The 72089-nt window shown below is 28.5% G+C and overlaps 1 protein-coding gene and 1 long non-coding RNA gene across 2 annotated transcripts in view; both read left to right on the top strand.

The window, feature by feature from the left end:
• LOC129984452 (uncharacterized) overlaps positions 1-14364 on the top strand; it is a 16837-nt gene extending 2473 nt beyond the window's left edge. The window contains exons 2-3 of the long non-coding RNA XR_008785489.1: positions 3542-3644; positions 14033-14364. This is a non-coding gene — a long non-coding RNA (uncharacterized LOC129984452). The remainder of the gene's footprint in view (positions 1-3541; positions 3645-14032) is intronic.
• A 33336-nt stretch (positions 14365-47700) lies between these two features.
• Positions 47701-69795, top strand: LOC129983648 (CREB-binding protein-like). Its single transcript, XM_056093207.1, has 4 exons — positions 47701-47795; positions 50404-50473; positions 54237-54305; positions 61151-69795. The coding sequence occupies exon 4, from the start codon at positions 61355-61357 to the stop codon at positions 68249-68251; it is 6897 nt and encodes a 2298-aa protein (XP_055949182.1). The 5' UTR covers positions 47701-47795; positions 50404-50473; positions 54237-54305; positions 61151-61354; the 3' UTR covers positions 68252-69795.
• The last annotated feature ends 2294 nt before the right edge of the window (positions 69796-72089 follow it).

Below are 72089 nucleotides of genomic sequence, written 5' to 3'. Positions count from 1 at the left end.
GTAGTAGAGATTCAGAGATCTTCTTGCAAGTGTTCTTATTTATAGAGAAAATATATTTTAGATTCATAACATATTGATGAAATTTTTGAAAAGTGAACATGATGCAAAATCGAACGAAATATAAGATTCTGAACACTAGAAGATCTGATTGAAAATCTTTTCCTGCTCATGAAAAAAAGTAGTAATTCCTTTTATGAAATATATTCTCTTATAATATGAATGAATTGTCTTAAAATGTATTTTAAAAATTCATTTTATTCTGAATGAGAAACAACAAAATTGTTTGAGTATATATATGAAAGATAAAATTTACGAATTTTCTAAGGTGTATACTTAAGCTTTTTACCCAAAAAATTTTTTTAATTAAATTATGTATAAAATATAGATTTTTTTTAATTATTATTCTTTTAAAATTTTTATATGGAATTTTTTTAAATAAGTTGTCTGCATTTAGTTTTGGTTTATTATATTAAAAACTTCATTTTTGTCTTAAATAGAACATATCTGCATAAAAAAAAATAATATTCATATATTCTGACATCTTCTATTTTCATACAAATGGAGAGTAAGATATGGAGTAAGTGCCTGAAAATTGGGGGTCAAAATGACCTTGCATATATGCTAATGTTCAAGAAATAGGTACTTATGCTGAAGGTTGAAGTACTTTTATATTAACTGCAGATCAGCAATAAATTGCCAAAAACAACTTCTAAGATGCCATATTTATTGAAATCACAAATTAACCTCAAAAGATTTAATGTTAGCCATAGTCAGAATTTAAATGTTTATCTGTGATGTGCAGTTATGCATACTTGATTTCATCAGCAACAATAAAAAAAACAATGACATCTTAAGGTGGCTGAATATGCGAGTTTTGATTGGATATCCTGGTTATTAAAACACCGATATCTGGGAGGAAGAGTATGAAATTACTGTCTTGCATTCTGATGGGAAATTTCATTAATAAAAAATATGAATAAAAATTTACTGAATTTGATTTTACATATGTATCTTAATTGCTTTCAATCTGTATTTTAGTTGTACATACAACAGGAGCAGTTGGTAGTGAAGGACTTTCAGATATAGAAGTTGAAAGCATTAATCAAAAAATAAAGATTGTAATGATCTTATAAGCCCAATAAATAGTAAAAGCAACTATTGTAAAATAAAAAAAATACTTGTGCATTAATAACGTGTCATTGGCAAAGATAGATTAACAAGGCATTTTTTTTTCGCAGTTACGATTACAGGGTTACTACTGCACCGAGAGAATCAGGAAAAATACTAAAAATTTAAAAGTTCCATTAAAACTGGAAAAATATTGGAAATTTTAAGTCCTTTGTTGTTGTTTTTTTCCCATCTAAAAAAAATATCTGATTTTTGAAGAATAAAAGATCATAGCCCCAATACCAAAAACAAAACAACTGTGTAATTGCCGAAACTCTCCCCTATTCTAATTGCTTCCACTTTTTATGTAAAGATCAATCTAATTTCAGAGACAGTTATTCTCTTCTCGAGATTCTGGAATTGCAGTGAGGATGTGCGAGACTGCTGTAACTGTTTGAAAGAATGGAATAAATTTCTCTGATGAGAAGAGAGGGTAATATTCAGTCTGTGGGAACATTGCTGTAATATTTAGTCACTTGCATGAGAACTTATAGAATTATTTATTATTTGAGTAACTGTGAGCTTATTCAAAGTAGATTAGAAATTTTTAAACAATGAGCTGTTCAAAATCCATATTTAATATGGATTGTACAAATAAAAATATCAATAATGACTTTGCTGAGTGGATTAGAGAAGTGCAAAATGCTGCATACTGCTTGCTTTGTATGAAGATAGTGAGCTTAAGTAATATGTGAAAACAAGTACTAATAGTCATGCCAAAAGAGGAAATATAAAATTGTGTATAGTTTAAAGTCATAATTGATATTAATAAGGAAGTACGGAAGATGATATATCAATTCTGAAAACCTCAAATCTGATGTCCAAAAATAAGCAGATTTGGAACTTTTTAGTTGAAGAACTATCTTTAAAGCTGAGCTTTTATGCTCGTCAAAACTTGTTACATTACATTTGTCCTTTAATGCGTTCAAAGATATATTTAAAATAATTTCACACTGATGGTGGGATATGATAGTGGGATAGCCAAAAAATATATGTTACATTGTACAAAAATGTCGAACATTTTTTGTTATGAATTAGCGCCATTTTTGAAACAATCTCTTAAGAAATCTTTAATAATAAAAAAAATTAATATATTTTAATGAAACTTTGAATCGTATTTCATAAAAATGTCAAATGAATCTGATTGTAAGATATTGATGCGAATCAACCAATAGTCTCTATTAGATATTGAAATTCATCATTTTTAAGGCATACCAATGCTCAAGAATTGTTTGAGAATTTTAAGGAAGTTATATTAATTTTTTTATATATATAGTTAGTTTTACAAATTTATATGGATGGGCCAAATGTAAATTAAAAATTTTAAAAATATGTCAAAAAAGAACTTTTGTGCAAAAATAATTATAAAATTTTAGTGCTAGATATTTTTGAACTACCTATAATTCAAGGAGCATTTCAGTATGGACATCTACTCAATGAAAAATAGATGTTTTACTAAGAACAGTTTATAGAATATTCTAAAATCTAGTTGGACAGCCGATTTCTTGGAAGTTGCAGTAGGAAATTGTAGAATTTAGTGTATTGTAGTGTTAAATGTATTGTACTGTATATACTATTGAATTGTAGAGTTCTTGGAAGTTACAATAAGGAAATGCATTATAGTGTATTAAAATAATTAACATTTGCTTAGTTTGAGCTATGAATAATTTATATTTTCATAAAAGTTAACATTGCAAAATGTGTTCTTGCCATTTATACTATGTAGTAATGATGCAATCCCTGATACTGGCAAGGATTTTCTGTAGTTTTCTGTATATGCAGTTACTTATTATTTGGAGTAAAATTTTTATTGTTTTCAGGTATATACAAGAAACAAAGTTTATTTTTCCATTCCTTCTAATACAGTTTTAAATTTGCTGATAGAGTTTAAAGAAATTTTTTTAATTCAAATTTCAATTCTTCAAAGAATTTTCTTTATTTAAAAAAATGTCAAATTTTAGTTGGCTTTTTAATTGTGTTAAATTTAAATATAAATGACAGGAAAATGATAATTATCATATAGTTATCATTTTACTCTCTCTAATTGATTGCCTTTAGCTGTTGTCATATAATGCTTGTTTAAAACTGTGTATCTGATAAAACATTAAATGAAATGAATCTTTGGGCTATTTTCTAATAAACTGGAAGTTACTAAAATATATGCAAATATGCTAAATGCAACATGACTATACAAGTTAGTCAAAAACTTAAAGTTACACAAGTTCTTGATGGAGAATTTATTGCATATTTTAATTCCTGTATAGTTCATAAAAAAAGTATTGTATTTTGTGTGATAAATGACAAAATCAATAAACTTTTTTAAGCTATATTGTATTGGATCTCTGATAATTGACATCTTATCCTTCTATTCCAGATACTTGATTATCTACTTATATTCCTGGTAGAGTCCAATATACTTCTCATTTTCATTCGTTGTAATCAGCATAAAAGGTGACAGTTCCCATGACTTTAAAGATGTAAGTATTTTCTACATCTGCTCATAGCAATGCAGGTCTAAAATTTTATGTGCCGTTTTTAAGACTTTTCAAAATCAATATTTATAGAAAATCCATGAAATTTCTCATATTTCTTTTATTTTTTACTTGGAAATTGATTTATTGAGGAAGGTGTTGTTTATATTAACCTTTACACTGTTATTTACAGAAAATCCTCTTGCTCTAGAGACTTTAGAAAATAAACAGTCGTTTTCCTCTTTTACAAATAATTAGTGGATAAAATTGTGGTTTCCTTTGACTACTTTTGAAGTTCTAATTTTTCCATATTTTTAAAGTATCCATCGTATAGTGGAATGACTGATAATATATTAAATAAATATAAATTTATATTTTAACAATTTCTATCTTCAGTAATTACTAACCGCTGTAACCCATGACTTTGCCTGTGTTTATCTATTCCATATGTAAAGTACGAGAAAGAAAACACCAAATAGTTTTATGTTGAATAATTTTTCTATACAACCTCTGAAGAATCTTGGACATGCAGCTGTAAATTATTACTAATGTAAAAGATTTTGGATAGCAAACATTTTTCAGTGCAATTTGGTTTTAATGTTGACCAAAAAGCGCCAAGAAAAAATGTTGTCAAATAGATTCGTGTGCACAATATGATTAATACGATTAAAATCATTAAATTAAAAAATCATTTTTCCTTTTACCAATCTTTTTGTTTTTAAATTGATATACGATTTCTTGGACCTAATAATATATAATTGGCTGTTCTATGTTCATACTGGCTTTTTTAAAAGAGGTTTTAGTACTTTTCAGTTAGCCGGGTGCAAGCAGAAAGTCACCAAATAATTTAGACTTTGCCCCACTCACCCAAAAAACGCTATCGGAAATAGTTGTAGGGTTAGGTTTGTATGCAAGTTATACAGGTCTTGGTGACAATTTTTTGACGCAGGTTTAGATTATTTGGCGACCTTCCACTTGTTCTCGGCTAACCGAAAAATATTGCGATTTTTATTTTAAGAGATGAATTGCATTAAGAAAAGGCAGTCTAAAGGCTCTTTTTTTGACAGATAATAAGCTTATGATTTAATACTTGGTGTAATGATACATATGGACATCTGAATGTAAATTGCTGCTATAAAAAGAAAAGAAAAAAAGAGAAATTCAGATAATATGCTAATAAATAATTTCCATGGAATAAAATGTATTCAACATATTGAATGTCAACACGTATATGAATGAATATATATTTAAAAATACTTTTGATTATGTGCACTTATTTTTATTGCAGAACTATTTTTGACTACCTAAGAACAAACAATTTTTAAAAACGTATTATTCACTGGATGTGTTAAAATCTGAAAAATGGTAAAATACGAGATAAAATTACTCCTAAACTGTTTAAGAAATTGCAAATATTTTAACCCTTTTAACATCTTAGCAATTTTCAAGCCCTTTAACATCCAGACTTTCTCGGCATGTCTCTGGAAGACATGGACTCTTCCAAGCTGAGGGGCAGTTACTCCATGAGGTCCAAAGTAATAAATCTATTATTGTTCTACTTCGAGCAATTTCTTTGCAGTTTTCTGAAAACAAGCATTTTCTACCACCTAAGATTTTTATTCTAATGTATTTGCATTTTTTGGTATAAAGCATTTTGTTTATTGACTTTTTGGGCTATTTTTTGTTACAAAATATTTGAAATTTATTTTATAATATAATTCAAAATGTCGCATTTTTTTTTTTTTTTTTTTTTTTTTTTTTAAATTTTGTATTAGGTTTCCAAACCATTTAGGTCATTGAAATAAAAACTGGCAATAAAATTAGTCTCAAAAAGATCTTTATTTTCCATCTAATTTTCAATATACTTAGAATATTAATTCAATTTTTTGCCAAAATTAAACAATATATCATATATTAGTATGTATATTTTTTTTTACATAGCAATATATGACATGCATAGTGTATATATCAATGCAATTAGGATATTTTTTACATAGTATAGATGTCAATGCGATTCAGTAATAGACAAGGTAATGTTTTAAGTCTTCATTTAACAGCAAAATAAAAACATCTATTGAATAAAAAATTTTCAAAGGCATCTTGAAAATAATATGTTCTTTTAACACTCAGCTTTTTTATAGTATCTTCAGTACTACATATTTTAAAATATTACTTTGAATCTTCAATCATAATGCAAAGAGATAAAATTTAATTAAAATTCTTTTCACATGTTGTTTCCAAAAACTTACGCATTGTTGTTTTTACTTAAATCATCAAAAAAGAATGCGAGATAAATATACATTCCAAAAATATCTTCATTTTGCTAAAAAATTTTACAAGTCTTAAAATTTTTGTCAAACCAACAGACTGCAATTACGTCAAACGTTATATATCTTGTCTATCAAAGCAATTCAATAGATGTGGTAACATGTTTTTAAAACTTCACTTAATATTGACACTCAAAAGTTTGTTCAATAAAATGCAGGACAAAAAATTATACTTAGCGAAATATATTTCACAAATATATTCCTTCAGTTTTCAGCCTTAACATATTACTTTAGTTCATCAGAAATATTACTTTTTTAGTATAAACCTTCCTGTTAAATTTTTCAAGCTGAATTTCTGATTTTAAAATGTTATTTTAAATTTTCTATATTATTGTCAAGACAAGATCCTATTGCAATGAAATAAAATGCATTTTTAAACGAAAGTTTCATATTAAATTTCCACAAATTTACGCATGAGTGAATACGCGTAAATTTTTAGTAAATCATTTTTCAATCATTGAAAGTTTAGTTACTGGACTGCTAACCAAAAGGTCCCAGGTTCTATCCTCGCTCATTCACCTACCGCTTCATTGGTGACCTCGAACGATGAACCTTCAACCATCGTAACAGCCGTTGTGGTGCCATCTACCCGCAACCAAAGGCATCGGACTCGCTTGACGCAGCAAAACCAAAGTCGTCGGATTCATTTGACTAGCAACCCAAAGTCACCAGACACACTTGGCGCATCAGCACCCACACATGCTCGCCATAACGCTTGGCGCTATTCAAACTGGGTACAGGCCCATTAAGACAACAGCTACTAAATACATCACCACTCAACATCCATATCGTGCGTCTCACCTCCGACTCACTGGAGGGAGAGTACTGTGGTGAATAGCATATAAGCCAGTTAACAACTCTTCTACCCGAACGATCGTTTTTGGTATAATGGTTTGGTTACTGGACTGCTAACCACAAGGTTCCAGGTTCTATCCTCGTGCATTGCCATTCCGCTTCAAACAAATAATAAGCTTTTAAATGCAAAAATTGCTCTGATAATACAAAAACCAACTCACAGTATGTAAAATAAAGAATAGCAATTCACAACTGAAGAGAAATTTTCAGAATGGCATTCGTACAAGGAACTCGGTATTTATATAACTTATCTCACTCTATGAAGGAGGGAAAAGGTCCTTCGAAGACAGAATAAAACTCTGTTAATGTAAAATGACTTCCTTCCACAGTAACGAGTTGCTACCCATTTTCTGAGAAAATTGTGATGTGATTAGACCACAGTATCAATACAATAGTTTGTCTTTATATCATTACAATAGTCTTATTATTGAAAAGAGCTTCTGATTCTGAAAAATAAACAATGTATCAGCATCCTTATATATCATTCATGATTAACAGAGAACTTCAGTAGAAAATTTCTTTTATTGTAAATAGCCATAAAATCTTTCTAATTTTCAGCTAACAACCCTAGGAAATAGGAACTAAAACCCTTTCAAAACACAAAATATGTGCATATATCCTATTTAGTGAATCCCTCCTCAATCCTACCGCCTTAAGGCACAGGGAAATCTGCTGTGAAAAAGCAGCAATCGTTCAGAATTCCTAGATTGCTTAACACAACATCTGCTTTTAATATATATCGTCCTTAAAATGGAAGTGGACGACTGAAATCGATCCACTTGGAGGTTAAGCCAAAATTTCCAGACCACCTCGCGGGAAGCGAGAGGGTTAAGAGTGTCCAATAGTAAATTACAGCATGCGCATATTAAGATGACGAGGTATGTGTAATGAAACTAAAAAAGTGTAGAAAATATTAAAAGTTTGAAAAGAATTATTTCATCTAAGTTAAGATGTAAAATGTTAGTTTAAAACTAGAGCATTCTTGTAGAATATAAAAGACTCAAAAATTTTATGTAAAATTGTTATTTTCATGATTGATTATTTTTAAAACTTAAAAACTGCTATAATTTTACATCTAAAATGTTAATGAGAAATTTAAAGGCACAGAAGGCAAGGTAAGTGCCACAAAGAAAATTATTACACCTGTTAAGGCATTGAGAGTTTTGTTGAATGTTATTCCTTATATAAGATTTTTATTGATACGGTTTTTAATAAATTTTATTTTGAATGGAATCCAGATACTAATAAATTCAAATTATGCAGTAACAAAACTATTTTTATAACTTATTATTATTATGGCTGTACTTGTAACATTTGTAATTATTGGCCATAAAACTTAAAAATATTTAAGAAATTGTGTTCAGTGTGTACACTTTTTAAAATTTTTTAATATTGTTTAAAAACATGTTTTGCTCCTATCTTTCCATTTTAATCCTTAATTCTTATTAAAGATTAAAATGGCATAGAATCAATTCAATGGTAGATAGAATCAATAGTAAATTCAAACCAAGCATAATTGACTGTTAAATACTTTTTCCCTTGGGAAGGGAAACGGGCAATGAGTTCTTTAAATTAAATCTTTTATTTATTTTCATGGTATTATTCAAAATGTTCCATTTTTTAAAAAAATTGTCATTTTTTCCTAATGTTTAAAAAGAAAATTTTGTATTAAATCCATCACCAGGCTATGATTTAATCTGAACTGGAAGATAGAAAACAGGAAAAAGGGATTTAGCCATTGGTATATGAAAAGGGGAAGGGGGGGGAAACCCACAATACTCAGAAAAAATTTATAATGATGTTTGAATTCAAATGGGTGAAAGATAATTATTTGTTAAAAATTGAAATTTATATGTATAATATAAATAATTTTATGAAAAAGTGTTCCATTTTTAAAAATTCTTTTTAAAGTGATATATGAGATCCATGACCAGGTTATGATTTACTCTGAATAGGATGGTAGAAAATAGGAAAGAACATAGACCAACAGATATTCATTGCATCGTGCAGAATAATCATGGTTTGTAAATTCAGTGGATTATATGTTAAGATTTAGAATTATTCATAAAAACTTCAAATATGGATACTAGCGTTCTATTTACCAAAGTTAACAAAAAATAGCTCTTAAAATATTAATTTAAAATTATTTGGTAAGTTTAATAATTTCTTGTAGTTAATTTTTTGAGTAGTTGCATAATAATGTTAAAATTATTTTAACAGCAGTATTTTCCTGCAGCTCTTTATAGATATAAATACATGTATGGTATCCTAGGTCTACCATAAGGTTTCTTTTTAGACTTTAAGGGTTTCACGATCGAAGCTGATTTTAAATAGTTTTACATATAAGCTTTAACACCATTCGATAGCATATATTCAGTTCTTATCAAATGAGAAAATCTGAATTTTCATAATACAAAATAGTAGAATAGCCAGGAGGAATGTTCCCAGTATTTCATCTTATTGTAGATCATTTCAGTGATTTTCTTTAAAAACAATTATATATTGCATGTTTTATTTTCCAATTCTGGTCTTTATTTTTTTAAGAATTTCATTTGCATGTATGTGTGTGTTTGGGGAAAGGGGGGGGGAGCTGAAATTTACATTGCATGCTGCAAGGAAGAAAAGTTTTTATAATACTGGTAATTATTTTATTTGATGCTTTATTTCAATTTATTTCTTATTCTAAGCATGTTCAGAACTTCAAAAAGTGAGGTTGGAAGAAATAAATAAATGGGTATTAGCTGCTTATATTTTCTAAAAATAACCACAAAATCATTATTGATTATGAATCATACATTAATTTATCAATAAGTATATTGTCCAATTTATCTATATATAAGTGTTAAATTGGCACTTCTATTGTTTCCACTGTTACTTGTGTTTGAATATAAGACAACTTTTGGTTGAAACAAGTATTCAAAATTATAGAAGAAATATTGTTAATTGCTGACTGTTTCATTTTTCTCTATTGTCAGTGGCAGTGCATGTTCTACTTTGGTTCATCTAAGAGTTGGTAGAATTCTTGAGATGTTCATGGATTCCTTATAAATTTTGTGTCATTATATTTAGAAATGAATTAATTTCAACTTACTGCCAAAATTTGACTTGCGGGGGAATCAGACGAAGGATTAAATTAGGTAACTAGCTGAATTATAAGTCCTAATTATTTTTGTAATATTCTTTTCATCTCATAGATATTCTTACTTCCTGGGTTAATTTTATGGAAATTACTGATTAACTTTTTTTAATTGATCAAAATTTTAGATGACATATTATGCATATTAATATTACTCAACTAGGGAACTTAACTTTAAATGCAGCTCATTGTTTTGAGATTGAGATACATCTCCTTTATAATTGGATTTTTTTTAATGATTTTAGATATCTTTTGCTTTATAAAAATAATGCTTTCAATGAAATAGTTATAAGCAGTTTTGTAGAACTGCAATGTATTTAAAATAATGATAAATTGGATACTTTTCAGTGAATAAACCTAATTTTGACTTTTAATATTTCAAAATTATTAATAATGTTTGACTTAAAATAATAGGTCCAATTATTCTGAGTACAACCATTTATAAATTTAGCTAGAAAAAAAAAACTTGCTTCTTTAAATTAATTCTGTAAACAATCATTTTTAATGAAATTGAAGAAATGTTTTAAAATCCTTTCAATCTTTTTTTTTTCTTTTTTTTTTTTTTAACTGAATAAAGTCTTATAAAGTTTAATCTTAAAGGTAAGTTTAAAATTACTGCTGGTTAATTGAAGACTAAAGTGAAGTGAAGGTTAAATCAACTCAACTCACCAGCATTTCTTTTTTGTCAAAATTCTTAAGAAATGGGGAAAAAATAATTTTAATTTTTAGAGTAATGTTTGAGATAATGAATTAAAAAGATTTAATTTTTAAATTAAATTTCATATAAAATTTATCTTCATTAAAAAGTTTTCTTCAAGTGAAACAAAATTATTAGTCATCTAAATTATTTAAAATTAATTGGATAAAACCAAAAATGTTAGAAGTTCAAATATGACTTATTGTGAAATATAAGATTAAATGAAAAATACTGGAATGATTAATTTCCAAATATTAATAGAAAACTCTTTGTGATGCCTTTTTTTTTTCTTCCCCCTATTGAACTTATTCTATTGAACTCAGATAGTTCACTAGAGAGTTTGATTATTTTGTTATTTGAAAAGTTAAATAAATAATTCCAATGTGCATAAATATTTAAATTTTTTAATAATAAATAATATTTGTGAAAATACAAGATTGCTGTATTTGAAAAAAGAGATTAGTGATAAAAATATTTCTTTTCTTTTTTAAATGATTGCCTTCCAAATATGGAACAATTGTCTAATTATTACTTATATTATCTAATAATTTTTTTAAATTACTGAATTGTTACTTAGTGCAGTTTTTAAATTGTTAGTTAGTGCAGTTTTTAAAGTTATAAGATAAACTAATATATTCTGTTGAAAAGTTTGCAGGTTTAAATATTTAAAAATTCAATTTTCAGCTTCTTAAAATTGAGTCCATTCTATTGGTATAAAAATGGAACTTGCTGTGCAGACAGATAATTTAAGAGTGGGAGCATATATATGGCATGCAACCTCCAGAAATTTTTTTCATTTTAAACATTTATAATATTTGTATGCATTAATGTGATAAACAATGTTTAAATGTTAGAATTGTTTAGATTTTATTTATAATTTGGCTAATAATTAATTTTAATGAGGCAATTACAATTTTATTATTTCTTCTGTGTCCAAAATTTGTCTTTTATGAAGTCGGAAAATACAGGAAATGCATTTGATTAGATTTCAACGATTTAGTAGTTTTCAATCTATACTTAAGATAGATTAAAGTGTGAATCTACTAAATTCCAGGCTTATACTTAGTTAACCAACCCTAGAGACAAGACTAATTTCTTTATTTTTCCTTAATATTATATTTATTTTGGCATTAATTTTATCTTTAATGCTTTGTAAAATTTACTTTAATTACTATAAATTATTAATGATTGATTGTCTATTGTAAAGTTTCATTATCTCTTTTTGCGTGAGAAATTTTGTTTCATTTCAGATGGAAAAATTTTGTCAATCTCTCTCTTTTTCTCCAATCAATGATTTTATGATCTCAGAATTGAAAAATAACTAAACAAGTGGAACTCTATTTTCTTGTTGATAAGAAATTCAATTTTCGCATGAAAATATTAAAGAATTTTGAAAGACTAATGAAAGTTTTTACTTGAGAGTTGCCATCTTCTTTTTAAAAAGCATTGCTCTTTAGAAAATATTTTTTTTATTTGTTTATGACTTCTGAATTAAAGGATTTTTATATCTCAGTTTAATAACATCCAAAATTTGTATGTAAAAATTGATTTTTCATTGTGTGAACTGATGGAAACTGATTTTTGAGCAGTTTATTATGTCTTGTTATATTCCATTGGGTTATTTTTAATTGATGGAATAGTTTGGGTTTTTTTTTAATGTTTTGAAAAAGAAAACTGTTGATAGTAATAATGAAGTCTTGAATATTTTTACTATGGAATAATTTTATTTTTCCTTTAATCATTTCATATGAAATTAAATGAATTCATTATCAACCAATTAGCTATAAATGGTGGAATGATTTTTTTTTTTTTTTTTTTTTTTTGTTTTAAAATGTGATGTTTAGAATATTGCAGTTTTAAAAGTAGCTATTTTTCATCATTTTTTTTAACATCTATATTGATATAAAAGATATTTCAGTCATTCATTTCAAAAATGCAGATTAATAAAAAAATTTCTTTAAATATTTGGAATATTTTATGGTAAAAGAAATTTATTGTAACAGAGAAACATTCATATTTTTCTGTTGTAACAAATTTGTTTTACCATGAAATATCTCAACTGTAAGCGTCGTACCATTTGCAACTCAACTCCACATCAATTCAGATTTCGTTTTCTTGATGTAAATATGCTTTTAAAACTTTTTTATGTAAATATTCGCAATTAAAGTGTTCTCTCATATCACATCCATAGTAATTATTGCAGATACTTTAAATTAACATAAACTGTCTGGCATTTCTATGTAATTTTCTGAATTTGTTTTTAGCATTACCTTTTATTCTAAGACAGAATAATAATAAATATATGATAATTGTTGTATCATATATATAAATATTGCTTTCAAAGATGTCGCAAAATATTTTAATATATTTATTATTACAATTCAAGATTTGTCCTTATCTTAACAATTTAAAATTAATAAATTTCCTCTTTGAGCATTTATATGTTTAATTTTAATCTGGTAATATATATGTAAATTTCTATAGTTGCTGTTTTTATTGTAATACTTGTTTTAATTATTGTACAAATTTTACATTGTTAAAGTTTTGATTTTGATGAAATTGGTTATATTCATATGGTGCATGGTGTATAGTATTCATCCATAGAAAAATAGTATATCTATTTAAATTTTCTACGTATTTGAATTGATTGATCATAAATATTTTATTCATTCCAATGTTATTTTTCCTAAAACTTCATTAAAGTTGTAGGTAGAATTGTTTGATATTTTTTGAAGAGTTTTAGATTGACATTTTTTTTTATGCTGAAAATTCAATATTGCATTAATTACGTTTCTTAATTTTTTAATGTAAATGTCTATATCATTTTGTTTAAAAATTGCAATATCTAATTATTTTTAGTATGTTGTATTATAACCTTTGTTAAAAATTCAATATTTTGAAATATTGCAAATGTAAAATTATGTTCATTTCTGTTAGGGATCATATATTTTTCTTTTGCATTTTTGTTTCCTAAACTCTTCAAATGCCCTTCTGAAACCGTATATACTTCCTTCGGGAAGGGTTGTACCGTGGTTGGTGATGGTCCTTAGGACTCAACCACAGTTCCCGCCAATGTTGCTTTTGCTGCGGTCCGGTCATTCAGTTTTCTTTATACGTGTGCCTTCGGCGTGTCGGAGAGTCAGTGATATGACTTTCCTTTTTTTCTTCAGCTGATTTAATAACTCGAAAAATATCTCAAATCCATTTGGAAACTATTTTGGATTCGTTGCATTTTTTTAAGTTATCTAATATTTTGTTTGAATTTAATAAATGTTCATAATCAGTTAAATACACTTTATTTTTATATATTTTGTGATTTGTTCGTATTGCCTTTTGTTCCATTTATTATTGAGATTACTAAGACTGGTGGTAATTCTAGTTATCTAGGCATGCCTTGTGTTACAAATCTATAATGTTGCTTCCAAGTGAAATTCAAATGTAAGAAAGACAAGTTTACGGATGCCGGATCATTGACCTCCGGGATTGGCTACCATTTGACGACAAAATGGAAGATTCTAGAAGCTCCAAGAATTTTGGCATAAGGACCAATAGGAGGCGAATATTAGCTATCCTTCGAGAAGTTTCTATGCTCAGTGTCGGAAACTGAAAGGCCAACAGGATCATTTGAAGTCAGTCGTATAGTTAAGCAGAGTTTACATTAAGCTAGCTACAATCCAACCATTAAGATCATGCATATGCAGAAATTGTACATTAGCAAGTACAGGGTGGTCAAAAGAAAAAAAAAAAACTTCCCCTATATATGAAACCCTAGCGGCCTATCCGCTCAACCAATCGAACCAAAATTTCAGACATGGTTGTTTGAAAGTATGCGCTGGAGATTTGATGTTTCTGAACAACACAGGGTTCATGGTTACGGTTACCGTGAGAGAATTTCGAAATTTTCGAATGGCAACGCCCATTTTTTCCTTGCGCAAATTGATCAGCGTATTGAAAAACCACAAATGGTGTTGGAACGATTAGCGTGTGACGAAAATTGCCGCCGTAAAGCATATGCAAAGAAGAGCATTATAAAGGACCAATGACAACACAGAGAGGAAAGAGAAAAAAAGTTTTCATTGGAATGGAAAGTTAAAATTACAGGTTTTCAACGTGTTCATCTTCGCAGGCGACAACGCATTGCATTCGGGAGATGGTGGATAACAATGTCGAACGTAACATGAAAGGAGGAATCTGCATAACTTCACGTATTATCACATCTTTGCAATTCTGACTCTGTTGCAGAATTCCGTTATTCCTGAATTGCAGCAACGAAATGTCATTAGGGACATTGTATGGATGCAAGATGGGGCTCCTCCACACGTCGCCCACTGTGTTCGGCCAGTGCTGCAACAACACTTTGGTGATAGTCATCTCTAGTGACTTTGCAGTTTTGTGACCACCGTGATCCCCCAACTCACTCCTATGGATTTCTGGTTCTGGGGTTATTTGAAATCTAAGGTGTACACGCCTGATCCACGAGATGTGTCAGAATTGCAAGATGCCATAACACGTGAAGTTATGCAGATTCCTCCTTTCATGTTACGTTCGGCATTGTTGTCCACAATCTCCCGAATGCAATGCGTTGTCGCCTGCGAAGGTGAACACGTTGAAAACCTGTAATTAGTTATAACTATCCATTCCAATAAACTTTTTTTTTCTCTTTCCTCTCTGTGTTGTCATTGGCCCTTTATAACGCTCTTCTTTGCATATGCTTTACGGCTGCAATTTTCGTCACACGCTAATCGTTCCAACGCCATTTGTGGTTTTTCAATACGCGGATCAATTTGCGCAAAGAAAAAGTGGGTGTTACCGTTCTAAAATTTCAAAATTCTCTCACTGTAACCGTAACCATGAATCCTGTGTTGTTTAGAATCATCACAATCTCCAGCGCATACCTTCAAAGAACCATGTCTGAAATTTCGGTTCGATTGGTTGAGCGGATAGGCCGCTGGGTTTCATATATAGGGGAAGGTTTTTTTTGACCACCCTGTACTTGTCGCGTCGAGACAAGCATTTGCTATTGTTCGCTCTCTCTCAGCGCATGTGTGAATTTATTGGAATTGTATAACTGGCTGAGTGTAAACCTATATTTAGTCAGCAAAGAGTCAGTTGTGTCAGTCCAGCTAAGCGCAAGCGTTGAATGGAGTTCAAATGATGAGCGAAGTGAGGATTGAGCCGTGCGCCGAATCCGAGAGTCAAGTATTGAAAGTAGCATCGAGCCGCGTGCTGGGTGAACACTGAAGCAAGGAGACAGTGGTGAATAGCAAACGTTTGGAGGGACGTGAATAGTTGCATGGACTCTCTTCCTGCTGTGTTCTGTTTGGCCGCATTGTGTACTTTTGTTTTGTTTAATACTAATTTTTATGAACTACTGTTTGTTGCAAGTGCTGTTTATTTCTTGTGTACGTCTTGGCCGTGTTTTGTCGTTTGTGGGTTTGTGTTTAATAAACGTCCTTATTTGTTACTTGTCAATAGACTTATTATTATAATAATAAGTCTATTGACTATTCCACCATACACTCACTATTGCGAACCCATTTGAACTGTGTTTTGATATCATAAAGAAATTGTTTCGTTATTAATTGGTCCTTTTTGTATTTTGCAAAGACTTATTTTTGAAATTTAGGAAAGGCTATAAAACTTGTGCACACATTCTTTTTATATTTAAAACATTTGTTGATAACGGAACCTTGTGCAAAGTGATGCCTTTTGGATTAACTTCGATTTTGCATTTTTTTTTTTTTTACTTAATTTTGAATAATTAATATATTTACAGTAAAAAAAATAAATAAATTTATCTTTGACGATGTAGGTGAGATTAGAAAATATACAGTAACTTGGCAGTATAAAATTTAAATGAAAATTTAACTTAAAATGGTTGTTCTTAACTATATTCCTTGCATTCCTTACTTCATTTATAAAGATTTATTCAACTGCGGCTGAGCAACAACAAAATGAAAATATTAAATTAAAACAAACATATTAGTAGGGACTTTACTTTCTTATTTGTGGATAAGGTTTTTGCACAGTATTTTTAAACTTGATTTTTTTTCACTTATTGTTTCTATCCTCCATTATTGTAAAAAAAAATTTCTGTGGCAGAAAAACGTCTGAAACTTTGCTTTTAACATCTCTGGTAAGAAAGAAGATTCCATTTCTTCCCTATGCCACTGCGAAATGAATTTGCTTATGCGCATGCTTATCAGCTAAAATCGATACCGATTGGAATCACAATACACTTTAAAAAGTATTCCCTTTACGGAATTTTTTTATGTTTGAAATATTTTGGAATATTTTTCAATATTCAGAATTGTTTATGTATATAGATATACGAAAGTTTTCTTCTTCATAAAATGGAGTTTTTTTTGGTATCTTATCAACGTATCAGTATGTATGTGATGGATTTGAATAATATGTATGACTATTTTAAATGAAATTTGACTTAAATGAAATTTGAATTTTATGACTTATTTAAAATGAAATTATTAGTGTTTCTGTTGAACTGAAATTCATTCCGATTTTTACTATACCATATATAATATTTAATTTTCTTTTCTCTATTTTTACAGGATTAATTTACAATCCAAAGTGCAAGTGCGTATTAGAATGTCGAATCGCTGAAAATATTAATGATGTCGTAATTTTTTAAAAATTAAATTACGAATCTTATGCAGATATTTAATAATAGTGGGGCATAATGTTACAATTTTTATTTGCAGCTGTGGTTTCAAACATCAAGCTCTTAAAATCACCATTAATACTTTGCATACATATTGCATATAAAAGAAATTTTTAAAAAATAAAATTTATTTCCACTATTTAATGTTTTTGTTAATCATAGATATTGTAACACAGTGCTCCATTATCGGTGTGTATAACAGCAACAATTGCTAGATTAATCCATGTTCTAGAAGAGAAGAAACTGTTCTCTAAATTTCAGAGTGGATTCAGACATGGTCGTAGTACTTTAGATAACATACTTATCTTGGAAATGGCCACCAGGGAAGCGTTCATTACAAGAAAAGCATTTAGTATATATTTTTTTCGACATGGAGAAAGCATATGATCGTACTTGGTGGCATGACATTTAAAAAGATTTATATGATATGGGTTTTCGTGGAAAATTGCCAATTTTTATTCAAAAATTTCTTTAGGAAAGAATTTTTAACTTTCGTATTATTGATGTTTTATATGATGATTTTATTCAAAATGAAGGGGTACCGCAAGATAGTATTTTAAGTGTTGCTTATTTATAATTAAAATTAATGGAATTATGGAAAACTTTCCATATGTTAATGGGTATTTGTTGACGATTTTCAAATCCTTTGTTCAAATACTCACATGACCTTTATCGAACGACAATTGCAAGCTGCTGTCAAATCTATGACGGAATGGTCTGATAAAAAGGGTTTCGTTCTTTCTACTCAAAAAACAAAATGCACTCATTTTTGTCGAGTTCGTGGCTTGCACCCCGAACCAGAAATTCGGCTGTTAAATTTTTAGACCCCTTATTTGATTCTAAACTAACATTCCATTCTCATATTCATCATCTAAACAAAAAAAAAAAAAAAATGTGCTCAGTCTTTAAATATTCTTAAAGTTTTGTCAAATACAACGTGTGGTTGCAATACTTCAACTCTATTAAAAATTTACAAAAGTGTGATTTTATCAAAACTAGACTATGGTAGCGTGATTTACGACTCAGCAGCAAAGTCTGTTCTGCAGCAGCTTGACGCAATACATCATCAGGGGCTCCGACTTGCATCAGGGGTTTTTAGAATTTCTCCTGTTCAAAGCTTATACATAATAACTAAAGAACCAGGTTTACAATTACGACGCCAGAGATTTTCTCTAATACTTTTTAAAAATAAATCAGAATCCATTGCATCCTTTATATGACAGAATCGTGAATCCTATTTATGGACAGTTATACGAAAAAAAAGATATCATTTATTCCATCATTTGGTTTTAGAATCCGCCCTCTTTTAGATAGTTTTAACCTAAAGAACATTCACATTTTAACTAAAGACGAAGTTCCCCCTTGGACGTGCAAAAGCATTCTTACTATCAATGATTTTAATAAGCTGCCAAAATCTACAACTACGACATCTGTTTACATACAAATTTTTTGTGATCATAAGCAATCGTTTAAAAAATGCTTTTACAGATGGTTCCAAAATCGGTGACCATGTTGGTTCAGCTGTAATATTTGACCACATTGTACTTTCCAGGAAGCTAAGCAAACATTGTTCTGTTTTTACCTCGGAGATTTTTGCCATTAACACTGCTTTTAGAGCGATAAGATTATCGAAGAAAGAGTGGATCATATATACCGATTCAAAAAGTTCAATTGAAGCAATTTTTAACTCATGTAGACAAAGCCATCCTTTGGTGCACAGTACAGTAAAATTATATTTTAAATTGCTGGATCGTAATTTTAATATTCTATTTTGTTTGATTCTTGGACGCGTTGGATTCCTGGACACCTGGTTGTCTCAAAAATTCAAATGTAGAAAACGTTTGTTCCATTTCAAGACTGAGATCAAATTTTAAGCAATGTTCGCTTCGTATATGGCAGCGTATTTGAGACTCGCAACTTGATAATAAATTGCATGCCATCCAACCATTTATTTCTAGTTTTAAGAATGACTCTCTCAGTCGTAGAATGAGTGTCGTGTTAACAAGGCTTCGCATAGATCATATTTATTTTACTCACATTTACTTCATTCAGATAGAGCTCCAATTTGCGCAAAATGTTGTACTATAATTTCAGTTCGGCATATCATTTGTGAATGCCCTAAATACCACTTTCTAAGAATAAAATATTTCGGCAGAGATTATCCAAATTTGAAAGATGTAATTGGCGAACCCTACCATATTAATGTATTTTCATTTTTACTTCACATCAATTTCATGCATAATATCTCATTTCTATTTTCACTTTGTTATTTTAACTTTACATCCCCTTACTGTATTGAGTAAATTTTTTGTATTTTAAGTTAACACGAGGCACAGCTTGGCCAGTATTATCCCTTGCGCCATAAAAAAACAAACAACTGTTACAAAGAATAGGCATTTATTAAAAGTAATTTAAATTGAAATATGCATATATCTAACGACTTTTTAAGCAATCTTAAAATAAAGCACTATATTTTATGTTTATATGTATAATTCAATAGCTTTAAATATAGGAGCGAATATAGAGGCTGCAGCTCAGCTTTCCTATTGTTGCGAATCTATAATGTTGCTTCTCTGCGTAATTAATTCCATCGTAAGAAACGTTTTACAGTCAGTTTTAATGTATGTTGAAGCGATGACAGATAAATGGCCCCCTGAACAACTTGGTGAGTTGGCTACAAAATGAAAGATTCTAGAGTCTACAGGAATTTTGGCAATAAAGTTAAAGGGAAGTGAACTATGAGGATCCTTTTTGAAATTTCTATACCCTGTCTTAAAAGCTATGAAAAGACGGGAGACATTGAGTCAGTTGAGTGGAGCTCAAACAATTAATGAGTTGAGGATTGAGCCTAGTCTTGTAATCAAGTGTTGAAGCAGCATCGATTCATGTGCTGAGTAGCGAATTGTATAGTCGAGATAGTGAGGCGGTAGTTGAGTTCAGCTAAAGCAAGGCGGCAGTGGACGATAGCCACAACCACCGATAGACAAGGCCAGAACACTTACGTCACAGAAAGTCATGACATTGCATCGAGAGGTTACAGGAGTGGGTGTGAATTTGGGGACCGAGGGAAGAATGCCACTCTCATCAAGCTTACTGATAAGAAATGAACTCGCCCCTTCTCACCCAATTTTTTAGCCAGTGGTCATTCTCGTGTTTGAGGAGGGAGGAAGTGTGTTTTGCTGTTTGCAAGAAAATTCATTTGGAGTTCACTAAAAGTAAGGAATAGAAATGCCTTTAATCTGCTGTGTTCCAAATTGAAACGGAAATTATAGGAATGGCCCAAGAGTCAGTTTTTTCATTTCCTAAAGAGGAAGAACTTAAAAAGAAATGATTAAGTGCCATACATCCTGATGGATTTTATCCGAAGCAGCATAGTAGGGTAAGCTCATTTAACTGTTATTAAGTAATGCCAAATGTTTCAAAATGAAAAGTCGTTTATGCTCTCTTTAAAAGTTTGACTGCTCGATAATATTCATTATTCGTGATTTTAATCAAGTGCATTATAAAAATAATTACTTCATAAAATGTTGTAATGTAGGCGGTATTATTGTCAATAATAATTACAATCTTTGTCATAATTATGTTTACACTATTATATAGCCATTCTGTAATGACGTTTATATAGTTAAAAATTTTTACATAACGTGATAAATACCTCAGAGTAAACAAAATAAAAACTCTCCATACTTATGATTATATATTGTTTCATGCTGTATGTTTGTTACTGCATTTAAATTAAACATGAAAGGAAGTCAATATTTACGAATAATTTCCTTTACTGTAAGTGTGAATTACATTTTAGAACAAATGATATTGAAAGAGAAACTAGTCTATTTGATTCAAAGACAGGAAAATTATTAAGTACCCCTCTTAAATATCCCAAACTAGTCACTGGGGCGATTCCATCTCAGATGCCAAATTGTGCCTCTTGCATATCATCAACATTTCAGAGGGAAAATCCAGAAATTAGAATAACAATATGTAGAAAAGGCTCTCCAAGAAAGCATAAAAAAAAAAAAAAACAATAAGACAAAAGAATTTAAAAATCTTGAAGCAGCACATTTCGTTAGTAAATTTAAAACATTTTTGGAATATCATTCATAAAGAAACCAAAATTTTATTTGTGAATATTGAATTAAGTTCTGGTCCTGAAATTGCATTGTCTGTCGTAATAAATGTTTTATTAGAGGTGCCGGCTTTTGTTGGAAAAACTAGCCTGTCAAATATTCCTAATATTTCTTCTTTAACAATAAAAATCAATAACATCAACCATTTAAATGAAATATTAGAGCATCTGCCAGAATTGAAGACAAATAATTCATTTCTGAATTCAGATATTATTTCCGCGAGTTCGCAAATTGTACAGACTAAGTCTATGGCAAAGGATACCGACGTGCTCTGATTGCCAAAAGGATGCCAAGGCTTAAACCAATGTTTTGCCAAAAAGATGCCATACCGAAATATATTTTTATAAAAATAAATAAACTTTGTGAATTTATCCCCGCCCCCTTATTTTTTACGGTTTACATGTAATATTAATCTGGAACACATATACAGCAGAAAAGATCAAATCCTGAAACCTAAATTCAGGAAATATAAAAATTGCAATTTATTAAAAATATTTTTTGTGTGTGTTTCTTCTTAATATTATTTTGATATAACTAAAAAAAAAATTAGCTAGAAATCACAAATTTCGTTAAAGCTTACATATTTGTACGTTTTGGGCATTAAGTAATCATCTTAATCATCTCCCCATATGTAGTTGATGGGAAAGTAACAAACGTTCAGCAACAAGTTTCAATGACTGCATAAATTATCTAATAAAGGTGCGAAAATCATAGAATAACAAGAATTATTTAATTGCTGCATTATATGTTGAGTAATTACTTTCATTTAGTTTTTATACTTCTGTGCATAAACAACATTAGTTACTTGTATTATTAGTAATATTTATTATTATTAATTAGTATTAGTAGTATTACTAGTAATATTTAGAGAAAACAATTATATTAATAAAAATTAGATCGTGTTGATATTCACTCGTATCTTCCATAAAACTAATGAAAGGTACAAGGTTTGAGCCAAATAAGCGGAAACTACACTACTATGAGTGCAAAACATTGCCAAAAAGATGCCAAGGCTTAAACCAATCAGAGCACGTCGGTATCATTTGCCATAGACTTAGTCTGTACAATTTGCGAACTCGCATTATTTCCCAGATTCATGGTTTCATGGATAATTTTAATATAACCCAAGAAAATTTAACCAATGTTATCGCATTTATTAAATCAGCAATCTGCCTTGATTATTCAAAATGAACACAGTAAAGGTACTCCACTGAAATGATGATATTCTGCTCATTATTTTATTCAATAGCACTTCATGCATATAAATTTGTTAGAAAGTTTGGCTATATTTTGTTACCTTAAATTTAATAAAATTATTTCCAACAAAAAATAATTAAATGGCAGCCAACGAAATTTCTTCAAATATTTCAAAGATTTATTTCATATTTTTTGAAGTGTCAATAGAATTGAATATTGTTTCATTGAATATTATTTTTATTGCTTACTTTGAGTTGATGCCACAGCAAATATTCATAAAACCATTTTTATATGGAGTTGTTTTGAAATTCATCAACAAAAACATTATAAATGTAATTTTATATTCTTATATTATAATTCTGAAATTATGTACGATATATGAAGAGGAATTTTTGAAATTTTCCAATTAAAAATATTTAGCAGCAGAGATAATTTTTAATGATTTAGTGAATGAGGAACAAGTATATGATTATGACGAATGCATTTCAGGATATAAACCAGAAAATGTTTATAGAGTGGCAATTTGGTCTATAATAAATGCATTACTGAATAATCATTGTAAAAAATTAAATGACAGTTTGAAAAGCTGTTCTAAAACTGGAAAGAAAAGAAAACTTAGTAAAGTTATTTCTAACAAAAAAATAATGATAAAATACATAGTTAAATGGTATCTATAGAAATATCTTTAAATGTTTCCAAGCTTTATTTCATATTTTTTGAAGTGTCAATAGAACTGAATATTTTTTTATTGCTTACGTGGAGTTGACGTCATAGCAAATATTCATAAAACTATTTTTATATAGAGTTGTTTTGAAATTCATCATTTTTTTATTCCTTTTTTTTTCTAAATAAATTGTTTTAAATTGAAGGGATATACACCTTCTGGGAAACTGCCTTGCAAATAATGCAAAAAAAGTAATGTACCAAGTGCCCTACCTCCAGGATGATGTGGAAAGCGGCTACATTTTATTAATGAATTCTATAATATATGTGTGTTGAATTGCATGATATGTATGTCTATGAAATATTAACAAGTGAAAAGTAATTTCACCTGACTCTAGCGCGCACGGACTTTAACGTTAAAGGAATGAAGTGTCACGTCTGGTTGTGACGTCACGGAAAACCGCAGAGGCCTTGTCATTCGGTGGTTGTGGAATAGCAGACATTTGAGAGACGTGAACAGTTGTGTGAAGTCTTTCTACTTGCCGAGTTCTATCTAACCGCTTTGTACTGTTGTCATTGTTTACTTCTGATTAACTACTAGTGCGCTGCTATTGTTTATTGTAAATGGTGTTCTTGTGTGCTTCTCAGCTGTGTTTCTATCGTTTATCTGTCTTGATGATAAATAAACGTCGTTATTTGTTATTGAGGCTGTTGGACTGTGTCACCATACATAGCCTACATGAACCCGTGGATTGTCAATGGATTTTACGGACTTTGTGGGGAATTTTTCGTAACTATATGTTCTCCAGACGTTCATCTTATCTTTCTTTTGTTATTAATGCAAAGAAATTTCGGGAGCATCCTTTAAAAGAGTGCAAACTCATATGAAAAAATTTATAAGTGTTATCAGTATAATTAAAAAATTAAAGATATTTTTCAATTAAAGTACAAAGTTTTGAAAATTAATAAAGTTTAATTTGTGAAACAAATACTTGTTTGAAAGGTATGTACAAATTCTATTTATATATAGTATGCTATACTATTCATAATAGTACGTATAGAAACATACATACTATTATTTATTGATAATAGTGTGTATTGATATAGTATTTATTGATAATAGTATGGGGTATACTATTACTATAGTGTAATATATCTTAGACAAAGAATTTTTATGATTATGTAATGTGTAATTAGTACATTCACTTTAGTTTGATAGAACCTAAATACAATTAACTTGATTACTAAAGTATTGTTTATTATAATATAAATACCACTCATGAATAAAGAAAATTTTATTGCAAATATAAAATTTTATTTTTAAGACGAGAAAATAATAGCTTTATTTATAGAAATGCAGCTAATAATTCATATTCCAAAGCACACTATCTTCTAGAAGGCAAAAAAAAAAAAAAAAAAATAAATAAATAAATGATTGGCAAGATTTTAAATAAATTGGAAATAATTTTGCCACCATATTAAAATGTTGTGTGTTGTGGCTTATCCCACCTGGTTAACGGAATACACTGGCCCCTAAAAGTTAAGAAATTACATGTTTTTTAAGCTCACCATTAAACAAATAGCAATAATATTTTAATTCACTGTTTATATGCATGATAGTAACGAACTTTTAAGAAAACTTACGCAAAAATAATAGTTACCACTTTTATTTTGAAGAACTGAATATTCATAGAGGGGTGAGAACAAATGTACAAAAGTTTTATGCAGATGATTGTTGATTTTCAGTTGTTGCTATCAGTTTCATTGGCAATATCCAGGAGAGTCTAGCAGTGTGTAGAAAATCGTTTACCCGATTCTTTAAGGTGGCGATGAAATGAGGTTGTCACTAACTGGCGCTGCTAGCCATCTCAATGTGTTTTGTATTGAGATCAAACGAGTTTGGGGTCAGTTTCAATCTGAGAATTCTGTGTCTAGAAGACATATTTAAGGCCGGCTACGAGTTACAACACTATTATTTATCTCTTTCGGCTCGAAGGAGAAAACACTACTGTGCTTTAGCTCTTGTGTCAACAGGGACAAGAAACTCCGCTACTACAGTGCGAAGGCGCCTTCACAATACTGGTCTGTATGCAAGTCGACCAGTTGTGTGTCTCCCGTTGAAGTTAGGACACAGCTGCCCGTTGGACAAGATAATATATCTCCTGCACCAATTAGCAGCGGGCTTCTGCATTCTTTGCAGAGGAGTCCGAGTTCATACGGGAGAGTAATTCAGTTCATTAGATCATCTGGAGGGAACGACACACCAAATAAAATGAATCCAGCAATGTTTACAGAGGTGGTGAAAAAACGGTTTGGGCCGGAATCTTTCGGTTGGCTTACTGACATGCATGTGTTCCATGTAGGAACTTTGAACTGTGTGAGATATCGAGACGGCATCTTTGATTCATTTGCCAGGGCTGTTAGTAATTATTTTCTTCTGATGGACAATAATGCACTACCTCACTGAGCTCGACATGCTGAGAACTATCTTGAGGATCACGGTATGGACCGAATGAAATGGTCAGGTAAATCCCCAGACCGGAATCCGATAGTGCAGATCGAAGAGGATACCGACAAATCAACGTACAGATGGACCGGAATATTCACTCCGGAATAAAACAGTATCAACTTCTAGTAAACTAACTCAACTTTTTTATTTGCAGTGTAACTCAATTACATGAAGAGTAACCAATGAAATACAGATTGTTTTAAAGCTTCTGGTCCTGCATTGTGGCTTTATTCGCATTCAGTTACTAAATTGCAAGAACTGAGATTAGAAAATGTCCTTGTGAATTTTTGATTTCCGTTTCAATCGCATAATTAATTCTTTCCATTTTACCGAAAAGTAGCAATATCGTTGTTAGTTGTTTTATTTCAAGTTATTTGACGCCGGGTGATATAATTTTTTACAAGGAACCTAAACGTTATTAATGACTCAAGGTTTAACTATGCACAGTTTATCCAGCCTATTAAATATGCGTGAACCAAGTCTCATGCTCTAAATATTTTTTTTAAAGATGGTGTGATTTCAAATTGAAATAACTGTACACAAATGCAATGGACAGAGAAATAAGGAAAAATTTCTTATAGCCGCTACAAGTTGTTTTTTATTGAAATAATAAAAATATCTAGCTGCCTGTGTTTTACTTTCTTGGGCTCATGTGACAAATCATTTCAACCACATTGTAACTGTTCACAAAATTTAATGCATTTATTTTGTAAATCACATTACATTTTCGAAATAACATGAGAGCACCCAAATATTTTTCGATATTATTAATCTGACCTGTGATTATCTATATTAGAGCTGTATTAAACTGTATAATTTATCTCTTGAACTTTTTAATGATATTTTCAGAAAAATTTAATTTACAAGCGTCATATACTCAAACATGTTAAATTAAAATCGCGTGTTGTTTAAACTTGATAAAGTTATTTTTATAGAATTCAATATTAAGTACATTGAATTAACAAGCTTTATATTCTTTATATATATATATTATATATATATATATATATAAAAATTGTAACAAGTTATAGTTTAAAAACTATCCAATTATATAATAAATAGTACACAGACTGTACTTTTATAATTTGTCATTCTTTTTACTGTTTTGTTTAAAATTATTGTTAGATTTTAATTCTTTTTTAAGCGACGTAATGATACTAATTTTCTTGGAAAGAAACAGGAATTTAATATTTTATCTTAATTTGTCAGAATTTACACTTAAAGTTCTTTATATAGAGATTAAAACTGAAATATCAATTTAAAAAAAAAAAAAATCTCGTTTTGGAAGCGGAAGAGGAAAGAAGGACCCCAAAACTTTCATTGTTCAAAGACACATAGATGGCATAATCCAGGCCACTTAATATAAAAAAAAAATTGCATTTTATTTTATAAAATTATCGTCGTATATTATTTTTATAAGTAGCTTTAAGCAAATTAAAAAAAAAAAAAGAGGAAAGAGACATATGAACAAGTAACAGGTAAGTTTCTGTCAAAGCACTTTGAATGTGAAATCAGAACTAAATAATAACTTACTGGAAAAATCGAGGAAAAACATATCGAGAACAAAGACAGGCCACACTTTGGGAGTGAAACTGAACTTCACTCAGAGCAACTCAGCTACCACTAAACTCAATCATAGTTTAGCTTCCGTCTTCATTTTTTGCTCAGCTGTTGCATGGTTGTGGAATCTTGACGTCTTGTGAGACTGGTTTTTGTGCAGATTCAGTTTGCAAATTTCTTACCTGTTGACTCATTTTCTATCCAAAATATATTTCTCTATCTCTTTTTGCCTCCTGCCCCATTTTTATTGTTAATCGAATTCTTAATCTGGGAAAATTACCAAACAAGTTTAACAGAGAAAAAGTAATCATTTAAAATAATTTCAGAGGGTATTGCAGCTCTAATAAGCAATTCGGCATTGGTTTTTATTAAAAGAATCATGAATATTACTAATAATGATCTCAATTACCAGTTTCCATGCAGAAAATGTAATTCTGCTGCTTTTCATCATAAGACTTAATTTTATGTGACAATATTTCTTTAATAAAAAGTTTTATTTTTTTCATAAATGTTTTATGAATTTCGTAATAAAGAAAGACAAATGATATGCGATTACTTATGAAGAAAATATGCACAATTTAATTGCAGTCCTTTTCACATTCATGTATGTTTCACATACATGTGTATTTTATTCGTGTTTATTTTGTGTGGGAGCTTTATTGTTAGTGAGTGGGATAGATGGGTTAGAGCCACTGAAACAGATGCTTGCTACTGAGATGAAAATTACTATTACCGTCTATGGTGAATAGACGGAAAAAGGGCCAAATCTGAATACATACGCAAAAAGCTGGTCACATTATTGTGACTAGCTATATTATAACCGGAATAGTTTCTTGCAGACAAAACAGCAATTAAAAGGTGGCTCATGGACTCAATGTGTGCTTAGAAAGCGACAGGCATCTGTGACCATAAGAATACGTAAAACTCCGTTCCCAAGGCTCGTGCGAGTCTTGCGTCCGGCGCATTTTGCCCTCTTACTCCTCATTTGTGATTTTCCAGGTTTTTATATATATATATATATATTCATTCCACCGACCGTTTGCGGGAAGCTCCTGGCGTCGTCCATGGTTGAGGGTGGTCCTATAATGGTTCAGATGGCAGATTTACGACCATATTCGTAAAGGCAACTGGGCTTAAGGGGATGAAGAACTTGCAGGCTAGAGTCATTCTCCTCGAACCATGCACGGACGATTTAGGACACGTAGCATTATTCCCATTAAAACATGCTATCATTCGCAGGAATATAGTTGCTATGTTACGGTGTACTTGATCAGCAACGATTGGGTACCTTTCTTAGGATTAATGTACCTAAAGTATGCAAATAAAAAATGTCCCAGGTCATTACACTGGCTCCACCATTTGGTTGGCGCAGAGCAGTTATTTCTGAAAGCTTGTTTTCTGATGCCTCTCGGAGTGCATCAATCCCATGCAGTAGAAAAAGAGATTTATTTGATAAAGCAACCTGTTTCCACTGTCCCAGAGTCTAATGTTTGTACTATACTGCAAATGCATGACGTTTCTTGCTACGCACATTTGTCAACGGGGTGCTGAAATCAGACGTCTGTTACGAATGTCAGTACACAATAAAGTGTGCTAGCTCTCTATAAAATAAAGTAATATTAAGTAAAACAGTTTTATAATAAATTGTGCTTTCCCGGATAGTTTTCTAGTACATGGCGGCTTCATTTGTGCCATCTATGTTTCAATGGTATTGCGTCGCTCACGCTTAACCTAGCATCGCTAAGCCTTGTTATTAATGGCCTATGGTGCCCCACAATTTGCACACTTGGACTGCACTCGTCAATTCTTCCAGTTATTGTACACATTCATTACGGCACTACATGAACATTTCACGAAAGCTGCAGGTTCAAAAGTATTGCTTCTGCCGACTCTGTACTCGATGATTATACCTTTTTCAATGTTTGTTTCATCGCGTCACTTGCGATTACAGTAACTACTGCTACATGATTATTTACTCTAAGTCACATTTACATACCTTCCAACAATCAGTTTCTCAATCTTGCCTGTGATTGGCCGCAACTTCATTTATGGCAGCCTGCGTGGTGATCATAATATTGTGACTCGACTGTGTATATTAAGTTTCTGAAAAACTTATGGAGGAAAATCTTATATTTGTTTGGAAAGAACAGAAAAACTTCTATGAGGAGTCACCACTTCCATTAGGCGAGTTAAAAACACGAAAGATTGGCGAAATGTAAATTTGAATATTTACCAAATTCTGTAATCGGCCATCTGAAATACTCTATTAGTTATAATTCGGCCAATTTACTCAGAATTTATCCATCCAATTAGGGAATCCAAAATTTCAAAGATATATATATATTAGAATTTCAAATTGAGAATATTATTAGCATAATCGGTATTAATGAAATTTCCTTCTACTTCTAAAAGCTTTACATTTTTCTTTAAATGGTTTAGATTCAAATTTTAGGAAGTGTAGTGGTAAACGGAGTATTATTTTCCAACCTGTTCTCGTTCGATTTTGTTCTGATCTATTGATTGTGTAAAGTAAGAATTAATAAATCAATATAAATAAGTAAACACGCAAAGAAATAAAAGTATAATGCTTAGTATCTGTGTTCTTGTCCTAGTGATTTATTGGTGATCCTTCCTGTCCAATATTCATTTAAATTTATCTTGAATTAACGGTACTCACATAACAGTTTTATAGTGAGCATAGATTTCCTTGTTTCTTGCAGACAAGAGCCTCGGCTTCTGACTAGAAGATCGCGAGTTCAGTATCCTAGTCTACGGAACATTTTCTATGTGTACAAGCGTGGCACATGTTAAATAAAAAAATCCTGCCACTGTATGATTAGTACCAGTTTTGTTAACAAGCCATAAATCAGGACCACTACTTTTACAGCCTCCCCCCCCCCCCCCAAAAAAAATCACTTAACCGTGTGAGCGAATACCATATATTCGTACTACTTGAATGACCTTATAAAGACCACCATATCTTAAATTGCTTAGGGCTACATCAAGTCTAAATCCAACACTCGAGTGTAGTGAACTTATGGGAACAAATGCAAAATCGTTATCTGCCTGCAGAGTGAAATTACGGAATTTCGTCCCAAAGTAATCTAATTTTAAACTGGAATATTAATTTAACCGAATTAAACATATAATTTAAGAAGCAGAAATCTTATCGAAACTTTGGTTTATATTTTACCATAGAACCAACTAGTTTGAAACTGAATAACTAGTGAATGCTCCAAAAAATCCTAAGCGTTCTGTTAATTCTCAGATATGGAAATCCTTCAGGTTTTTGTGGCTGCGTCAGGAAGACGAAAATAAGAGTGAGATGAAAGAAAGTGCGTCTAACGATACTGAAGTCAAGATCACAACCTAATAGAGAATTCCGAAAATGTGCACATCTTACTGCGTATCACCCCTTTATGTAGTCCCAGAAGTAGTGCTGGTCTCGGAATACTGAAAGGAACAGTAGCTTTACATAACAGTTCCAAATATGTACAATCCATCAAATTATTACCCGGATTATTGTTCGTATTCTATAAAAACTAATTAAGGAAAAATATGTCATTTAACTAAACTTGTCATTAACTTATCAGAAGCATGTCTTTTAAAATATGCGAACTGCATTCGTTGTAAGAGGTCATGCATATTTTTAAAATCTTTAACTTTTCCAATTCCAGTACCCAATTAGTCGTCTAGTGAATGTTTCTAGATAATGAGAAATTCCCAATTATAAAATTTTAGACCAATTAGTTGAAAGTAACAAGTGATAAATAATGAGAAAGAAAAAAATCAGGGATTGATTTAGAACCTTGCAACTAGGTGACTATATACTTCAAGTTTTCATTTCAGTTCTTAACACGGTAGAAAAATTAATGTTTTTAATTCTAAGATTAAATAAGAATTCGAAATACGTGCTTTTATTTGCATACTTAACTATAAGCCAACGTCAGTGATCGTCTCAGAACTTTCTACTCTAATAAATTTATTATTAACGTGTGCCATTGACGAACAATGCAAAAATGCCCATTTAATCGCGATTTTCGGGGTTGGATGGGGGGTTGACTATTAATAACTGAGATGTGATTAATATACAGACACCAGAACACCGAATGTGTGAGTGTGGATTTGGTTTATCCGACCGATTAAAACCAAAATTTAGTCACATTTTTTATAGTCACAAAATTGCATATCAAGTTTCATATATTAAGCCATGTTTTTGAATTTCAGAGTTTGCATACTTTTGAAAATATAATCTGACAGTATGACGGATTTGGTTTCAAATTTGATAAGGCATCTATACTTTAGATATTGTATCTATATATACCAAATTTTATTTATGTTGTTCTTCGTTTTGTAGTTATGCGAACTCATATTGATACAGAAGACTTCCACTGAATGGATTTCGTTTAAAATTTGATAAAAATCTTCAAATTTAGTGTAAAGACCAAATTTTACCTATATAGCTGAGAACGTTTTTGAATTATCGTATTTACAGATAAAGATAGACACACACAATCCAAAAATGTGTTTTTTGGCATTGGGATGATTTTAAATCTGAGGATTTGTCATAATCCCGAGTTCAAATTCTTTGACGATTACAATTTTTTTGTATACTTTTTATACCAGAAAGGGAAAAGTTATTAAACGGTAATATCGAGGCATATTGCTTAAGAAGTCTGTCTGTCCTGCACTCAGTCTGGGACATATTGCTGAAAGTCTGTCTGTCCTGCAGTTTGAATATAATTTGACATGATAAGAACAAAACAAAGAGAGCTAAGTAGATAAAATTCGATATTTAGAATTAGCATCTATAATCTAGATATCAATCAAACTTTTTAACCACATTCAACAAACACTGACCGTATTTCAGTCGATACTTTCAGAAGCATGTAAAACGATAACTCAAAGACGCAATGACTTAAATATATCAAATCTGATGTGATATTTTATGATTACAAATATAGCTTTTGTGTCAAATTTTTTGTTTTAAATGATTGAGTAAAATGCGTCTAAAACTAATTCGATTTTCGGATACTGTTAATCGCAAGCTAGGGATTGATCGCCAAATAACTCGTCAAGGATGACTCAGATTCAGTGAAAATGCTATATTCACGTCAAAGGTTAATGTTTCGTAACTATTGTACACCATGGCTATGCAAAGCGTTCTCTGTGGTAACACCTTTAATTACAGAGTATACGAGAAAATTTTGGAGAAATCAATCCCGCTAGTTTATTAAGTATTTAAAAATAAATAAAGATTATTGCCAAAGATCTTTATATCTTGAAGTTGAAAAAACAAAAAAAAAAGAAAAACACTCATTTACATTAGAAATTGAAGATTTCAACTGCTGTCGTTTACTTAAAATTACAAAATATTATATGCATGCAAACTTTTTTAATAAGGAGAAGTTAGATACGTATTCGAAATTAGATCTTATTATTTAAAAAAAAATAATTTATGTAAGACCAAATATAAAGACAACTCCTTAGATGAAACTTTTAGAGAATATATTTCCACAACGACAAGCATTTATTGTTTGATTGTGCTATAATTAGTTCTGGAATAACGAACAAAGTCCAGATACTTTTTGAAGGACTGTACTACAATTAATCTGAAATTGAAACGGAAACTACTAGTTCTAGAGTGACATAACATAAATTGCATAAATGTACTTTTTCTCTTAAGACTTTTAAAAAATTTAAATTTTTCCTGGGACATATTTTCTAGGTTTAGTTTGACTTTCTTTTCAGTGTTAAATTTTATTGCATTGAATGGAAGCATAATAAGTGATTTGAATTGGTGAATTATAAATCGAACTGTGATCAAAAATTCTGATGCTCAGTTAGCGAAGTGGCTATAAACATTTGGTCACAAACTAATAAGTATTGCCTACATAGAAAATACTTATTTCTTAGGGGCCATAGGCATTCGGAAGCATCTTTTATTGCTTTTAAATCTTTTCTTTGATTTTTAGGGGTATCTTACACTTATGACATGAAAGGAATAATTTTATTATTATGACAGGAAAGAAAAAATGATTCACGTACATTTTGCAATAGAGTTATGAAATAAAATCGACCACTGCGATTCTATTTCAGCTAAACGCATTGTACATCTGTTTGTGAATTGATTTCCTTATTTTAAATGGCTTGTAAAAAATATATTTGCTTATTTAAAAAACTTAATATAGATGATAGTGTCATTCTAAAATAACAATAATTGTAAATTGAATAATTACATAATTTTTCAATTCGTATATGGAAGGAAATTTAAATTTATCATTGTTTATGAGTTGCGTTATATTAAGGAAAGGAAATTAATTTTTTTTTCAAGATCATAGCATTGGATTGCAAGTCCGGTTTGTGTGAGGAAGAAAAGACGGTTGCCAGCAGTTGTCCTATTTTTAACACGGAAAATAATACCTAGAAAGGATCTGATTGGATCTTGAGCTGTACGAGATGGTAACCCTGTCTTTTTTCGCCAATCCAGAATTCGCGTTTCGTTTCGCCGTCGGCCAACAACTCGATGGCTACAACTTCATTTCTGCTTTTCAATCAATTTCACCAACGCCTCTTCATTTCCAAAAAAAAATAGATGTCTGCATTTTTATTATGTATGATATATTTGCGGTGCTTGTTTTAAATATAGAAATAATGTAACTAAGAAAATTAGTTACACTTTGTATTTTTTAAATAATTCTATTCGTTATTTTAGCATTTATAAGTAAGATTAGCAGACACCGAAAATTTTGTGGGTTTTGTTCCCTTTGTGGAAATATATGTCAGAAATAAAAATTTCACGAGCAGCTTAGAGGGTGATTAGAAAAAATTGGGGAAAAAAAGCCTTCCACTGTGACACTTAATTAAGCTATTTTTCTGATATAGTTCTTAATAAAATTATAACAATTTCGCAATTCATACGGAATTTATTTAATCAAATCGCATTTGTATACAAGAGTGAAATTTTTTCTTAAATTGTATAACTTCTTTACATTTTATAATAATTACAATTATAAACGGCAGTGACATTATTTGCTTTGCTAATTAAATTTATTGCTAATATATTTAAATAATATTGTTAAGATCTCACATTTCTATGTATAATGCTGATGTTTGCTTTTAAAACGCTGAATGTTACTAGTTAAAGGCTAATTTGCGTTTCGGTTTTTTTTAAATTACGATATTTTTATAAATTATACAGATTATTGAATCATTGGTATCAGGAATTGAGAAATTGGAGCTAAAGTGAAATATATGACTTTTATGATGTTGATTTATCAAAACTAATTATTTTTTTATTTGACCTTGGGTATTTTTTAATATTTAATTATAATTATTAATTACTGTGTAGCAATCTGATATTGTGTCTAGGATGCAGATCAGTTTATACATTTTGCCATTTTTTGCTTCAAGTAGTGAAATAAAACAATTTCTATTTTGTGTTTGTGATGCTATCAAGGACATCTAAACTGTCCTTTTACATTTACTATATCTTTCATTGCATTCTCATTATCATCTTTTCTAAATTTTGATACTTAATGATTTGAAACAGGTGTAGGCCAGATGAATTATTTTTTGAATGATTATAAAATATTCATACATTTTCAGATTTTGTAGTCATGCTTATTTGCTATAATTTCATAGAATGTGGTGGTTACTAATTTTGTGTGGTAATACTAATTTTATTTAAAATTGCTTAGATTTTTAGTTATGCAAAGATATGCTGTATGCGTTTATTATTTATTAAATGGTTTAATGTCTAATTTGTTTTCAATTAGCATTCTGTAAAATCTTCAAGAGTGATTATATTACTAAGTTTTTTATAAATCTTTGGCCTAAGTTTAATATTGTGAGATTCATATATTCCTTATTATGCTTCAGAAAAGTGCATTTATATAAAGTAGCAATTTAGTTAAAATAATTTTTTTATTAATAACAGTATGAAAAATAAAAAATGTTTGGTAGATGAGCTTTAAAAGGATATATTTTTTTTCTGCTCTATAACTAGAATATTGACTAACCTTTCTCAGAGTGCATTTATACCATGTTGCATTGATCATTGATAATGAGTGCATATCCCAGTATGGATACATGTAAAGTTACATGTTTGAAAATAAATTTTTCCTTGTTATCACTTATTTATGCATTTTAGCATAATGTAAATATTGTAATGGAATATTCTGTCCATTGTTTTAAATTATTAAATTAAAGCCCGCTGTTCGAAGACAGCGGATTTAGGCCTGGGGGGAGGGCCTCTTGTTAATAAATAGTAAAAGTCTAAATAAATAATTTTGTGAAAAATAGGAATTTTTTGAATTTTAAAACAATATGATAATATTAACAGAGTATAATTGATAAAATTACTGTCCACTTTTTAAAAATTTTATTTAATTTTTTACAGTATTTATAAACACTAAGCATCTATTTAAATATAATTGAATAGATAAGCATGAATGCTGTACCATCACGAGTTCTAGTTAATAAATAAATAAAATCATTTATATTTTCACAAAATTACTAAAATAAAATATGAATCTAATATCAACATGCTAGTGAAATTAAAGATATATTGTAATGTGAAACTGAACTGATTATTTTTTTTAAAGTGAGCATCGTAACATGCACTATCCAAGGACACAAAATGTCGCAGTCTGTCTCTGAATATAATAATGTTTCTATTTGACTGTATTTTATACCCCCCCCCCTTTTTTTTTCCATTGTTGGGCCCATTTTTTAACATTTTTTTAAGAAACCTTTGGCATAAAAATTTCATGCTAATTTATCTGTTTGCTAAATATTTTTCAATAACTTGCACTTTCTTACTCTTAAGGATGAAAGAAGGCTTGTTTATTGCTTCAGTGTTTTTAGTGGAATCTTAACCCAAAACATTTGAAATCATTCTGAAATCCTTATATCCCAATTCCTGTTCAATTTTTAATTTTATGAATGAAGAGATAGAATTCAGATTTCATGTTATATGCCACATTTGTTACATCAACTTACTCTAACCCAGAAGTAGAGAATTGAGTGTAGATACCATCCTGAGGTTTTATTTAAAGAAGGTTTAACCTCATGGTATACTAAATTGAAAATTAAAAATTAAATTTCTTATCAATTGGTTTAGTTATTTTTTACTCCTATCCTATCCAGAGGATAGGTTTTTGAGTTCTTTATTCTTATAGCTGTTATAGTTCTTTATTTAGGCTGTTAAAAAAAAAGTTTTATTAAAAAAATTATTGCATCTTTGTCAAATTATGTTGGAACAAACATCCACACACTTACATTATAAATATTGTATATAAATATCCATTTGCATAATATTATATACTATTGTTGATATGTTTAATAGTGATGCCAATTATTTCCTGTTTCTTATCAGAATTTTATAGTAGTGAAAATTAAGTGTTAGTGAATATTTCTGAATTCTTTTCTTTTCTTTGTATGATGTACTCTATTTTTTATAAGTATATGATGAATTTATATAACTGATTAATTTTACTTAGCAAATCCTGAATTGGCTTTTTATTATTGAGGTTGTCATGTGTATTACATAATTATTTTTTCCTGGCCTTTGAGAGTTTGTTTTATTGCTTCATCAAATCAATAATAAATAAAAGTAATAGTTAATCATCAATAGTAAATAAAAGTTTTTTTATTTATTAACAAATACACAATCAATATTTTTTTTTACATAAACTGCTTATAGATGAAAGTACAACAAAATAGAAGTAATTATTATAATAGAGAACAGTTAAGTTTTTTCATCATAGCTTGTAATAAAAATTTTCATAGCTATTTAGTAAACAACTAACCTGTTAAAATTCTATTTAATATTATGGATCTAGAATACATTAGAATATTATTTAAGAAAATAAATTCTCACTACAAAATTTAAAAAGTTATTAATGTGAAATTTTTAGCCTGTTTTTAAAATTTTTGCAGAAATAGCATTATCCATATATGGAAACTGTTTGTTTTGTCTTACTGTACTGTTATGTCTGTACTGTATTAAAATTATACTTTAATATTTCTTAATTCTTTTTTTAATGTCAATAGATATGTTCTTCTAATAAATTTATGTGCCTAAAGTTTTCTTGCTTGGTTAACTTGATATAAATTTTTGATAAATTCTTTTGTATGATAAATATTCTCATTGTAAAGAGTTTTTGCTACCTGATGATTTAAAAAAAAATTTCTCTCATAAGTAACAAGATGTTAATGGCTATATATTGCCTGAATACTGCATTTTTTACTTTCTCAAATCTGGAACTGTGAAAATGTAAATTTAATTATTTTTCTTGCATCTTACATATATGAAGAAAATTACAATTGAATGCAAATTGTCTTCGATTGTTGATATCCATAGCTTTATAGGTACTTAAAATATTATTTAATCTTGATAATGCAATATTATTTAATGTTGTTTTAATACAGCTCAAATGCCCAGAGCTGTTAATTGTTATATAACTATTAAGCAACAGAAATACTGTATGTTTATTTCTTTTCCTCTTTCAAAGAGGGGCATAAAGCAATATAAAACAATCGTATAATTTTAGCAATTTCTGTTCCCTCCCATTGTTGCTATTGATTAATGTCTCCTGTAAGTGTTCAAGAGCACATTCTCAATTTATATTAAGCCTTTTGCTTGCTAAATGTTAAATATTCTTGTGGAAATGCTGATTATCGAAAATTTTCAAGTCGAAAAGAAATTAATAAAATATTGTTTGATGGTACTGATGAACCTCGGTTAGATTTAAGCAATGAAGATAAGGAATTTGACTCTGAGTTGTTTCAAAGTTGTAAATTCCTTTACTATGTTAGAAATTATATTAGTATAAAAAATATTAGAATTTATATTTTTAAAATATGCACTGATATTTATTTATTTATTTATTTTTTTTGACGAACTGAATTTGTAACAGCATGAAATAATTTTCAGAATTCAACCTTTCTTCTACCAGTACTTGACATAGTCTTAATTATAAATATAATGATTTGAATATGTAAAATCCTGATAACTAATATAAAAATGCAATTTTTATTTATTTATTTTTGAAAATTTTGTATGTTTTATTTTTTGGAATTCATTATTTTTCCCACTAGTACTTGAAGCAGTATTAATAATAAATACAATGATTTAAATATTTGTGCATTAAAAAATTATATTAATTACTTGAAGTTTGGCAGAGGTTATGCATTCAATGTTTTACAAAGTCAGCAAACATACTATAAAAAAAAATCCCATTTATTAGGAAACACAGGGTTTAGTTACTGTATTCATTAAAATTTGACAATATTTGTATTACAATATTTGCACATAATTTTTATTTGCTTACAATATTTGACATTTTGTTTGTACCACCTACATGTTATTTTTAACAATAATTGTCGGCTTGTAAAAGACACATGGAAGAGAACTGAAGTTTTGATTTAGCTAGTTTTAGTAGTATGCTTACAATATTTGTACATAGTAAATGTATGTTATCTAGAAAGAGAATATCTGTCCGAAGTAAATATTATCTTCCCTTTGCAGTCTTTTAAATTCTGAAAATTTTAGTTATTTACTCTAGAAATAACTTTATTTTTTAAGTATGTGCATATATCCTAATAAAAAGCTCTAGCACTATCCAATTTTAAATATTAATAAATAAATCTGAGCAATTTATTTACATTTAAATAAATTAAAAGTTCTCTGAAGTTTTATAATACATTGCTTTTAATAAATTATCTACATTAATAAACTTGTAAAATAAAATAAAAAAATGAGAATTCTTAATTAATTAAATTTTTATAACATTGATTTTAAATTAGTACCTGCATGTGCTCATTAAAATTTAGTTATATTTCTACATGAAATTTGGCTATTCATAAAAAAGTTATAATTATATACAACAGTCAAGAATGAAAGGCCTGGAAAATCCTTAGTGAAATTATAAAATGTTGTTATAATTTGTACACAACCCCTCTACAGTTGACAAGGATTTGGATATTAGAAACTTGATAATACAAGAACCTTCTATAGTTCAAATTATCACTTAACTGCTAGTTGGGTGATATCTTCTTTTATCTTTACTTTCAGCCTTTTTAGATTTTTAAAAGAACTATATTTAAAAGCTTAGAGGACTTAAAAGAATTAAAGATTCTTTTTTAAATAAAAATAAATATCTTGTACTGTTAGTGAATATTTTAAAGATTTTTTATTGAATAGCTAGACTATTAATAATGGCTATATACATTTTCTAACAAATCAAATGATTTGTGACCAATAATTGCAGATTGTAAAACAAACAAACAAACAAAAAACACACACACACACACATTAGTTTGTTTATTTTGATAAACATTTTTAAAAATTAAAATGTGATATAGCATAATTATCTATTTTAATTATACAATATAAGAAGACACTGTCTTGAAAAAGGAATGACTATTCACTTTGTTAATAACATATCACTGAATATAGCTTAAATTTCACCTGCTCAGTGAATATAAAATATTAATTTTAAATATTAGTTTTTCAGAATTTTATAAATTATATGTTATTGAAATGAAATGAAACTTTTGGCTCATTTTTCAGGAAGATATCTATCTTTACTTTTAATGAAGGAAAATGTTTGTGTGTTGACACTTTATAAGAAAGAGTACTTGATCGAGAAGTATTAAGACCAAAGCAAAAATATATTTTAAGAGTGCAGAAATTTTTTGAAATTCAAAATTAGGTGAAGTTTAGGCATTCTTTGTAATAACTTGCAAAAATATTATTGTACAAAACCGACAATTTTATTGACCAAAAATACCATTTTAAATTTAAAAAAAAAAAAAAATTCTGTAATGTTGCTAATTTAATTTTTTTTTTCTGCTGAATTTTGGCAATCTTTTAAAAATATATTTGTGTTTGATTTTCGTCAACAGATTCAATTATTGCAGTGAAATTCAAGCTGTTCTGATTGTTTCATCAAATATTTAATCCTGTAATTTTTTTTTTGTGTGTCTATTGTTGAATGTGATGAAAAAAAAAAGAGTTCTGCTAATTATCTACATGATTTACATGAAGAATCAGAATGTGTAATTATATAATTGCAATAGGTTACCCAGACATCTTAGCATTGGATGACACACTGATATCAAGGATTTCGGTGTTTATTAGGAAGAATTTTGTTCACTATGTATCAATAGAACATTTTCAATGTTAGAGTAACAGCTTTAAATGTCTGTTACAATTTTATTCTTAAAAATGTTTTGTTGTCATAATCATTAATTCTCATCAGAACTTTAATTCTAATTAAATACAAACAATATCCCTAGGAAACTAACCCAATTATGAGGAATGTTGTTATAACTTTAAAATTAGATTTAAATATGATTTATAAGCAGTAAAAATACTTTGCAATAAAAATAATTTAAAATTAGTTTGATAATTATTAGAGTTTGTTACTTTTAAAAAGTTCATATTAGTTGCAGCAAAATAGGAAATATTAACTTTATTATATATGTAATTATTATATTAATAAAAACTGATAGGTAACTAAGTACTGGGTAAATTTAAGAATAAAATAGTTAATTGTTACTTATTATTATGCTTCATATTTATTCATAATCATTATGTGCCTTTCTTATAGCACAATAATTACTATAGAATATAAGAGATAGTAGTATAAATTGGAATCATCACAAGGAATATAATCTGAAGAATATAGTCAAATGTTTTGCGAATGAAAGGCTTGGTTGACATTTTATTATTATATGAATTGTTAATAGTGAGAAATATTAAACTGAAATAAAGGAATGTAGCAAATTTTAATATTGCTCATATATTATCTCAGTGCTTGGGTATTTTGAGGATTCATCTTTTGAAGCAAGTTTTAATGACTGAAATCATTTTTAGAGCCACTTATATACTGTCGTTGTCTTTTATAACTTTATGAATAGACTGCTTTCAATTTTTGAAAGAAACAATGAAGTTTAATTTCTGTGGAAATGAATATTTTCTCATCTTGTCTCTTCTCATCTTTGACATAATTTGTTAAAAAATTGCACAGTATTTTATAATCATCATTATCAAGGTTACAAGTATAAAAAGAGATAGATTTTCATTTCAGTAACATTTGCTTTTTGGGCAATACAGTATGCTGAATAAAATTTAATCATGAGGCATCAAATAGTTGAACAGATTTATATTATTGACAGATAGTAACATTAACTGACTGAATATCTTTTTAAAAAACTGTGATGGAAAGCGGCAAAGAGACTTTTTTTTATCTCTGTTGTTGCCTTGGTGAATAATTTTTTTCTCTCTAAATGTGGATCATTCATGTATAATATTTAGGATTTTTATTTTGTTTTATCCATCTTTTCTATTTATAATAAACGAAGCCTCGTTGAAGTTAGATCTTGTGCAGTTATGTCTGCATTTCTATTATTATAGTGTGTATAATGCTTTCTTATGTCTAACAATAGCTGCTTCTGTGTACTCTTGAATTTAAACTCTGTTAAGATCTGTTAAAATCATTCCGGGAACTATAATCATTAATACGTTAAACTGAAAATATATGAGCTATGCAGTAGTACCATTACCCATAGTTCAGTCGTTCTGAATATGATTCAATTTTATTTAAAGTAATTTATATGTTAAAATATAATGTAAATGTATACACTAATAATAAAATTATATATTTAAAATGATAGTTTAATTTTTTGGAGATATTCCTATATCTTACATGTGTAAAGAAACTACTTTATTTACTGGTATATTTGTAGTTTTTGTGTACTGTCAATTTAAATTGTTACTGATTTTAACTACACAAATAAATCGTAACCAAAAATAAATCAATAGTTATTCAGAGGTTTTAACTAAAAGAACAATACATAAATTGTCATATTAAGTCAAACTATTCAAACATATCCATTATAAACAGATTACTTTATTATTTATACTACACATTTAGTTCCCTTTCTATACTGCAGTCTAAAAGTTTTCTGATTTTTAAATTTTATCTGCTAATTTTCTTTCATAAGGTGCATGAGTATGATGCGATTTGAACAAAAAGATTAATTTAGATATCAGTGATTGGTATGGTACTTAAAATGTCACTTGAATGATCCTGTTGTTTATTTCATGCTACTCTTTCTTAAAATTACTTGATTGATTTGCTTATATAATTATTTATTGGTGTATATGTATGTGTATATATATATAAACATAATTTTGCAAATGCATGTCTAAGAAGAAGGAAGTTTTGGAATTAAATTCAATTTACTTTGGAAGCATATTATGTGCAAGGTAGAGGTGATAAGATGTGACAATCTACATCATGACACCAGAGCAAAAAGAGACAGAAATTTGTCCCTGCAGTAATTTTACAATGAGATTCTGATAGGGATTTCTTTACCATGACTTAGGTAACTTAGGTAAGGGAATTACGACTTAGGTTTATGAATTAGGTAAGGGAATCTGATGCATCTTTTTATCCCTTTGCTCAAAGCATGAGAACCAAAGAGTCAGCAATTTTATTAAGTGTGTTAGAAATAATTAAATAAAAAAATTGGAATTTGGATCAAAAAGTAAGAGAACATTTTAGAATGAAAGCATGGTCTATTTGAAGATAAAAATTAGGAAATTAATTATGATTTAAATTTTATAGCATAAGAATCTATATTTCAGAAAATCAAACAGCAAACATTATGGTTTGTATTTTATAATTTTCTCTTCCAAAGAGATTACCTTCAATATGAAAGAAAGGAACAACTGTAAAGTGATGCTCCGTCTGCAGCATTTTGCTGAATAAGAAATTTTCTTAATGTTTGAAACATGGATTAGAAACACTAATGAAATAATAGCCTTGGAAAATACTGACTAAGTCTAAATGTCACTGATATCTGAAATGAATTATTTAATTATTTGTCAAAGAAAGGTTCTTAAAAAGATTGAGTCTGAAATGGTGCTTCACTATACATTCGGATATATATTTGGACAAATACAAATTATTATTACATAAATATGATAACCTTTCTTCTGGCATATTTATTCAAGTATTTAAAGTTAGATCAAATTTAATTTCAGATTTTTTTTCTGTTTTGATTTGAGAGCACATTGATTAAGGATTCGTCTCAAATTCTTGCATATGATTGTAATCTTGCATATGACATTTTGATTTTGTAAAAAGAATTGTGCCTTTTATTGGAATGTATGATTCTATTTAATATTTGTTACAAATTATGAGGAACATTTTGCTCTCTTTTCTTTTCTTTTCTTTTTTTTTTTTAATCTTGGAAGATCAAGATTGATATTTTTTTAACTTCTAAAATAACCAAAATATTATGTAAAAAGTATTTTTTAAATTATGTAATGGAAATAAAGTTTTTGATTGAAGAGACAGCAAAAATTATAGATATATAATTTAGAATTCTGGATTATCCTGGAATAAAAGTCATCCAGGCTTCTCCCTTATTTTTATTATTTCACTTCCTATTCATAAAAAGAAAGCCTTTGAGGTAACATTATTCATTGGCAGAACATATATATTTCCTCAGAAATTACTGGTTTTCTAATGCTTTTATTTCATATTATACTTGTGAAGTATAATGGATGTTTGGTAACCAGACACATCAATACAATTATGCAAAGTCATGGCCAATCATAGTTTTTAAAAAAAGAAAGAGTTAAAATCTGGGCATGGAAATTCCTTTAGCACCAATGAAGAAATAAGGCTATACCAAAAATTTTTAGTGAAATCCCTTTTCTATTTTCTTTTAATGTTCTTTGGATTTGATGCATGCTGCAATACAATTGTTGTTGTAATAAAAATACACTTTGCAGACGAATATTGGTTATTTGTTATTATTAAATAAGTAAGTGTGGCAGAAAGACAATATGGAAGCAAGTAACTGCATCTTAAAATAAATATTAGGTTCTTTATAGATTCAACATATATTTTTACATTTAAAAAAATATGTTGAAAGCTACTAATCATTAAAAACTGATAATTATTTTTTTTCCTAATTATATTAGTGCCTTTTTCTAAGTAGGCACTCTGGCAGAATTAGCTATAAAAACATTTGCAATTTGAAGCAGAACTTGTAATCTTTTGAGTTTTGATCACACTTGGCATTTTATCATTCAATAATAGTTGAGAAAATCATATCCAAATATTTTTTCAAAAATTTAATTCTCATCTTATTTATTTTCTAAAGTTGGGGTTTTAGTTGAGATTTCAAGCCTGAATAGCAGTTACAAATGAAGAATATTTAAAAGGGTTAAAAATGTATAAATTTATATTAATAAAATTTGAAAGCTTTAGGAAAATTTTGTATTAGATTTAATTTAGAATTGTAGTATTAGATTTATTTTTTTAAAAAATAGATAACTCTTGAGATTTTTGAAATGTTTCGTTGATTTCAGTCTTATTTTTCAAGTTTCTAATAAGAAAATCGGAGAAACTGTTTGAATTTATATATATATATATATATATATATATATATATATATATATATATATATATATAATTTGTACAGAAATAATGGAGAACTCATTTAGATAGAAAAAATCTATGTGAAGGTGATATATAAATGAAGTTATAAAAAAAAATTTCATTTTCTTTAATAAATCTTTTAACATGCTGTTCTAAAATAATCTTTCATTTCTTACCTTTAGCATCAATAATAGATGTTTTATGTTAAATAATACATTTGCAATAAATGGAAATAAATTTTTATTTGACTATTTTTATATTACTGTTTGTGTTTTGTATTAAAATAAATGAATAAAGCTGTAACTGAGGCTTTCTATAACACAGGGTGAACATAAAATGTTATACTGATTGTTACTGTTAACTTAATGATTTTTAAAATAACTGTTGAAGATGACAATATAATTTTTTGTATGATTCTGTTAATAAAGTTTATATATAAGGGCATAGATATAAACATAATTTTGCAGATGCATCATCAAAAAGAAAAAAAAATTTAGAAATTGTAACTTCATTTTATTTTATCATGGGAGGCATAATTTGTATAAGAGAGAAGCAAGGATAAATTGATATCTGTTTAAGAACAAAGAAATCCCTTGAATGATTTTGCTATAAGATTCTGATAGGGATTTCTTTGCCACATATCGATTTAAGCAAAGGAATCTGGGGTGTCTTTTTTTGAAAAGGTGTGCAAGGGTTAAGGATTTTTATCCTTTTGTTTCTGGCATCAAAATGACATCATTACCAATTTTGTTTAGTCTATGGTAGCAGTAATTAAATAAAAAAAGTGGGAATTAGATAAAAAAAAATAAGTGAACTCTTAGAATGAAGTTAATGTGGGGTAAATTAAGATAAAATCAGGGAATTAAGATTTACATTAAGAAATATATTTGGACCTGCACGCACACACACATATATATATTATATCCTTAAACAAGTGATCTAGGTAATCCATACATGCAAGAGTGAATGAAATGTAAAGAAAAAAACAATCCCTTTGTCTTAGAAAAAAACAATACTCTTCAAGAAGAGTATAGACGTTGTTATATTTGTTTGTTATACCATTTTGGGATAATCAAGTATTGAAGGTTTTGACAACAGATGCTGTATCTAGCATTACATATTAAAAATTGGACAATTTATAATAAGTAGTTTCTTGATAGTTTTCTAAGGGAGAGAGAAAAAGAGAGCACTTTGAACTTTGCAAAACTAATTTTTCTAATAGCAGATTTAATAATAAAATTTTCAAAGGAAATGTATCTTTTATAGTTTTTGCATGATAAATTTTCATAACCAAAGTACTATTTTATACTCACTATATGTACATTATATATTTAAATAGTAAGACAATCTTTTTCATTCTTTTATTACAAGTAATAATTTTAGGTGATAAGCATTTCTTCTGAAAATTACTTGTAATAAAAGCAATTAAAAAAAATTTAAATCTTCACTAAATAATCAAATTTATGTTTTTAAACTGCATCAAACTAATTCAAAAGACTTTCAAAATATTTTATGTAACCCTTAAAAAATAGGTTTTATCATAAGATCAGACATATATATAAATTAATTAATGGCAATTATCATAGAATAGTTCTTTTTTGATTAAAGGATGATATGATGGAAGTATTTTTATTTTTATGAGAAAGCAAAAGATACCAAATATTGTAAGAGCCTTATTTTAAGACTGAAATTATATCAATGTAAAAATACATTATCAGTTTTGTGTAAAAGTTAACACATCCAAAAATATTTATATTTGTTAAAAATGTAAAAAGAGGCCATGGAATTCTAATGATGTGAAAATTATTTTCTAAAAAATTGAAGAACATTCACTACTTTGAATTTAAATAAGTTTTAAAATTTTTTAAAGTATTTAAAAATGAAATAATTCAAAAGGAACAAAAATTATATAGTGATATTAAATCAGAATTAAATAGAAAGCATTATGAGAATAAAAGGTAAGTAAAATATTGATCATCACAAACTCTGGGAGGGGGAAAGTAACCAAGACTTATCAAAAATAAAATATAACAAACCTTTACAAAATATTAATAATTAAATTTCAGTTGCATTTTGTATCCCATTATGAATTTGGACACCTTTTTTAGTACATCGTTTGAGAATTACTGTTTGTCGATTACCACCAGAATAATAAATAATAGAGTTTATTTTGCGAATGACTGACGTTAGGAGAAAGACATTAAATAAGTGACTAAAATTTAGACATGAAAAGATGCAGGGCGGGATGAGTGTGAGATGTAATAAAGAGATAATTACGCATTATATTTTAGAATTTTCTGTTTTTCGACTAATGCTAATGCTCGAAATATTATGACAACTGTTTTTTATTTTATTTTGATTGTATCACTCCCAAACTAAGCGATAAATAGCAAAATATAGTTTACCTGCGGAAAGCAAATAGCCAATGAGCGTACGAATTCCACGAAGTCGAAACGGAACGGATCAATTCAAATGTTTACATAACGAAGGGAAACGAAGAAATTGCGTTAGAAAGAAGTTTGAAAGCTTATTTTCATAAACAGATGCTTTTATTTTTTATTTATAATAGCAAAATTTTATAATTTATCGGCAAAAATCTTTAATGTGTCATTCCATTTTGAGAAATAGGCTTATGTAAGCGTCGAGAGTTTCTGGTACATTCGAATCCAATAGGAACTGCACATATGTGCTTTAAATAATAAAATGGCATTAAAAGTGTTAGTTATTTAATTTTATAGCAATGCAATATTTTTAGATTGTGGTATCGAGATATTTGTGGAATTTTAAAATTTAACATCTTTGCTGCTTCGGTAGCTACAACCTTTACCTCGTACTTAATTGCAATATTAGTGTTTATCAGTGGCAACGATATTGCTTAAGAAATGAAGAGATCGTTCATGATTTCATTTCTGAGCTGAGATTTTTGCTGTTATAATTCAGTAAGTTTTCGTTAATTTTTATGAATTAATCAAGTTAGATGTGTTTAGATTGATTTGATAGTGTCACTTTAAATGTTTAACACTTATAAGATGCTTAAAATGCTGTATAAAAAACTAATCATATAGTGAGTGGTCTAGTTGAGTTAGTACCTTGATTATCTAGTGCCGCGCTCTTTTTGTTTTGATCGTATTTCTTCTAAGATTTTTAGAGGTAGTATAATTGTTTGCGTTGCATTTGATTGGTTATAAATTAATTCCTTTCAAAGATTTTAATGAAAAATATAGTTTTTTGGAGTGATATTGTTTCTTTGATTAATCTGAACAGTTTGTAAACATCGAATCCATCAGTGTTTCATCCACGCATGTGTTTAAATGCCTGTATTCGTATGATTGGGATGATAAATTGAAATGTTGAAGTGAAAATAGATAAGCGTATATTTGAAATCATCGTGGTTTAATATTGTGAGCCTTAATTGACGATAATTAAATTGCATAATTGTGAAGATTTTGACAAGTTAACTTAAGTTTCGAAATTTATCTATTGTCGATAATTTCAGCATTTTAAGTTCTCTGCCAGTTTATTTAAACTCATATATCTATAAAATTTTGTTATTTCAAGACTTTTCATCGTTTTCTTAATTAAAAGTATGTTAAGTAGGGCAGAGAAGAATAAGAACTGCATGATATGATGCAGTGCATTTTTTTCCCTTTTCTGTTTTAAAAAGTTTTAACTGTGGAATTTCATTTGCATGTCTGCTGTTTTTATTAATTTCAAAAATTTGAGAGTTTGATACTGTCTTCACTTTAACATTTTTGAATGTATAACTGCATGCATGTTTTTATACATTTATTGTATTTGCAGTTTTTATTTTCTATTTAAAAATGTGAATTGTATGTTGTATAAGTTGAAAATAAAATTGAATTTAAATTTTTCTGTACATAGCATAAATTAGAAATTGATATGACAGTAACTTCTCGTTACATCTGTGCATGCAGTAATTTATGCTTTGAATTATATGCATATTGCATTTAAAATTGTGATTATCTGGCCAAAGATTATGCACTTTTTATACATAATATGATTTAAGAAATGAAAGATATTATTTTTTATATTTTGCATAATATAAAAGCTAAAACTGCTGTAAACTATTGGGTAAAACTGCCTATCCATTTACACAATATGTAAAATTTTGTTATTATTTGAAAATAGTATTATACAAATTATTGTTAAAAATGATATTCTTAAAAATAAATGAATGTTATAATGTTATAGTCTTTTAAATATATAGTAAATCTAGTTTGATTTTGAACTATAGTAGATTGCCTTATTTCTTGTCTTTTCAATAGAAACCTTTCCATAAGTCAAATATTTTGTTAAAAAAAATGTTTAATTTTTTAAAATAAGTTACATTTTGATGATAAATCTAAGTATTATTTTAAATTAAAGAAAATTTTTATAGGGTTATTTAAGTTGTTTTTAGTTACAATAACTTAATCATGTTTTTGTTTATATGAGAAATGTTATAACAAATGAAAGTAACAGTAAAATATTAATATTTTATTAGTATTTTTAATATTAATTAGTTTACTTTACTATTAGTATAGCAGTTTCAATTTTTAAGCCGTTCTAAGTTTGATTCCAACATCTTACGTTAAAAAGGGGGGGATCATATAGAGGATAATTTTTTTAGTCCTTTTCTTTAATAGGAGCAATTATCTCTTTCCTCATTTCCATGATTAATAATAATGCATGCTGAAACATTTCTAATCTTTTATAATTATTTAAATCAGACAGATTTTTTAAAAAAAAATATTAACGATTTTAAGCATTTATTTTTAAGTGAAAGAATAAATAAAATCGATTAAAAAATTTTTTTAAAGTAACATTTAGGATTTCTTGAGTATTTCATTTATTTAGCTAAGCTTTCATTTGATGTTTGCAATTTGGCATTTAATATTTTTTAATGTCATATATTAAATTTTTATGCTTTTATTAAACTGTTTTTAAAAAGTCTCCTTTAAAATTAATAAGTTTGATGATGTTAGTTTTAAGAAAGTGTTTTAAATGTTAATAACATCTATAATAGTTATTTAATAAATGCAAGCTAGATTTTTGATATGATTTTTACTTTAAAAAAATTTTAAAAACTCACCGTTTATATATGATTATATTTAAGTAACAGCGAAATGAATGCTTTTTTAATAGGAAAAATCATTAAAAATTTTTCTTAGAAAATTATAAAAAAAATTTTTTAAGAAAATTTAATTTAGAAATACTAAAATGAAAAAAAAAAAAAGTGAAAAATTTACCATTTTTAAAATTATACAATGTCCTGTGATTAAAACTTAGTCAAATGGTGTTAATTTTGATGTTGAATCTGCTTAAATTTAAAATAAGCATACAAATGCATCTAAATGTTTATATGTATAAAAATGCAATTTGGTGTTTGGTTATGAAAATCTGGTTTTCAGGTTAAGGATGTTTTCTATTTCCATTATTTTTTTTTTTTATTTTTATTTTTTTTTTACCTGGGGGAGAAATATATAATTTTTTAACATTGTATAGTGCTGATCTTTTTTAATTTAGAATTATTTCATTTTATTTCAGGTTGTGCAAACTGTAAGAAGATTGCAAAAGCTACTAAATAGTTGCTTGTAGATTGCCTATTCCCTATTTGGTAAGATATTTTAATGCTCAATTGTCAGAGAGGCTCATAAAATAAATTTTTAAAAAGTATTAAATATTTAAGAAAAATTCCATAAAAATGTAAAATTAGTTCAAAATTAAGAATGTTCTATATTTATAATATGTATATGCAGTTTATTTGTCCTGATTAATGTCAAAATTTAACATCTCCTTTTTAACAAAAAATAATGATAGTGTTCATGAGGGCATTACATTTTTTATTATTATTATTATTATTTATTTTTTGCTTTAGATGACACATATTAGGAATTTTAAATCTAACAATTCTAATAATGAATTTTCTAAATTTGTTAATGGGAGTAGGGGAATCTTTGTATTTGGGGAGGGGGGATAAAACATCATAAGGAAATATGAATTAAAGGTTAATAACAGAAGAAAAAAAAATCAGCAATTGATATTAGTTTGAGAATTTTCATTGGGTCAAGGTAAGAAAATTTTAGTAATTATTTGTTCTTATAAAGGCTAAGAATAAAAAAGGCACAAGGAAAAAAATAAGTTGAAAATTTTAGTACTTTTTTTGGGGTTGTGACCCACAGTTTTAAGAATCTTTTCTATAACTGGATGCAAATTCTGTCTATCAATCAAATTTGAAAATTTAAATATTGATAAAGATTATTATAACCTTAATGAACTTTTATTTAATTTCCCCAGTTTTATTATTCAAATTGACTTTAGTTCTAATTTCTCCATGCGCTTACTGATGTGTTATAAGTTTTGGAATTTTTTGTACCTCTATGCTTTCAAGGGTAATATGCTATTTTTAATATTTTTCCAAATGTAACTGCTATTTAATAGGTTAATTTAATGAAATTTGGATTCCGTTCAATTTTTTTTATCTAGTAGTGTACTTCAAACAGTTAAAAAAAATATTTTGCTGTTTGAATTATAAATTACATACTATGAAATGAAAAATTATAAAAATGGGACTGATTTCTTTATTTGGAAATCTATTTTATATTAGCACGTTTTAAATTGGCTTATTTGGAATAAACTATTTGAGTATTCTATTCTATTATTATTAATTATTTATTTGTTTATTTTTGAAACTTTGGTAAATATAATCGTTGAAAAAAGAAAAAGGTTGTTATAATTGCTCATCTGGAATAAGAATAAAAAAATTATTTCTTCTTCTCTTATTTTATTTAAAAGATTGAATTTAGAAGAACATTTAAGAAATTTGTCTTTATTTGCTTTACATTCTTATCATAATTATCAAAAAAATTATTTTAGACTTTTAATTACTAAATTTTCTTCATAATTGCTAAACCTGAAGCTTTTGTCCTATATCATTTCTTGCTTGTTATAATGAAGTAATATATTGCAGATTATAAATGTAGTTTATATTATTGCTTTAAAATCATTCTAGTATGACTCAAATTATAAAATACTGAAATGAGTTAATGGTTAACCTTAGACAAATGAGTGCATTTTCTGAAAGAAGGAAAAACTATTAAATGGAGAGTGAGTGATGGAGAAATAAGATTGCAATAAATACATGTGTGTTATACATTATAAACTAAATTTCTATCCTATTTCCATTATTAATATGTTTAGTCGCATGTTATTAAGGAACAAAATGTGGTAGATCATATCTGTCATTCAATTTATCACAATAGATTCAACAAATATGGCAACTCTATTGCCCAGCTATATTTTAATAGTAAAGGCCATTTTTATGAATTATGTTAGATGCAAAATGTAAATAATATATTATATGCGCCAGGCTGTTTCTGAAATTTATGCTGATGATTGTAGTACAGCAAAATAATTTGTGAATGTGTTATTGGTTTTGTGAACACAGTGAAAGTGAAAATTAAAATATATGATCAAATATTTTATCTAAAGTAGTAATTCCAAATAAGAATTTTTTTTTTTTTTAACTATTGAGCAGCTTTTTATAAAAATTAAATATCTCTTCATTTAGATTTAATAATAAAAAAATTTTCATGATTACATAGACATATGATAACCTTTTTACATAGGTTGTCATTAAATTTTTAAATTATTAATATTTTATTTTTAAAAAATTTAGCCCTCAGGAGAAGATTTGGGGATTACATAATCTTTTGTGAGAAGAAAGACAAAAAAAAAAAGATGATAGATAGTTTAATCGTAAACTGTGGACTAAATATTTGTTAAATTTCATCCAGATACATGTAAATCTTAAGTAAAATATATTTTTACAGCACTAGAAAAGCAATTGGTAAAATATATAAAAAGAATTTATCTTATTGCCTTTTTATGATATTTTAGTAATATATGTCGGGTAAAATAATGCAAGATTTTCATTTTTATGATGCTAGAAGATGTGCTCATTTAGATGGGCTGTTATCTTGTTAAAAATATCTCAGATATGATTATCATAGATTACCTAATGAAAGTTGTAGTAGAAAATCTCATGTACATTGGAATTAAAGTGCATAGGAATTATGTGTGTGTGTATATATATATATATATATATATATATATATATATATATATATTTAATAATATTATTTCCAATTTATATTTGCACATTAGAAAAGTGCATAGGAATATTAATAAATATATATATTTACTGTGCAATTTAAATATAAATATATAGTAATATTAAAAGCTTTAATTTTTACAGTAAGATTTTCTCCATAATGTTCACAAACATTTAAATAAAAAATTATTACTAAATTTAGTTTGAAATGAATAGTGAATCACTAAGAGAAAGAAATCAGATATGTTACAGGTTTAGACAAAGAGGGGGGAGCACTATCATAAATTAATGGATTCTGTTAAACATAAACAAGCAGTAAAATCAGTACGATTTAATTAATAAATTTAATATACAAAAAAAAATTAATAAAACTTAAGGATAAAATTCAATTTTAAAAATACTGAAAGAAAATATTAACAGAACTCAGCTCATTAAATTTTACTGCAATCCAGCGTAAGAAAAGATATAAATATGATCCTATAACTACATGGAAACTTTAGGAATACTCAAATCAAAATTAATCATTAAAATTTTATTGAAACAAATATTGATCTATTAACAAAAAATAAAAAAAAAACATACATTTCTAAATATAAAATTAAAAAAAAATGAATTCAAAAAAAATACTAAATTTAAAAAAAATGAAACATCAGAAGACAATTCTTATTTTTAAAAAAAAAAAAAAATAGCAAACTTTATTTGCTTGAAAGAGACGACACTCTGAATAAACTTCTGAATTCATTGAATTAATTTCAGTAATTATTTAATCTTAATGTTCCAGTTCTCTTCTAGTAATAAAAATAATAAAGATGAAGTAACGAATTATAGATGTTCTTTTGCATAGATTTTCAAAATATTTGCTAACATAAGAATTAATTATAAAATAATTATAGTAACAAAATTTCAGCATGGTTTAGCAGCTTGATGATTTCATGTTATAAGCCAGAGTAATATCTAAATTATAGAAAATAAGTACTATGATTTCTATTACTATATTAAGGGTTTATAAAAATTTAAATAAACATTATTTTTGAAATTTTATTCAATGTGTTATTTTTTAAGTTTCTCTTTTCTAGTTAAATTGCGAAATATTCTGTCTACTAAAGTATCAATGTATTTAAAAATATTTGCAATATTTAAAAAAATGATTCATGAGTACATGGAAAGCTTATTGTCTTCAATTTTTATGAGGAATCATTAAATACTAGTTGGGGGAATTTGCTTTTTAGGGAATTTCTGTCATTAATGGATTTTTATTCTTTTTCAGGTGGAATTTTAATTATGATGAATTCTTACTTTCATTGAAATTTAAAATTGCTATGTGAGAAATTATAAGGTATGTGAGAAATTATAGGTATTTTATTTTGTGCTCCATTAGAGTATTAGTTTTTTTAAATCCCTCTTGTAAGTTTGATTGCAATATTTAGATTTTATTCTAAAAGACAGAAGTACCCCAATTTTATTGTTATGAAAAATTTCTTGAAAATATTAATTGGAAGACAAATACTTCTATTAACATGAACCAAAAAAAAAAAAAAAAAAAACAATAAAAATTGTATCTGATTTCTTAAAAATTATTTTAATGTACAAAATGAAAATATATACTGGCAAAACTTAAGCAATTTTTAAGTAAAATTAAGTTAAATTTTATATAATAATTTTCTTTAGGTTAAAAAAAAAATGGGTTATCTGTATCTTTGATGTCAAATGTACCTCATTAAATTTTGGGAAAGGGAAAAAAACCTTGATAAAATATTATTATTTAAAATTATCATTCATAGGTGTTGATCACATGCAAAATTTCAATTCTAAGAAATTTTTTGTGATATATTTTTCTCCAAATTGAGTTTACAATTACAAGATTATTTTAATATTAATATATTGTGCAATCTAATTTAAAATACTTTAGAAAAGTAATAAAATTATGCTTCACGTTTTCTCTGATATTTCATTTAAAATTCATGAAATAATTTTTTTAATATATTTTTGTGTATTGTTGAAGACTGTACTGTAATTTAAAATACTATATTGAATACTGTTTTATGTGTGTGTCGTTTAATGCAGGCTTCCTTGAGCTTTAAATTTCTAATAATTTGAGGTTTTATAAATTTTGTTGGAGCGATATAATTTTTTCATTTCTTTGTAGCTTCTTTCATACTGAATAAATAATGAAGAAAATCAAGCATAAATTTATAAGAAAAGGCTCATACCTTATTGAAATATTGTGAGATAAATATCTTTAATTGAAAATAATATGATTATAAGTGAATTGATATTCAATCTGTTCTCTATTTTTATATTTATTTTCCCCACCCTCTTTTTTAAATCTAAAAAAAAGTTTCTTTCAGAAGAAATGTGATCCCCCACCCTTTGCCTGATAAGGATAGTAAGAAGTCTTTTAACTGAAAATAATATGATTATAAGTGAATTGATATTGAATCTGTTCTCTATTTTTATATTTTTTCCCCAACCCTCTTTTTTAAATCTGTAAAAAAAAGTTTCTTTCAGAAGAAATGTGATCCCCCGCCCTGTGCCTGATAAGGATTGTAAGAAGTCTGTTAAATTGAAAGAAATCTGATTGTATGATTCAACATTTATTTTAGGATTGCTGCATGCATTCATATTAGTTTTTTTTTAATCAATTTATTTTTGTATATATGTTCTAACATAAATATATTTTAAAATCTACAAATTCCTTTTTTAATAAAAAAAATAGTAATTATTTAAAACAATATAAATATAGACTAATAATAAAAATTTGGTAATTTTTTAAATTATTTTTCTGAATTAAGTATTAAATTTTTTTGAGGTAAAATTTATAAAAGCTGCTTGCTTATGAAATAGAGAGCAAAATTATTCTAGGGTGTAAAATCTAAATTGAATTTTTTCTTGTACTAGTAATTTATGTAAAAAGAATAAATTGAATTATAGATTTTGATTTTCATAGATCCATAGGAAAATTTGCAATTATTATTAAATAAACTGAATTGCTGGTTGTTTTAGCGAAAAAGCAAGTAAACTATATTTTCTTTGCTGACTATCATTGAAACATAATTGAATTTTATATTTATGTTTTTCAAAATAATTAGCCTCAGCCTCAGGAAAATTCTCTTGCAGATGGTAGTAGAATTCCATATTGTATGAATTTAATCGGGAATTATTAGCCCCTTATTTTCTCTTTAATTAGATGAGGCTTTCTGTTCTGAAAATATATTGATATCTTGATTCACTTAAGTATCCACAAAATACTTGGTGTTTATGGATTATTTTTACATCAAATTATAATGGTGAAGTTGGTGGTGATTATGGTAATTCATTGCATACACTGCATTTAGGCATCACAATTAATTGATTAATAGAATCTAATTGCTTCAAATGATATAAATATATTGACAATTTCATAAACAAGAGTTGATGGTACCCTAAACATAGTCAGCCTTCTTTGTATTTGTCTATAAATAATGGTGAAAAAGAGAAACCCATTAATATTTATTTTCTGGAAACCCTTTTAAAGCTAGAAATCAGGACATCTAATATTTCATGTTCTGTTTTGTTAATACGTCCATCCCTCCAACAGCTACGGAATTTCCGTAGTTAAGAAAATTAGGGGAAAGCTACGGAATTATGGATATATACATATATATATATATATAATATACAAAAAATTACAAAACCCACAGAAAATACCTTCTTCTTGACACCATGCTCACAGCAATTCTGTTAGTGAATGAATTTTTAGCATGGCTAGGGGGAAGAAAAAAAATTTATTCCAACATAAATATAAAAACACTGGATTCGTTCTTTATGAAAATGTATATGGGTGTTTAATCGTGTTATGTGATTTTTTTTTAAAAAAAATTATTAAACTTATATATTTAGTCAATTATTAATTTCTCTTAAATAATTTTTAATAATGTTTGAAAATATTTGTTTTAATTAAAATTCTTTGGAAATATCTGTTCTTGAATAATTTGTTGATGCAACATAATATGTAATATATCTGTAAGATGTGCTACTGAGGACTGGGTGAGCAATGTTGGAAGGTATATGCATCATGAACCACTGCAATATCGCAATACAGTTGAAGATCAAATTCTGACTGAAATGTTCATTTTTTTTTTTTTTTTTTTAAATTCTTATAGTAAAGATGAGATAAAACAAAGATTATTCTGATTGTTTTTGTACGAAAATAAATAAATCTATATTGATGCTCAGTACAATACAAAAGATGAAGGGGGGGAGCGAGGCTAATTCCCTTTAATCTGGTTTTTAGAATGTAATTTAGACACCTTTGAGGTATTTTTCTGTTCTAATTAATTTTTACTCATTATGATGCTAAGGCATGCACATTTCATCCTCAGCCAATGAGCTATTCAAAATTTAGTATTGAATATGTATATTTAATACATACATTGAATATGTATATTTAATACATATTTAATGGTTTCACTAAATCTTCAGTCATACATTTAAGAGTTTTAATACCATTTGGAAAGAAAATGTTAACACTTTGAATTAAATCAAATAATTTGAAGTTAGAATTTTTTTTTTTTTTTTCTTCTTCTTCTTTTAGGTGGTGATAAACGCTTGAAATATATTTTTAGTCTACTATTAGATATCTATTTTTCCATATAAACACTCATATATGTATTATTGAACTAGATAGCAAGTAAATAAGTTCTTTCAGTTTCTTTATGTTTAAAATTTTTTTGTAATTATTACTTCACTTTTGCACCTAGGTGTAAGAAATCTATGAATCAGTAAAACCAGTATTATGTTTCTTTTCTGAAATATCTTTTTATAAAGCAGAATTTTAAAACACGAACAAACAAACAACCGAATTTTTGTTTTTAACCACTATTATTTTCCTGTGCACTTACATTCCAGCATTAGAAGAAGAATGTTAAGAGTAAAATAACTAAAAATAAGTATAAATTTAGAGATAGTATGATTAAAAAACAAACAAACAGATAAAGCTTTTAAGATAGAGATTAAGGTTATTAGGAAAAGAATATATTTTGAAATAATAATTATTTCTATGTTAAATTTATCATTGATTAATAAAATGTGATTTCGGGTTAATTATAAAAATATTGCTTCACTAAAAAACTTTTTTTAATAGTTAGTTCATTGTAAAAATTTAATTGACTAAAGAAATTTCTATTTTCAGACAATATATTTAGTACTCAATAAATATATCTTAAACAATACATTTTTACAGAAACAGCTGATGTTTCTGTAAAACATACAGTTCAATTTAATATTACAGTAAAACATACATTCTGTAAACAGTTTATGTATTGTTTAAATACATTTTTGAAAAAGAAGACATTTCGAATTTTACTTATAAATTCTAAATGATCTCTTCCTTTAATTTGAGTTAGTTTGAGCTGAAATTTTTTACTGCATTTTGAAAAGTGGTAAAATTTTTAAATAGCTCATAATAATATTTCATTCTAAGCAACTTCTAAATTGACATAAAATATTATTAATACTCTTAGCTGAAATTTCAAAGTTTTCTCTGGGCCCCTTTTTGCATGCAGTGAATTTATATGATTAAACTAACTTGAACTTCTTAGAAGATCATCATTAATAATTTTTTCTGTCGATAAAAAAGTCTTATATAAATATATAAGATATTATCTATTAATTTAAAATGTAGTGGAACTTTCTTGTGAAAGATAATGAATATTCCACAAATAAATAAAAAATCTGTAGAAACTAATATCCATTTAAGATCCCAGTAACGAACTTAATTAAAGCAATGGGTGTGTTCAATTAAGTATTATAAAATGACATGTTCCAATTTTTTTTTTATCATTGTGCAAAAAAAAAAAAAAAAAAAAAAAATCACATCTTGCAAAACCAACTTAATAACAGTTGTTCACTTCATAATCTTTGTTTTCTTGAGAATTACGTTGCAGAAAGTACTCTTTTATATTCTAGATTTTTTTTTTAAAAAAATTAAGATTTTAAAAGCAATTTCTTGTTAAATACTGTCACTTTTAAAATTAAAAAAAAAATTGATATTTATCAGTTTTTTTTTTTTTTTAGAAGGGTAAGGAAATAGATCCAATTTAGCCACATATTTTTTATTCAAAATTTAAATAAATATATATTAATAATTTAAAAAGTGATAAAATTGGGAATTATCATTCTATTTAGAATGATTTATTAGAGAATTATGCATTATTTGATTAATTAAGAATTTTTTATCAAAAGTTTATCCTTTTTGTTTAATCTCTAAATTGCACTTTTTAAATTTCCATTGCGAGCTCATACAAGATCCAAAAGAATAATATTGGGATCACAAAGCCTATTACAGGTCTCTTTTCCTATATTTCTCATCATTAAAAGTTTTTAATACTAAAAATATTCTATTAAAATCTTTTTATATAAATCAATTATTAGTGCTAGATTATTTGAATATATATTCTAAGTATAGGTTCACAATATACTTTCTCAGTAAAAAAAAAAATTGAGAAATGAAACTTATTTACATGGAATAAGACTGAATGAGAAGGTTTTGAGGGTTACTGGGTAGTAGGAATCGTTGATATTAATAATAATGATGAAGTCTAATAATGAATAATTTTTACATTTATGTATGTAGAATGTTAAATTTTTCAAATAAATTTGTCAGATTATGTATAGTTGGATTTTGTTTGCAATTGATTTTCATATTTCTATAAAATAGAAGTGTGATAGATTAACAAAAATGCAACTTCGAAAAATTAATAGATGTTTAGATATTGCTACTATGTGAATTATAGTTATTGCATTTTGTTTTCCTTTTCTTAGTTTGCTTTGTATGTGTAATTGATATTTAAATTATCATGAATGGTAACAAAATTTTTAAAGGGTATGAAAAAGAGAGAAATATTAGGATAAAAAAATATGAAATTGAATTCTTAGGGGAAAATTTGGGCAAGCAAAAATTCAATCACTGTCCTAGTATTTGAATGCAAGTTAATTATGTCATTTGTATATATTATACAAATGACATAATTAACTTCATACATGTTAAGTGTTTAACATGTATGAAGGAAAATATTCGATTTGCTCATGGCATCTATCAATAGTTGCTTTATCTAAGTGTTATTTTTGACATCTTTAAAGATGAGCTACTGAGTTGGGAGTTTGGATTGCAGATTAGTTGTTTAGTTTCATTTCCAAAAAGAAAATATGTTTCATATTTCTTAAATTGTTAAAAATGAAATAGTCATTTCTATTTGTAAAATGGTATTTTCTAAATCAAGAATTAAAGTTTCAAAAGAAGTTTTAGAATTTTCAGATTTTTTAAAGAATTACAAAAGTATAATTATTTTACAAAAGAAAAAAAAAAAAAAAAGAAGTTTCATTTGGCTTTTGGGAAATTTTTATATTTTTTCCAAGAAACAATTTATTGAGGTTTACTGCAATTAATGCATGTTAGAAAGATATTTTTTGGTCTTTAATACCTTCTCTGTCTGTGCTTTTCACAGCATTTAAGACATTCTCTTTTTTATGAAAAAGAGAATGCAAAAGTGTCATGAATACCAGACTTTTCTTTATGAAAAACAAAATGAATATGGCACTAGTAAATCTATTTTTTACAAAATTTTTGCTCATTAAAATTTTTTTTCATGGAGATATTAAAATATTAATATAATTTCTTAATATCTCAAAAACATTGACAGTAATTGAATTTAATGGATCTTTCAGTTTTTTTTTTTTTTTTTTTTTTTTTTTTTACAGTTTTTAGTAAAGATTTAATTGCTGCAAATTTTGATTGTTTTGATAAGCATGTCTTTTATTAAATTTCTTTTAAAATAATTTTAGTTGTTAATGTTATTTCTAAATAAAATTTGATACATTACAAAATCTCATTCATAATTGTTTTTATAATGTGAAATTGTATAAAATGAGATTGAATTTTTTATAATAAGCAAAATTTATTTTGAAATTTATGCAAGAAATCAAAGAATAGAAAAAAAAATTAATTTTCTGTTTATGTAGTAATGTTTTTATTTTATTAATTCCAAGATTAAATAATCTAATCAGCATTCAGGGCTTTTAAGCATTTGCAAGCTTTCTGCATTTTGATTATTGATGATTTATACTTATTATTTTGAATTTGAAAGATTTTATGGGATTCTAAAATATTCCTGAGGTATTAATTTTCTTCTGTTTCTGTTTTAGATTGTCACCATTCCAAGTGACCTTGTGCCACTGGTGCCTTCTTTTTGTTCCTGCCTTTTGAAATCATTCAGAAATACAGTACTTGGAACTTCTAATTAAATGGAGAACTTTAAATATTTACATTCATTGTTGATTTGTGAACTGAAATTTTTCTTATATTCTCTATTCACAAGAGATGACACACTATTGCAAATGTTTCGTTGAATGTCTCCAAGGAATTCTGCATCAGTAGACTCAAACTTAGGATATCATTCTGCTTTACAAATGCAAGTCTCTAATCTTCCAGTGGCACAAAGTGCTGGTGAACAAAGCACCTCTGGTGAACAAAATGCTGCGTCCTGTCCTGGGGGGAATGTCAATGTTGCAACATCAGCTGCAGCAGCTAATGCTGTTGCAGCTGCACCTCCTCCTCAGTCAGCAGATCAAGAAAAGAGGAAGTTGATCCAGTTACAGCTAGTTCTTCTTTTACATGCTTATAAATGTCGAAGTAATGAGAATCAGGCAGGTGGAGAAGCTAAGCAGTGTGGATTACCCAATTGTTCAACGATGAAGCATGTATTAAGTCATATGACTACATGTCAAGCTGGAAAATCTTGTACTGTACCTCATTGTGCTTCTTCTAGTCAGATAATTTCACACTGGAAAAATTGCACTCAAAGTGACTGCCCTGTTTGCGTGCCTTTGAAGCAAGCAGCTGGTCGCAGGCAGCAGCAAGTATCTTCTGTCCAAACAAGTCAGCCAAATCAAGGTCCTGCTCCAGCAGATATGCAGAGAGCCTATGCTGCTCTTGGACTTCCATTTAATGCTGCAAATGATGGTCTTAATCTGAATTCAATGGTACAGAGGAGTCAAACAGTGACTGGACCACATATGACTGACCAAGTAGCACATTGCTCCTCGCAAAATTTAAATCATATTCGAACCTTGCAACCAGGCCAGCAAAGCATCCAACAATCGGCGTTGCAAATGAGACCAATGTTGCAGAATAATACTGCTCCTTCTTTCTCAAATTCAAATGCACAAAATTTTTTAACAAACGATAACTTTCAGGCTAAAGTAAATGCCGCAAATTCTACTTTGCTGAATTCACAGAATCAGATAAATCAGCTTCCTGGCATGATCCCTGACAATACTATACCTGTGAAAGACTGGCATCAGTCTGTTGCTCCAGACTTAAGGCAACACTTGGTGCAAAAGATAGTTCAGACCATATTTCCGACGGTTGATATAAGCACACTGAGAGATGCTCGAATGATTAATTTAGTTGCATATGCAGAGAAAGTTGAAAGTGACATGTATAAAGCTGCAAATAGCAGAGAAGAGTATTATCAATTACTAGCTGAAAAAATATATAAAATACAAAAGGAATTAGAAGAAAAGCGTCAGAAAGAAAAAGAAAATCAGCAGTTACAGCAGCAAGAAGTAGGATCTACTTTAGAGCCTATGCTTAGCAATAATACTGGAACTGCAAGTCCAAAACCTTCTGTTGTAGGTACTACATCACAGTCTCACTTGCCTGGGCCCAGTAATTGTGAAAGCCAGCAAAGAATGCCCCCTCCGAATATCACTGTTTCTTCAAATCTTGGAGCTAGAACTTCAGATCTTTTTTCTAGATCTCAGCTATCAAATTCTGTGAATACCAACATAAATATAGCTTTTAATCAAGCACAGATTAGACAAGGCTCATTGCCATCTGTAAATTTGCAGCAACAACAGCATTTCTCTAATCTTAATGCTGTAACATCTATAGCAGTTCCATCAGGAGATAATTCTTCAATTACAACTACTTTGTCTGGAGTTCCTGTATCACAGTTTAATTCACTCCAAAAGTCCCATCAACAATTGACGACTTCATCTTTGCAACAGAACCAGCTCCAGCTGACAAATTCATCATTGCAACAAAATCAATTGCAATTAAATAATAATTCTCTGAGCCAAAATCATTTACAATTAAGTAATTCTCCATTGCAACAGAATCATATGCAGATGACAAATTCTTCTTTATCTCAAAATCAAATTCAAATGGTTAATTCTTCCATGCAGCAGAATCATATACAAATGACAAATTCTACATTGCAACAGAATCATTTACAGATGTCTAATTCTTCATTACAGCAAAATCATCCACAAATGGTGAATTCATCTCTTCAGCAAAATCACCCTCAAATGTCATATGCTTTTAAAGCTCGTCAAATGATGCCTCAGCAAGCATCTAGATTACTTGGACCAGCCAATCAAGACCAACTTATGATGTCACAGAATTTAAAAGCTCAAATTCACTTGTTAAATCAGAATCAACAACAAACGCAGATTCAATCTTCGTCGCAACAGCAGATGCATCTAAATCAGTTGACACCAACATCACAATCTGATCTTTCACCTCAAATGACTGCACAGTTTCATGAGAATCAAAATCTACAATCATCAACTCCTCAATCACAAGGAAGTCTCGAGTTTCAACCACCTTCCATACCACAACCACCCAGACCTGGATCGGTTCCTGGACCTTCACCTCAGACTCCCTCTAATTCTCAACTTCCAACTTCACAAGCTGATCAACAGTTTCAGCAACAAGTACACTCTAATCTTATGATTTCACAGCAACCTTCAGTGAAAGTTGATGAAAATGTTGAGGAATTTCAATCCCAAGTTTCTGTTTCACAGCCACTTATTGAAGATCAGTCCAGCATTAATAATATTGCCTCGAACACACCTGTATCCTCAACTACAGAGCATGAACCAGGTCAAACAGGGATAAAGAATTTTAATTATGAATCTCATGCACCTACAGGAATTGATAGTATTGATGAAAAAATGGATGCAGAATGTAATAATGTCAGTGAAACTGGGAAGCCAGCTGCTATGGAAGGAAAACATATGAAAACTGAGATCAAAGAAGAAACTGTTGAATCGATGGATTCAAGTGAAAATATGAATTCTTTTTCAAAAGATTCTGTGACAGTGAAGCAAGAACCAGAATCTGTGAAACAAGAACCAGAAGTTGTAAAAACAGAAGCAAGTTCTTCAGAGTCAATATCAAAACCCACCGAAAATACAGAAGTTAAAACTGAAGTAGCAAATGCATCCTTGCAATCTACCTTAAAACACAGTCCAAATAAAAAGATATTCAAACCAGATGAGTTACGTCAAGCACTGATGCCAACTTTAGAAAATCTGTATAAGCAAGATCCCGAATCACTTCCATTTCGACAGCCGGTTGATCCACAATTGCTTGGAATACCTGATTATTTTGATATTATTAAAAAACCTATTGATTTATCAACCATCAAAAGAAAGCTTGATACTGGAGAATATCGGGATCCTTGGGAGTACATAGATGATGTTAACTTGATGTTTAGCAATGCCTGGTTGTATAATCGTAAGACTTCCAGAGTTTATAAACACTGCACAAAATTAGCCGAGGTCTTTGAGCAAGATATAGATCCTGTAATGCAATCTCTCGGTTACTGTTGTGGACGAAAATATGTATTTCAACCTCAGATATTGTGCTGTTATGGAAAACAGCTGTGTACTATACCTAGAGATGCGAAGTATTGGAGCTATCAAAATCGCTACACATATTGTCAGAAATGTTTTGCTGAAATTTCTGGTGATACAGTGACTCTTGAAGAAGATCCTAGCCAACCGCCTATTACAATTAAAAAGGATCAATTTGTGGAAATGAAAAACAATCACTTAGATTTAGAGCCTTTTATTCATTGTAATGATTGTGGAAGAAAATTGCATCAGATATGTGTGCTTCATTTTGAAACTATTTGGCCTGAAGGATTTACTTGTGATAACTGTTTGAAAAGCAAAGGCAAGAAAAGAAAAGAAAACAAATTTACTTCAAAGCGATTGCCTCAAACAAAATTAGGACAGTACATTGAAAGTCGTGTGAACAACTTTCTAAAACGAAGAGATAGTGGAGCTGGTGATGTTACAATTCGGGTTGTAGCAAGTTCTGAAAAGTATTCTGAAGTAAAACCTGAAATGAAAGCAAGATTTGTTGAAAGTGGAGAATTGCCAGAACGTTTTCCTTATAGAGCCAAAGCTCTTTTTGCCTTTGAAGAAATTGATGGAGTTGATACATGCTTTTTTGGCATGCATGTACAAGAATATGGTTCTGACTGCGCTCCACCTAATTCACGACGTGTTTACATTGCTTATTTAGACAGTGTTCACTTCTTTCAGCCAAGGCATTTGCGAACTCCTGTTTATCATGAAATTCTCCTTAGTTATTTAGATTATGTTAAACAACTTGGATATACGATGGCTCATATATGGGCTTGTCCACCAAGTGAAGGAGATGATTATATTTTTCATTGCCATCCTCCTGACCAAAAAATTCCAAAGCCCAAACGATTACAAGACTGGTACAAAAAGATGCTTGACAAAGGTATTGTGGATAGAGTAATTATGGATTATAAAGATATTCTTAAGCAAGCTACTGAGGACAATCTTACAAGTGCTGCTGAATTGCCTTATTTTGATGATGATTTTTGGCCGAATGTCCTTGAAGATAGTATTAAAGAGTTAGAGCAAGAAGATGAAGAGAAAAGGAAAGCAGAAGCCTCTGCTGCTGAAGCAGCTGCTCGTGTTAATGCAGGTACCTCTGATGTTAATGAGAGTGAAGATGATGGGGCAAATGGTAAGAAAAAAGGTCAGAAAAGTGGCCGTAACAAAAAAGCCAGTAAAAATAAAAATAACCAAAAAAAGAATAAGAAATCTAATTACCCATATGCTGGGAATGATTTAACAGCAAAGATTATATCTATGATGGAAAAACATAAAGAAGTTTTCTTTGTTATCCGATTGCAATCTGTTAAAACAGCTTTGCCTCCTGTTGTTGATCCAGATCCATTTATTGCTTGTGAATTGATGGATGGGCGCGATACATTTCTTACAATGGCTAGAGAGAAGCATTATGAATTTTCTTCATTACGACGAGCAAAGTTTTCTACTATGGCAATGTTATATCAGTTACACAACCAAGGACAAGATCAATTTGTGTACACATGCAACAACTGTAAGACTAATGTTGAAACACGTTATCATTGCACTGTCTGTGATGATTTTGATTTGTGTCTTAAATGTTACAACAAAGATGGTCATCATCACAAGATGCAGCGATTAGGCTTTGAATTGAGTGATGATTCTTCACAGGGAGATCAGAAACAAGTTAACCCACAAGAATCAAGAAGGTTGGCAATCCAGCGTTGCATCCAATCACTTGAACATGCTTGTCAGTGCAGAGATGCCAACTGTCGTCTACCTAGTTGCCAGAAAATGAAGAGAATTGTTTTGCATGCTAAAAGTTGTTCTAGGAAAGGTACCAATACTTGTGCAATTTGTAAGCAACTTATTGCTTTAAACTATTATCATGCAAAATCTTGTCAGGAAGCTAAATGTCCTGTACCATTCTGTGTAAATATAAAATACAAATTCAAGCAACAGAGATTAAATCAAGCCCAGATTCTTAAACGTCGTATTGCAACAATGCAGAATAGAGGAATGACTGAAACTGTGAAGCAGGCAAGTCCCGGCAATGCAAGTTTAACAAGCCAGCCATCACCAGATCCTAAACCTCAAGCTTCACCTCATTTGCCTCAACCAGGAATAGGTATGAAACCAGCAGCATGTCCACCTGTTGCTGCTTTGCAGGCTGTTCAACAAGTACAAGCTGCAGCTGCAAGACAAACAGTACCACATATGGTTGCAAATGTAAGACAGGCTGTACCTCACATGGTTGGAGGTTCTGTTAATTATGGGAATAATAATCCAGTTACAAATCATCTTGTAACTAATCCCACTTTAATACGAGCACCTCAACAGATGCAGAAGCCCGTAAACCAGATGCTGCCTGGAGTGTCCAACCGTATGCAAGGAATGAGAAGCATGGGTAGCTGGGACAGTACTAACTTTAATCAGACTCTTCAGCCACAGGGCCCACAAGCTGTTCAATCTATGGGCTTACGACAGCAGTCGCAACTTGTGGGCACTCCTAATATGCCTAATAATCCTAGAAGCTCTGTTGGATTACCACAGATGTTAGCTAATACAGGATCACCCCAATCAACGCAAGCCACTCTGAATAATTTGCTTGCAACCTTTAAGTCCTCGAATTTTTCATCTCATCATAAGCAACATGTGTTGGCATTGTTAAAATCTAATCCACAACTTATGGCTGCGTTCATAAAGCAAAGAACTCAGCAGCAACAGCAGATGAATGAACAACGAAATATGTTGGGCCAACAACCTCAACAGCAGCAACAACAACAACCTCAGCAACAACAAGGTCCACCTGGTCAACCTCGTGCTTGGCCCCAGCAGACTCAGCGTCAACAGCTAACACCTCAGCAGCAGCAGCAGCATTTGTTAGCTATGCAAAGGCAACAATTGCAACAACAGCAGCAGCAACAACAACAACAGCAGCAGCAGCAAACCAATCAGTTTCCACAGCCACCTGTGTACACGCAACGTCCACGCATGCCAATGCAGACAAATTATGGTCATCAGCAAGGGTTTCAACAAAATGATGCATCTCAGTTCCAGTTCCAACAACAGCGACAACTTCTAATGCAGCCTCAAATCAAACAAATGACTTCACCTACTCATCCACCTGTTAGTCCACAGCAAGGTATATATGGTTTATCACAAAGTTCTATACCATCTCCATCTCAGCAGCAGTTACTACAGACTGTGAGATCTCCATCACCAACAACTGCACAATTAGCTCAAGCTCTGTGTTCACCTCAGTCTACAGCATCTCCTCGAACTCAGGCCACAACCCTTCAAAATCAGCCCATACCTTCTCCTAGACAGCAGCAAGCTGCTTCTCCAATTTATCCTGCACAGACTCAGTCACCTCATTTAGGACTGTCCATTGGGACATCGAGGCTTACTGGACCTGATCAAATTAGCACGCGGAATGACATGATGCTTACACATCTAACAAATCCTGTGTCTTCTCATCCTAACATAGCCAGTCAGCTGCAGAATCCAATTAATCAAGACTTAGGACCTTCATCTAGAGACAATCTGGACTTGGACCATCTGACACGGGAAGAGCAGCTCAACAGATATGTTGAAAATTTATAACCAAAACATTTTGCTAAGATATTTTCTTGACGTCAGATTTTCTATTATTGTACTTTTGTAATTGACTTCCATGTGTTACTACTAGAGAAGATATGACAAACAATTGCAAAGCAAATACATTTTTTTCATACTACAAATGTGTAAATAATTATCTAGAGACATTGTGGAACATGTTTTACTTTACATAGATATAAAGACATTTATCATTATCTGTTGTATGTACGGGACATATTTGGTGAACCGGCTGTTTCCTATCATGAATTTTTTTGTTAATTGTTCCGAATGATCTCACATGATCTTTAGATATATAAAGTATTGATTATCTCCTTATTTGTTTCTTGTACAGTCATTATTGCTACAATAATCTATGTAGTCTGTACATCCTCATATCATTTACTTTGAAATCGGAGACCAGATTCACTCAATAAGAGAAATACTTGCTTCATTGTTAAACAGAAGTTAAATATTTCTACTTTTGTATATATGAAAAGGGATGGAATGAACTGCAATGATATATGAAGAGATCTTTATTTGTGAAAATGTGTCTCACACATATATACATTATATTATTCTGATGACATTCCAAGAAAAGTCAATTTGAAACTCTTTTTGTTAGAAAACTTTAAAAATTTTCTTTACAAATTTACAAGTGCTTAGAATAACTGATGCTAGAATGATCGATGCTTAAAAATGTACTATGTTTAAAAAAAAATTATATTTTGTACTTGGTCATGTTAAAATCAGTTAGCTCATTTATTTACTGTAAATTGTTTATATATATACTTAAGTATATTATCAATCTAGCATATATAAATGCTATTTTGAATCTTGAGAGCAATAAATAATAAAAAGTAAATATTGCTTTCTAATTTTTGTAAATAATATAAATACTCGATTATTAAGACTACAGTTTTGTGAAAGATTAGTTACAAGCTTAAAATTATTTGATTTTTGTTGTCTATGTGTTTTAAATTTTCTCTCTTCAAAGTTAAATACTATCCTATATTTATAATATAACTCATAAATTAGATAATTTAAATGTATTAAGTAATATTAATTCCCAGCTATTTTGTTACATAAGTATCTTATTTTTTTTCTCTTCCTGGAATGAATTGTAGAGAAAGTATCAAAGTTTTATTTAAGCTAAAAATAATTGATAAATAATCCACTATTTAAAAAAAAAAACTGATATTTTTTCATCAGATATATTTATTTATATTCCTATGTTTTAAGTATTTTATGACATTTTGATTTTTTTTTCTCTCCTCTTTTTGAATGACAAAGCATTGTTTTGCTGTAGTTGTTAATAAAATGTTTGGCATGAATTAATCTTTTCTTTTCTTTTTCTTTTTGGTAAAAAAAAGAAAGAAAATGAATAATTTTGAAACAAGTGCCTCATATCTCTGCATTCTAATTCTAATTTGCAAATGTATTAGGAAATTTGTATAACATTATTTTTCAGGCAAACTGAACAGTTCATTCCTCTAAAAAAGAAAGTAATAAAAATTTCAGTCTTGTAAATGCTAAAAAAAAAAAAAAAAAAAAAAAAAAAAAAAAGAGTTCTTGTTTATTTTCTTCTTCAAATCTGTGGCTTACTTTGACATTTTCCAGAACAAGATATGATAATTTGCTAATTCTATTAATTTTAATTAAAATTACAATATGTTTTAGTCAATCTCATTAATATATTATCAATTATTAATGATAAATAGCCCTCTGCTTTTATATAATTTTTTTTACTGGTGTAAAATATATTCTATGGAATTTTTAATTTCTCAACTAAACTATATGTAATTGCCTACAAAATGGGTAATTATGTACTGTGTTCTTAGCAAGCATACCATGTTGGTTGCCATTTATTTGGAGTGTAATACTTGGTAAAAGAGAAAAGGAATCTTGTATCTGTTCATATAATCAACAAAATGCCACTAAGATTAATTCATTTTTAAGTTACTGAAATTAAAAATCTTACTGTAGCAATGGATCTAAAATATTTCGAATATTTCATTTCTTTAAAAATTGGTCTATTTATGGTTTTACCCTCTTAATATGTTGTGAACCAACCACAGTTTTTTTAATGACAGATGAACTATAAAATGTATCATTGCCATATGACTCAATGTAAATTCAAAAATATCCACCAAGAAAAGCCAAATAAGTAATATATTTGTTGTAATGCGAATTTTTTTTATGACAATGGAATTAGCATAATATTATGATAAATATTTTTTTCAACTGATACAGAAATGCATCATGGAAGTTATATAATTTCTTTGTTTATTATAAATGACCTTATTCCGAATTTTGGATTCTTGATCGGTTAACAGTGTTAGAAAGTTTCCATTTGATCTGAAAATTAAATCAAAATTTCACATCTTTAGAATTATATATTCTCCTAATTTATAAAAGAATTTCAATGCATGTATGGACATGAATTTAAATTTGTTACAGTTGGAAATTGTAGGATTGAATTGTGATAATGTGTGGCAGTTTCAAAAGAAAAGCATTGTGTGGGATATTATAAAGCTCCTCATATTTATTGAATTATAATTTCTAATTATATTGAGTTCAATGTTTTTAATTTGAAGTTTTTAGATTTGTAAATGCGTTAAAGATATTTTTTGAAATTTATTTTCTGCTTATTTCAATTTGTTATGTAAATAAATTTGAACTATTTATTCATTTATGACCTTTTTATTGCTTAGACAAAGCAAATTTTTATGCATTATTTTGATGCATTGTCTGTTAATACCTGACGGAAAAACCAGATATAATCGAGAAATGTTTACTGATATGAACTATTAAAGAATTTATAAGACTTTGTTCTGCGGCTACGTATTTTCAATGAAAAAATTTGCATTTGTCACTTGAGACAGTAGCATAAAAAAATATGCTTTATAACACTGTTCTTGACTCATAATATAAATGGCTTCCATTGTTACATTCTAACAATATTAAATTGGAAGATACAAATATTAGTACATTAATTTATTGTAGATACTGAACAGAAGATTTAATTGTTTATATTTTAAGAAATTGTCCTAGAGATAAATTTATTGATAAAAACTTGAAAAAAAAATTATTATGGATTTTCATTAAACATTGAATATAATTTTAAATCCCCCCCCCCCCTTCCCTTCATTTTCATGCATATGGCTGTGAGAGACTGAGCTATTAGATAAAGGTTGGCTCATGCAGCAAATAAGTATATATGGTTATTATCCTTGTAAAAAAGAAAGGATAATTGTATATTGAAGATAAGAGGAAGAACATTTAGTGAAGCTATGTGATTTCTCTGCTGATGCAAGGCAACAAGAACGAGATTGTATTATAGTTGTAATTCTTCTCAATAAAAATATTTATATTGATAAGTTGTTTCTTAGTAATGAATTTTTGAATCTTTGATTTCTCTTTATATATAATTTTTATAGGATTTGGAAACTTATATTTGAAGATGTTATTGAAATCTTTACAAAGGTTAAAAAGCATAGTGGTAAGTTTTGCCTTTCGAAATTTAAAAAGAGGAAGAGAGTACATTATTGTCAGATTATTTAGTACTTGGCAAAATTTCGCCATTATATAAACACTTATCTAAAGAAATTGAAAGGCATGAAATATTAATATAAAACTCAGTTTACAATAATTAGCTGAAAAGAGGATGTGAGAATATACAAAAATTGATTAGTCATATTATTTGAGTATGATATTATAATAATTAAGTAATAATTAAATTCTATATAAACTTGAAAGATGTAGGTTATTGGAATTTATAGCTACAGTGGCTTTTATCCCTTGTTTCCAGATGAAGTTTCAGTCAGTTAACAGTTAAAAAGTAGTT

The sequence above is a fragment of the Argiope bruennichi genome, chromosome 9 (genome assembly GCF_947563725.1).
Source record: "Argiope bruennichi chromosome 9, qqArgBrue1.1, whole genome shotgun sequence".
Classification (NCBI taxonomy): Eukaryota; Metazoa; Arthropoda; class Arachnida; order Araneae; family Araneidae; genus Argiope; species Argiope bruennichi.
This window is presented reverse-complemented; position numbering and strand designations above follow the sequence as displayed.

Excerpts from the sequence above, each read along its gene's own strand:
- LOC129983648 (XM_056093207.1), top strand. The coding sequence starts at position 61,355 with ATGTCTCCAAGGAATTCTGCATCAGTAGACTCAAACTTAGGATATCAT.